The 53688-nt window shown below is 43.7% G+C and overlaps 1 protein-coding gene across 1 annotated transcript; it reads right to left on the bottom strand.

Annotated features, from left to right (window-relative positions):
• Positions 1-2090: 2090 nt before the first annotated feature.
• On the bottom strand, positions 2091-27826 carry CD5 (CD5 molecule). Its single transcript, XM_074274345.1, has 11 exons — positions 27438-27826; positions 16687-16725; positions 15569-15808; positions 14457-14519; positions 12817-13152; positions 9779-10063; positions 8033-8158; positions 7445-7498; positions 6852-6971; positions 5386-5477; positions 2091-2612 (listed from the first exon to the last, which is right to left on the bottom strand). The coding sequence occupies exons 1-10, from the start codon at positions 27487-27489 to the stop codon at positions 5389-5391; spliced, it is 1404 nt and encodes a 467-aa protein (XP_074130446.1). The 5' UTR covers positions 27490-27826; the 3' UTR covers positions 2091-2612; positions 5386-5388.
• Positions 27827-53688: the final 25862 nt, after the last annotated feature.

Genomic DNA, 53688 nt, shown 5'->3' with positions numbered 1-53688 from the left:
CTGGAGTCCCAGCCTGCCCCTGTGGTCCCTGCACCCCTGGGCACCAACTGGCATTTAAACCCAGGGATCAAAGCTGTCGGCATGTTACATGTGATGTAGGAGGGGGCTCTGACCAATGGGAGGCTCAAGTCCTCAGTGAGTCCCTAGCCTCCTTGGTTGTAGGGTCCCTACCTGCTGTGGAGCGAGCTCAACATTTTCTGAGAGTTCCTTGGAGTTGGAATAGCTTGGGGGGAGCTTGAGACCACAAGAGATGGCTTGAATTCTGCCCTTTAAAACTAAAAAGCTTGTGGAACTCTCAGCAAACCACATTTCTGAACCTGTGTTCTCATCTGTGAAGGGGAGCAAGAGTACCGGCTCTGGGGGGGTGAGAGAATCGTGGCTTGGAAGGGCCATGACTGTCGAGCTGAAGAGTAAAGGACCCCAAATGTTTAGTCACCCCCCGCCCCGTTTTGTAGGTAATGAAATAGAGGCTCGGAGAAGGTTCCAGTCTAAAAAGATTTTAAGTCCTCTGCTGATCCCAGGACGTTTCTGGCCCAGTGACAAGGGGGCAGTCAGCTCCCTCTGAGACAACTAAAGGATAAGCTTTCAGATTCAGGGAGCATTCAAAGAGCGCTGGGCCCATTGTAAAAGTCAGGCTGGTACTAGCCCATTGATGGAGACAGAGGAAGGTGAGCAAGGCTGGGCAGATTTCCAAAAGGCTCCTTGCAAATGCACCATCCAAGCTCATGATGAAAATGCACCTAGAGTCGAGCTGATTTGGCTCCTTTTCTCATAATGAACTTGCCTGGTCCATTTGCCAGACACCTGTGTGCAGACACACAAAAGTGGCTTTGCTTCTGAGGAAGCAAGTCTAACGACCCTCTGGGAGCAGAACCAGGTGAACCTTTGCCTTGGTGCCAGAGAACTCTGTCACATTACGCGATTTCATTGAGAGCACCTCACTTAGCTCACTCCTGCTTTTCCCTCTTGCACCCCGACTAGGGTACAATCCCCGCACCTATCAGCCCCTTGCTTCTGCTACACACCCTCCCACCCGGGACTCGCCCACCTTGGAGCATCAGAGATTTGTAACTTGGATCAAAAAGAAAATTTGCCATCAGGGACGAGGGATTGTAACTCTGCTCAGCTGGAAGCTGTGGAGCAATCAGGTGTGGGGTCACATGCCTCCAGGAATGGGGATTCACATCATCCCTGGAGAGCCAAATGGCACCAAGAGCTCTGAGTCGGTCCTGGAGCCTCATTTGTAGGGTGAGGACGTTGGCAGGGAGGACCCCAGAGCCTCCTGTCCTGCTTCCTGGACTCCATGCCGGTCTTTCCTGTGGCTTTCTTTTACTGTGAATTAATCTTGTTAATGAGATGCTGCTTGAGTAATTTTGCTGCCACTGGGAGATTCCTAAAAGCCATGGACCTTTCATTAAGGAGGCTGGAAAAGCAGGACTGTGGTGGGTGAGCTCAGTGCCTGAGGCTCTACTTTGCAGATCATTTAAACTTGTCTGGCTCTTTACTGACAACGTGAGGGCTGAAAATGCCATCTAACGGATAAGCGCTTGGGCAAAAGGGGACCCAGGAAAGGGCGTCTGCCTTCTGCCAGACTCCCGGGCCTCTAGACTAAGGGTTCCAAAATGAAGAGCTTCCCCAAGGAAGCTGAGGGAAGTAAGGCGGGACAGAGGGACCAGTCTGGCCACATGAGGCATTTCAAGCGTGGGGTGCTAACAGTGACCCCTGAGCCCGGCCCACAGGGTTGTGAAGATTTAAGACGAAAGGCTGGCTGAGCCCCCGTGGTGTGCCTGGCCCTGTGGGAGCTTGTCCTGGGCGGGCTTGCCTTTGGCTGACACTTGTGCCCACCGCCCGAGTCTCACAAGGCAGAAGAGCGGTTAGCTGGCAGCCTTGGGTGTGCCACGTGCCCTGGATGGGCCACGTGCCCTCGGTGCTGCACCCACTGGGGCTAGTTCCTGTCTCTGCTCCTCTGTCCCCGTCTCTCAGACTCATCCACGCCCACGCCTGCGCTCACATGACAAACAGACCCACTTTTCTCTGCTCACGTTCGCCTCCCCTTGTCTCAGATCTCTGAAATGAAATCTCAGGGAATATTTGGACTTCTCAGGTTGTATAGAAAGCATTATTTACACAGAACATTAAAGACATTCTCATCCAGTGACACGAGTGTGAATTCTTCCCTGTTCCTCCTCAGAGGAAGGGGCTGGAGTTGGGGGTGGGCTGGGAAGGCAGCCCCTTCCAGGCACTGGCCGTGGGGCACAGGTGGGTCACTGTGGACCCAGTGGCAGGGACCGTGGCTCTGGGGCCCCCTGTGTTCCTGGAGGGGGCTGCAGACAGGGCCCTGCATTTCACACAAATGGAGAGGGTGGGAAGGGAAGGGCTGCTAGAGCTGTGGGGATGGTTTCCCTGGATTGGGTTTGGGGGGTGGGGACGAGGAAGGGACGGAGCCGTTCTATAGGTGGACGTGGGTAATGAGACACGGTAGTGGCGACCTTGCTTCTGACCCTTCACAGCTGGAAGTAAAATGGGGTCATCTTGCCAAGGTGATGAGTGCAGAAGGTTCTCAGGAAGATGCGGCTGGTGCCAGAAGACCCCTGGCTTATTCACATTTCAGCCTGGGCAAGAAGAAAACAAGGTAAGAAACAGGAAATGCCGGCCCCTCCCCAGGAAATGGAGAGTCCACAAGTGAAAGGGAGGCGAGATTGAGTCATGGCAACCGAGGGAGATGGACGAGCCTCCAGTTGGCAGAAGTCCCTTGGCTGGCTGTTTTTAGGAGGGACTTTGAAGCTCCAGCCCCCGGGATCCCTCACCCAGGGCTGGAAGGGGTCACTGGGGGCATCTGGCAAGCCGTGGCTGAAGCTTCCTGTCATCCCCAGCCACGGTCCGAGCTCAGAGATCTCCCCTGACCAGGACCCCATTAGCACCTGAGGCGGCCCACTGAGAGGGAGCAGAGCCAGAACGGCCTTTGGTTTCGCTCATTGCTCTGACACCGGAAGGCATCTTCTCTTTCTGGCAATAATGGCCTTTTAAACATTCCGAGACAGGGACTCTGCCCCCCAATTTCCCTTCCCCCCTTCTCCCCCCTTCCCTTCCCCAACAAGTCATCTTTTCTCCATTGTGAACATGCTCTTAAATACTTGGGCCCAGATCTTTCAAAATCGTCTCTGGAATTCTGGAAACCCGTCGATGGATAAGCATCGCTCCCCTTTGCTGACTACCGGGGATCCCAGGTTAAAGAACCTCTCGCATTTCCTGTGTATGCTTTGTGACCCTGGGCCAGTCACGACCACAAGTGTCGGCTCGCGTGGCTTGGCCCTAAATCACAGCTTCTGAGCCCACCCCTGACTTCGTGTGTCAAGCGTGTTTCCTCCTTGTCCAGGTCAGAGGAGGCTTCGTTTTTGCCGTCTCTCCTCTGGCAAGCACTTTAGCAAATGCTCCTGGAAAAGTCCTTTCTTTTAACGGGACCTGGACCTCCCCTGGACCACAGCTGCCTTCCCACAATGCTAAGAACCGTCCGTGGTATCCCGGCGTATCCTGTCCGTGGTATCCCGGCATATCCTGTCCGTGGTATCCCGGCATATCCTGTCCGTGGTATCCCGGCATATCCTGTCCGTGGTATCCCGGCGTATCCCGTCCTCGCCCTTGTTTGGGACACGCTGCCTCCCACAGGTGATCGAGGCTTTTCACAGGAGCTACCCTGTCTCCCTGGGGGACCCACACTCATGGGATCACTTTCTCAACCCTAACTGTTTCTTTGTTTTCTCAGCCCCAGCTCTCTTTGCCGGCTTGTCGAGGTCTCTCTGAGCCTTGCCCACTGAGCTTTCCTGACCCTTTGTTAAGTGTCTCTCTACTCCAGGGGTCCTCAATCGGCACTGTCCGGGGGACCTGGGGGTAGTTTTGGGGGAGGTCCGTGAACTTGGGGAAAATGGCAGCTTTATTTCAATAGAATTGGTTTCCTTTGTTTGGGGCATTTAAGTGCGTTATTTTATAGAAAGGGCCCATGAGTTTTCCCATGTTGTTAAGGCAGTTGGCGGGTAGTAGCCGCCTATCTGAGCCCGGGTTCCTCGGTCACCATCTGTTAACAGCTGCTGCCCCAGCCCTCAGAGGTGGAGGCATTTCAAAGCCCCCATCTGGGAGCTTAGGGAGGCCCCATTCAGAGCTGCGGGCTCCCTGGGATGCTGTTGCTCAGGAAGGGGATGCCATGACCCGTGAGGGCTTTGGGCAAAGTCTCCAGCCTCACACCCCCCCCCAGAGGCCAGATGGAGGCAGCCCTGGGTGCAGGGAGGCTCCCGGCCTTTGTATCAGGTCTGTCTGACTGAGGCAGGGCCTGTTATGCAGCAATGACACAAGTGGGGGCCTCAGAGGCCCCCAAAGATGCTGAGGAGGGAGACGGGGATTCCCTCCCATGACCGTGACCGTGACCGTGACCGTGGCCGACACTTGTTCAGCTGCTTCCCTCTCGGAAGAACAGCTTCGGGCCATGGCAAGAACGCTGGACCCAGAGCTAGCAGTTGTGACCTGGAGCAAGTCAGACATCTGGCCTCTGAGAGGCTGGGCGGGGCAGAGAAAGCCGAGACCTGGGCTCCACGGCCAGAGCTACCCGGCGGTCACTGACCTCTGAGGGTCAGCTCTCGTCTATGAAACAGGGATGAGATGGGCCCTCCCCTCCCAGCTTGAGAGCGAGGCTGAAATGAACAGCTCAGAAGGAGCTTGGAAAAGCTTACTAAGTTAAAGCCCACCAGGGGGCCAGCGAGGATGGCTTCCTTGGCCCGGGGCCAGGCTGAGCCACATCCTCGGGCCTTGCCAGCTGGCCAGGACCTGCATCCGTTGGCCTCCCCCCCACGGGGAGGCTCTACCTACGGGCCTCTGGGCCCATCCTCGAAGCCAGAGTAATACCTGGGGGCCAGCCCCCCAACCCTGAAGTTCTGGCCAATGGTCATTTCCATCCCCGGCCTGTGCCCCCACTGGGGGATATAGATCAAGCAGAGTGGGGGAGGGAGAAGCTGCCCAGCCCAACCTGCCATTTCACAGGTGAGGATGCTGAGGTCTGGGGTGGTGAGACTTCTGAGATCAGGATTGGAATCTGGGTTCCAGAGCTGCCAGGATTCATCACCAGCAGAAGCTCTTGCTCTCCGGGGCATTCCATGAGAGAGAGCCGCATCCATCCCCCTGGAGCCAGAACCCTCCTCGAGGAGCAGCCTCTCCCAGGCCCCTTCCTGCTCCTGCCTTCCCTCCGAGATCCTCCCTGCCACCATATTGTGACTCATTAGGCGGGAGCTCCCTGAGGGTAGCACAGTTCCTGGCCCTGGCAGATGCTTATTAAATGCCCGTTGCCCTGTGTCTGCCCCACTGCCGGGCTCCCTGGGCTCACAGGGGGATTGGACTCACCTGTCACAGCCTCTGGGCCCCATGGAGGTCATAGTCGCTGTCGGAGGAGTTGTCTGGCGGGTGGGAAGTCCGGTCCAGGGCTCCTTCTAGAGCTGGAGAGAAAACATGGACTGTGCAACCCGAAGGGGGCCGGACTAATTGATCTCTCGCATGGCCAAATCCGGGGTCTGGCGGGACCGTGTCCTCAGGATTCTCTGGGCCCGCTCCTGCCCTTGGGGTTTGCGTGGCTGTGAAGTAAAGGACCGTCTGTCCCTCACAAGGGGACTCTCCTCCCAAAGGATCTAGGCCGGGCCACTGCTCACACTCAGGGCCAGGGGGTCACGGGAGCAGCTGGGCCCGGATGTCCCCTAATGGGATCTCGTTAATGGCCTCAGGATGCATTACTACATGTGGGGGGAGGGCATGTCTCTCTGGGGCTCTTAGATGTCTGTGGTTGGGCCTGCTCTCGGACCTCTCCTCCTCCCAGTGCTCTCCTTTGTGCTGGAAGGGACCCAAATCACGTCACCATGTTGGGGTCAAGGTGCCCTGGACAGCGCTCAGAAGGACCTCCCACAGGACTGGCTGATGTCTGGCCGGGTGGGGGAGGTGGGAGGGGTCATATGTGCGCCCACCCCCACCTGCCTCCCTTCAGGGCCTTCTTTCTTTGTGGGGGGGGGTATCTGGGCTGAGAATCAGGAAAACCCCAAGCTCCATCCCCCCCCCCAACTGACTGGTTCTCCCACCCTGGCCAAACCTCTTTACATTCCCTTTCCTCATCTATAAACTGAGGGCTGGGACCGGATGGGCCCCGTCTAGGTTCCTGGTCTCTTCTAGATCCAGACTCTTGGGAGACCCGGTTTCATTCATTTAAAAACATTTTTTTAAATCAAGTAATGAGGTCTTCCATATGAAAAGTACAACAGAAAAGGAATTGTACACGAATTATGAGGTCTCATATCCAGTGATTATTTTCTTTTAAGGTGACTTTCAATTCTTCTTTTGGTAAGTAAAGCTGGGAATTAGAAATCCCTTCTCTTAAAGTTATTTCCCAGCCTGCCCTGTGCCTGATTCCTACTAACCTTTGGCTATTTCTTCTTTCCATTAAAATAAAAATGCTTCAATGTTTCTCTTTTTAAAAAATTTTGGTGACCCCATCACTAACCCCTGGGTTCCTTCTCTCCTAAAGGGAAAGGAAAACAAAACCCTTCTATCAGATCCGCAAAGCAAAATCGAACAAATCCCTGTACTGGCAAAATAAATGCCTCCTACTGCTCTCAGCAGCTTCGTGACCCCAGACAGGCTCCTTCCCCTCCCTCTCGAAGCCTCAGGTTCCTTCCTCGGCAGCTGAGAGTGGCCACTGATCCCACCAGGATTGCTGGGGGCAGATTTGAGGTTTCAAGCCCTAATGGTCCGTGTTCCCCTGGGCCAGCGGGGCCCAGCTGGGGAGTCCTCGCAGGGGTGGGGGTGGGGGCGATTCCAGTCCTTACCTGGATAAGCCGAGAGGCGGGAGTGCCTGGGAGGCTGGCTGTATTCATTCTCCACATTTGAGGCTCCAGGATTCTCCACTTGGGACCGGATGGTTACCGTGTGGTTGCGATGGAAGGACACTGCGTGGACATGAAGGAGAAGTCCCAGGGGGCCCTTCTGAGGCAACCCCCAGCCCCTCTCCCTTCCTGTCTATCTTGCATGGGATTGTGGGAACCCTAGCCGACTTTAGATGGCGGTCACTCAGATGAGCCAAGCCAAGGCGCTCAGATGGTCAGGAGGCAGGTTCTTAGGAAGGGCTTTCACAGGCTGGGCCCTTTCTAGATCCAAAGCTGGTCTCAGGCTCAATGGGCCAATGATGAGCCAAGACCACAGCAGAGAAGAGGTGACGGGCGGCGCTGACCCATCGGCCTCCCGAGCTGTGGGCCTGAGGCCCCTTTGTCGGGAGGAAAAGCCTCTGCAGACCCTGGCAGTGAAGGGAGGGGCAGATGCTGGAGCAGCCATCCTCTGCCTCGCTGGGAAGCCTATTCCTGGCTGCTGGGTCCCCCCCCCCCCACCCTGGGAAGGGGGAGCTGGGCCTGAGAGGTCCCCTTACCATTCTGGTTCACTCCTGTTGGACCGATCCACTGGCGCTGCTTCTTCTGGCGGACTGAGCAACAGAGAGAGAAATAAGTATTAGGGAGTGGCTGCTGGGGAGCATGGAGGCCATTCCAAGGGAGGCAGCTCTGAGGAGCAGAGGCTGGGTCAGACTGGAGCCCAGGAGGCCCGGCCTCTGCTCCAGGCTTTGCTGTGGATTCTGCCTGTACTGTTGGTCACACAGAAAGATGATGATTGTGACACTCCTGTTCTCTGGGACAGAAGGAAGGCTGAATTTGAGTCAGAGGGCCTGAGTTCAAATACTGTCTCTCTCACATACACACTCAGAGAAACAGAGACACACAGACAGAGAAGAGAGGTGGGGGGGGAGATAGAGACAGAGACAGAGAGCGAGACAGAGACAGAGGAGACACACACACACACACACACACACACACACACACACACACACACACAGAAAACTTAATAACAATTGCCACCCATACCAAAGAGAGAAAGCCAGAGGCAGGGAAATGGAGGAGAAAAAGGAGATTGTTCCAGAGAGAGGAGAAAGAAGCTGTGGGGGACTAGGGGAGCCTCTACTTACATTTCTTTTCTAGTTTCTTGTAGGCCACAGGCCCACACGTCACTAAAAGGATTGCCACAAGGATGAAGGTCAGAATGATGCTCATCACTGTCCCTGCCCCGGGCCCAGCTGCATTTAGATCCTGGCCTGAGAAGAAACAATGATGAGAGCACTGAATCTTGATCTCATTGAGAAGAGTTCTAACTAGGGCAGGGCAAATGGATCTTTGTCCCGGGGAGCTGAAATTTAGAGGACATTCTTCATCTGTACTCCTCCAGAAGACAGAAACAACTGAGTTCAGGATTAGCTTGAGCAATTTGTTAAAACAGGAAACTACCGGACAGAAATGTTTCCTCTTCTTTGTAAGCAGACATTCTCCACCCAGCTCCCTCTCCTAGCAGGGGCTGTCTCCGCAGAAACCCCTGTCCGTGGGAACTGGTTCTGGAGGGTTATGTCTCTCTCACTATGGGATGGTGTCCTGGGATCTCAGCTCATGAAATCCTGAGTCCTGAGCTCTGAGCTCCCTACCGACAGCCTCATCTTTCACCCCTACTATTTGTCCCACGAGAAATTTGTGCCGGTTGCCAGTCTCTCTGCTCCTAAGACATCAGCAACAAGACAACATCCAGTCATCAGAGCAGTGACTTCTCCTTCCCTCCCATTAAGTGGGGGGGAACCCCCAAAAGAACCTGCTGGGGTTTCTGACATCCCATAGCTCACAAGTGCAATGAAAAGAGCATCCATCATATCTACATCAACTCATACAAATGAGCTATGTGCTAGGTAGAGGTAGGTCTATCATCTATTGGTTGTCTTTTTCTCATATATCTGCTCCTCTTTTGATGAAGATTTTAATCTATTTGCCTATCAGCCATCATTCAATTATTTACACTTGGAAAGATGTAAGTCCTTATTTTCATGCATTTTGTAGTTATGCTGAATGAAATTTCCTACCTTCATGCTGGTTTTTATTTTTATTAAAATAAAGAAAGGCTCATGTTTTCTGTAGTTTGACTATTTTATTCTACTACTTTACTACAGGTATTGTTTCAATTAGTTTTCTATTGAATCTCGGGGTTTCTCGAACTTAGCCACGGTGACATCTGCAAATAGAGAGATAATCTATTCCCTTCTTTGCCTATAATTATTTCTTTTATTCCTTTTTTGTTTTATTGGTGCAGTAAACATTTTTATACATATTAAACAACAGTGCCGACAATGAACATCCTTGATTTACCCCTGAATTTATTGGAAAAGCTTCTAGACTTTGCTCATTACATTTGATGCTGGCTCTTGCTTTTAGGTAATTTGGATCTCAAGGAAAGAGCCTTTTATTCTTGTGCTTTTTTTTTTTAAGCATAAATTATTACTGCATTTTAGTAAAGGCTTTTCCTGGTTCTACTGATATAATTATGTCTTGTTTTCATTTTTTAATTCTTCCTATCCATCAGTTCTTATGTATTATCTATTCATGGACTCTTGCTTCTTTAGCTTCTATACTGTTACCCTTAAGTACCGATCTCTTGACCTGGATACACTTTGAGACCTCAGATTGCTTCTTTTGTTTTTTGGGGGTTTTTTTTGTCAATGTCCCCAGACTCTGGCACTGTGGCTGGCTTATAGGATGCACTTAATCCATCCTGACTTCCATGTTGGTGAGTGATTGCCTCAATGCTCTTTTTGTGAAAAGCTGTCCCCTCCCTCTTTCCCCAAGAGAAAGACCCCAGGAGCCACAACTCTCAGGGAACAGTTGGCTTCCCAGCTTACACTCAATCATTGTGCCTTTGCAGAGTCGGTCTCCTGGCAAGAATGTGTAGCAACGAGACAGGTTCCCATATTTGCAGTGGAGCATGCTGGATGTAGCAGATGTTGATTTTTGAAATACATCCTCCTCAGAGATTAGGCTTCCACAGTGTTGCTCATGGCATACCTCTTCCCAGTTCTTTCTTTTTCCACACAAGGCTTTCCACTGACCCTCAAAGTATACCTCCACGATGCCCTTGCAGGGATTGCTTCCACCCTTCAGTCTGCTTTTCACCTTTGGCTGGAAATCTGAAGTGAGGAGAGTTGGGGAGGAAGAAGATGAAAGAATTGTGGCTGGCTGACCATTTGTCCAGCCCTGTCCCCATCCTGTCACACCTTAGCCCCAGCTTAGTTTGTTTAGTTCATGTCAAAGGGATGGAAGCTTCACGAAGAGGAAGTCTCTTCCTCTCCCAATGGTGAGGGTAGTCTTTCTTATTAGCTTCCTTCCATGGGTTTACAGCCTCTGAGGTCCTTTCTCCCTCTAGATCTAGGGTCTTAGACTTCCTTCTCTCTATCTCTGTCTCTTTCTGTCTCTGCCTCTCTTTCTTTGTGTATGTATCTTTGTCTCCCCCTCTCTCTGTCTCTTGTCTCTGTCACTATGTCTCTCTCCCTGTGTCTCTCTGTCTCCCTCCCTCTCCATGTCTTGACATGCTCTAGATACAGGTAAACATATTAGAGAATATGGAAAAACTACCTTTCAGTTCTATGGATAAGAGAAAAGTTCAGGACCAAACAAGGAATAGAGAGAATCACAGAAGAAAATGGAAAATGTTAATTCTGTAAAATTTAAAAAGTTTTTGCATAAATAGATCTAGGATTAAAAGAGAAGCAATTAATTGAATATTTGAAGCAAATTTCCTGATAATATTATAATTTTCAAAATATATAAGGAACTGATATGAGTTTATGGGAAAAAGAGCCATTTTTCTAATTGATAGATGAAAATGAACAGGTAGTTCATATGAACAAGAACATATCCAGGTATATAAAGTTATATTTGAAAAAAAATCTTCCTTACTAATTAGAGAAATGCAAATTAAAACAGTTCTGAGATCCCAACTCATGCTCCTGATAAAATGGTAAAATGACAAAAAATAAAAAAAGAAAGAAAAAAGAAAATAAGAAATGATGGAGGAGATGTGACGAAACAAGTACATTGAGAAATGGTGGATCTTTGAATGAGTGCAACTATTCTATAAAAAACTATGAAATTATACACAGAAAGTTATTAAATGTGGCAAGCCCTTTGATCCTGCTAGAACACTGGTAAGCCTGTACCCAAGAGAGACCAAAAAAAGAGGGGAAAATAATTTATGTATAAATGTATATAATTATAGCAAGATTTCATGTGTGTGTATGTGTGTGTGAATCTATCTATGTAGTGACAAAAATACTGAAAAGTAAGAGGTTGCCCATTAACTGAGTAATGGCTAAATAATTTATTTTATGGCACATGAGGAAGTACTGTTGTCATATGAGAAAGGAGAAAATAGATTATTTTTTTGAAAAGAGAGATGAATAGACTTCTTTGAACTTAGGTAGTGTGAAATGAAAAGAACCAGAATATTATAAAAATGAATTCTTTTGAAAACCTTTATAAACTGATGAATACTGAACTGATGTATAAACTGAAATAAACAACCAGAAGAAAGAGATTTATAACGATAATAACGAAGGCAAACAACGGATCAATACAACACACATCCAGGTTTTCAGAGGACCAGAGCTGAAGCATGGTACCATTACATACAGATGAGGGATTTAAGTGAAGATTTTTATATTTATTTATATATTTTATATACACATATATACACATATACACAATACATATATATGCAATATACACAGATACATGTATATATACATATACACATGCCTGTATACACAAATATGTCTATACACATGCCTGTAATATACACATATACATATATATTTGTGTATAGATACTGGGGGAATTTGTTTTGCTTGACTATACACTTTTGATTTTTTTACTTAAATTTTTATTTTCAATTCCACATTCTATTCCCTGTATCTGTCTCAATACTCCTTTATTCCCTCCATCACCTATTCAGAAGGCAAGAAATGATACCCGTTATATGTATGTATATATATATATATATGTATATATATATTATGTATATTTATTACAAGAAATTTGCCTTTTTTTCTTTCCTTTTTTAAAATGAAATAGAGATGGGAGAGAAAATAGATATCTGTTAGTTAAAAAAAAAAAAACATTTAAAATGGAGAGATGGGGGTGCCGTGGATGTGAAATGTTGCATTCACTTTTGGATAAGATCACTGTATTCTTAGTTTGACTTTGAGACATTTCAGGAAGTGAGAAGAATCTATAAAAGTTTATAATGTAAAAATGAAATATGTCGATAAAATGGAAAGAGTAAACATGGAAGATGAGGGGATTGAATTCAGAGCCTTGCAAGGGCCCTGCCATTCCTATGAATCTAAGCATCAAAGACAGGCTTAGAAGCCAGGTCCCATCTGCCATTCCTACTACAGGTCCATGCAATCTGGAATAGAAAGTAGTCATGGAACATCCAACTGAGTTTGGTGCCATTGTGTGTGGGCTCTGGCCAAACTGTCCTATTCTTGGCTCCCCCTCTCCCCCCTTCCAGCCATTAGCCTTTCATTCATGCTATTCACCACTTGGAAGATCCTCCCTCCCACTCTTTGCCTATAGCCTATTTAGCTTTTTACCCAATTTTGTCACTGTCCTGTCTCCCACACCTCTCCCAAGCCTTTCCTGATTTTGAAAACGTTTCCCCACTTAGATTTCATGTAATATTTAACTTGTGCCTTTTAGTGCCATGTAATATCATGATAATTCTCTACTTTGGTTTCTTAGCTCCTTGCTAAGCTGTACTCCTTTTGTGCTAGGCTCTGCATACAGTTGATGCTTAATAATGAGTGAATGAATGAAAGAACTTTGAAGCTGAAGGGAACCTAAGAGGCTAAGTCCAGGGAAATGAAGAGGGCCCACTCACCAGAGCAGACAAGGGAAATGGTTTTGTTTTGCCTACAGCTCTTCTGCTTGGTGAAGACTTGGTCCAACGAGGTTCCATTTTGGTTCCCGACCTCCCAGAGGATGGGCAGGGGCTTCAGGCCTTCGGAATTCCCCCAATCTGGTTTTTCTGCTGGCTGGTCCAGAAGTTCCAGGAAAGTGCCACAGTTCAGTTCCCGGCAGATCTTGTCGCCCAGGGCATCGGTCCAGGTTTTGGAGTCGAAACAGATGCTCCCCCCGATACGTCCCCTGTAGAGCTCCACCACTCCCGCGCATCTGAGTCTCTCCTTCCCCTCCACCAGCAGGAACCTCGAAGGGCCTGGAGGAAATAAGGGAAGAAACCAAACATGGGGAAGGGGAGAGATGAAGCACCAGGGAAAGGGGCAGAAAGGTTCTTGGTCATTGATAGGAGATCATGGAATCCATCTTGCACATGGGGCAACCAAGGCTGAGAGGTAAATTTAGTGGCAGGTTCTGGACTGGAATCCTCAGACATTTAACCAATGCTTGGTTTATGGGAACCGAACGGTGAGCTGATGGAACTCTGATCTCATCCTCCCCTGATACCCATCATTCTCTCCTGCCTCTATTTAGCTGCCTTTTCTCCCTCTGCCACTGATCATCACCGATCTCCCTCTGTCTGTCCCCTTCACTACACCAAGGCACTTGCTGGCTGCTGGATCAGTGTGGAGCAGAGTGGGACTGGGCCCAAAGGCCAGAGTTCCCTGGAGCAGTTGTCAGCCTGAGCGAACCAAAACTGATAGTCTTTCCATAAGCTAGAAACAACAGAGCTTAGCTTCTACTTCACAAGAGCAGTTCCTCAAAACCAGAAGCTACCAGATGGGAAACTGAAGTGAGGTGATCACCTTTCTTCTCCCAGAAGACCTAGGGAAGCCTGGAGGCAACATCCTATGTCTTGCTTCTTTTCCTTCTCTACCGGAACCAAATATGACTCATGGTTCTTGACCCAGATTTATAAGTTCCTAGTTCTGCTTCTATTGGGGTACCCAAATTCTCCAGAAGAGCAGAAGCTCCAAGGTCCCCAGAGCTTGGCCCCTCCACCAATGTTGAAGGATGACCGAAATAAGCCTTTCTTGCTCATAACCGCAAAGATAGAAATGGGTGGGGCTCAGGATGGGTGAGTCATGGGACCTGAAAGGGGGAGACCTTAGAGGCTCATTTTTTGGATGAGGACCCCAGAGGGTTAGGGCCTTGTCTCAGTCACAACCGTTGAGTGATGGAGACGAGACTCGTGCCTTATTCATTCTCCCTGCCTTTTCAGATGCCCCCCAAAGGGTGCAAGCCCCCTCTGTCCTCAGCCAGAACTGGAACACAACCTGTTCAATCAAAAGCACCGCACACCCATCCCCTATCTGAGCTTGCCCACAGCCATGTCATAATCCAGCTCCAAGTGTTCTACAAACATGAAAGGAAAGAGACTCAGAGGCTGTCCAGAAGCACCAGACACCCCCCTCCCCAGCTGCGAACTCTCAATCGCGTGCTTTCCATGAGGCACCAATGAAGCTGCCCAGAACAGCCACATGGCTGCTCCACGGGCCATGAAGAGAGGAGGAGAGGGCCAGGAGGAGTCTGAGTCCCTGCAGGAAACCTGGAAGCTCTTACCAGTGGGCTCAGGTGAAGTCACAATGGGCCGCTGGGTGGGCAGAGAGACTTTGGTAACTGCTTCTGAAAGGAGAGGAAGCCTTGGATGAGTGATGTGAGGAAGCCCCAGATCTGGTGGGTAGAGACTCAGAGAGAGCAGGCACTCAATTGTTACCTTATTCGAGCTTAAAGCAACAGGAGGTAGATGCATGATTATTATTCCCTTTGTACAGATGAGGAAACTGAGAGGTAAGTTATCTTCTAGGGTCTCACAAATGTCTGAGCCAGATATCAAGCTCAGATGTTCCCGAGCTTAAGTCTGGAACACTATCCATTGAGCCACCCAGCTACTGGTAGGTCAAAGCAGGACTCCCTTAAGATATATTTCTAAAATGCTTTTCCTCATGGAACATCTATGAAGGGAGAGCAAGGATTCCTACCTTCATATTAAAGATGAAGAAACTGAGGCTCAGCGAGGTTAGCTGTCTCTCCCAGGGCCAAACAGCCTGGCCAGGATTGGCAGTTGCCGGGGATAGGGTCAGAAAGAACTGGAATATTGGCTGTATGACTCTGGGCAAGTCACTTCACCCCTTTGGACCTCAGTTTCCTCATCTATAAAATGGGGCTAACAACTCCCCCCACCCCTCCCTACTCCCCTTGTTGTGAGTATCAAATGAGATACATGTGTCGGACGCTTTGTAAATTGTAGCTATTACAGGTGGTGATGGATGGAGCGCTGGGCCTGGAATCTGCCTCAGACACTTCCTAGCTGTGTAACCCTGTTTGCCTCAGTTTCCTCATCTGTAAAATGAGCTGAAGTAGGAAAGGATCAACCACCCCAGTATCTTTGCCAAGAAAACTTCAAACGGGGTTACTAAGAGTTGGACATAACTGAAAAAGACTGAACCACAGATTAAAAGGCCTTTCCCACATCATCCTGCTCCCCTGGTGACAAATGCTAGAATGGAAGCCGGGATCGCTAGTCTCTGGGGACTCTTCTGGAGGGCCTCCATTTCCCACAGGGCTTCCAGCCAAGACTCAAGGCTGGGTTGGTTCTAGGGGGATTCCTGGGGGGCATTCTTACACTTGGGGAGCCATGGTGCTCTCCCCAGGGAAGGGGCTCAGGGACTCACCGTGGCAGTCCACTTTCAGTTTTGTCGAGGAGACATTTATGGCCGGGTCCAGAACAGAAGGACTGAAGAAAGAGCAGGCCATCTCTTTGGGTGTTCTCAAGGGGCCCAGCTTGCTGTGCAGCTCAGTCAGCTCCTGTTCTTTCTGCTCCTTCAGGCAAAAAACACTCGTAGTATGATTGAGCTTGACCTCCAGTTGCACCTGACATGGGGAGCCAGGGTTAATGATGTCCTTGGAGGGTCCTAGGGAGGCACAGAACAGGTTAGAAGATCAGATCTGAAGAATCCAGATTCCTCAGTGCCCGCCCCCCCACTAGTTCTGGCTCCTGTCCTTCCTTCCCAGCCCTCTCCCTCCCAGTGGCCGGGCCCTGAAGATAAGGCAGTTAGTGTAGATACCCTCAGCCAATCTGGGCTTTACATGAACTTGGGCCAGTGGCTTCCATTCTCCCGGCCTTAGCTCCCTTTTCACTCTAAATCCCAAGAAGTTTAAAAAAATGTACAAATACATTTCCTTAGAGCAGGTTAAGAGCCCTTTGAAGTGGGAGGGAAAGAGTTCTAAACCATCCTAGAACTGAGGAGCCCGAGAGACCCAGAGATGGGGAGACCCTTGTCCGATCTCATGTTAGAAATGCCCGAATCTGGTCTTTCCAGTAGGAGCCTCGTGGGATTTTACATTTAGGGGTCCTCCATTCAGATCCCTCATTTTACAGAGGGGGAAACTGAGGCCCAGAGAAAGACAACCCTCCAATTGGAATTCTGGTGTTTTTCCAATGAACTGCATAGAAACATCTCATGGAAAAAAAAAAAAAAACACAAAAAAACATTATTGTGTTTCATGCTTTTGCAAGGTGAGCATATGAGGGCATTTATGAGATTTCTGTATGAAAAATACTCTAGTATTTCTGTGTGTGCATGTGTGTGTGTGTGTGTGTGTGTGTGTGTGTGTGTAAGAGCACTGAGTGCACAAACCTGAGCTTCTGAGTGTCTCAGGGGTGTGGGTGAGACTAGTGGATGATGTCGTACAGTTTCTGTAAAGTGGGTGGACGAATCTCTCTGTGACCGCTCCCGAATTTCCTTTCCAGTCTACATTTCTCAAAACTACACACCTCCACACTCCTTACCTGAGGGGGTCTGCTGTGGTCCTCCATGACAGGAAGATACTGCAGAGAAGAGACCAGAGACAGGGAGAGTGAGAAAGAGGTAGAAGCAAACTGAGTTGAAATAACAACCATGAAATAAAACCTTCCCAAACATTTCCTGATACTCGAGAGATATCTCCAAGGAGAATGGGCTGCTTCAGGAGGTAGTGAGTTCCCCATCACTGGTTGTTTCCAAATGGAGTATGAGTGATTTTGGAGAGGGAATCATCTGGTCTAGCTCCTCACTTTACAGATGGAGAAACTGAGGCTCAGTAGGGAATGAAATTTTATGTTGGAAGTATTGAGTCTAGGAATCAGGGGAGGCACTTCTGAGTGGAATGTGAATCCCTTGTGGGGAGAAATGGTGCCATTTTTGCCTTTGTGTCTGTAACAACTAGAACAGTGCCTAGCACATAGTAGGTGCTTAATAAGCTCTTATTTATAGGATGCAGACTCCAGAGCTATATAGACTCACACAAGTGAAGAGTCTTAGCCAAAGTCTCAGGATTGAATTGGCTGCATGGGCAGGCATGGATTAATCTTGCAAAGTCACTTTCTGACTCTGGGCTTTGGTCAGTCCGCCACAAAAGGAAAAACTGGTGGTATTGAGGTTCTTGTCGTCTTGTTATCCCCATTCTACAGGGGAGAAAATTAAGGCTCAGATAATCCAATTCCAATTGACTAATGATGGACAGAATCAGCTACATCCAGAAAAGGAACACTGGGAAATGAGTGTAAACTGTTATTTTTACCTTCTGAATCCAATTCTTCCTGTGCAACAAAAAATTCGGTTCTACACACATATATTGTATCTAGAATATACTGTAATATATTTAACATATATAAGACTGCTTGCCATCTTGGGGGGGGGGTTGGGGGAGGAAGGGAAAAAATCTGAATAGAAATAAGTGCAAGGGATAATGTTGTAAAAAAATTACCCATGCATATGTACTGTCAAAAAAAAAGTTATAATTATAAAATAAAATAAAAATAAAAAAAAAAAAAGAAAAGAAAATTAAGGCTCAGAGAAATGGATTTTTCAAGATCACACAGATGATAAGAAGCAGAGGGAGAGCCCCCTCCTCAGTGGGTCCAGCAAGGTCAAAAGACAAGTCAGGTGAGCAACTTTTTCAATGAAGAAATCAAAGCTAAATATATCTATATCTATATCTATATCCATATAGATATAGATATATATTGTCATATAAAATGCTCTAAATTATTACTGATCAGAAAAATGCAAATTAAAAACATTTTGAAATGTCATCTGACACCTGTCACATTGATTAATATGAGAGAAGGGAGAAATGACAGATGCTGGAGGGTATGTGGAAAAATCGGAACACTATACTATTGGTGGAATTGTGAATTGATTCAACCGTTTTGGAGAACAGTCTGGAAAGTTACCTCAAGTTTTAAGACTATGTATGACCTGCGACCCAGACGTGTTAGGTCTGCTTCCCAAAATTATCAAGGAAAAGGAAAAAAATAAACCCTATATAGTCTAAAATATTTATATCAAAGAACTAGGAATTGATGGAATGCCCATCCATTGCGGAATGGGCATATGATTGTGATGAAAACACTGTTGTACTATAAGAAATGATGAGTTCCATGAAATTAGAAAAACATGGAAAGAGTTGTGTGAAATAATGAAGAATGAAATGAGCAGAACCAAGAAAACATTGTATATAGTAATAAAAATAATTCATTTCAAAGAATAATTCTAAATAACCAAGTTATACAAAGTATTATAAATATTCAAATCAACTATAAAGGATTTATGAAGGAAGATGCCATCCACATCCAAGGAAAGAACTGATAAATGGAAGTATGCATAGTTTGGTGTTACATATATACAAATATGCATATATATATATATATATATATATTCATATGTGTCAAATGGTGACGTACTCTAGCATAATGTGGGAAGTGAAGGAGAGAGTTTGGAACTTAAATGTAACAAAAATAAATTTAATTTAATTTAAAAATAAAATTTAAAAAAATCTTTTTTTTTTAAAGTAGCTTAAAGCCCAAAAGGCAAGTCCTATTATACCAAATCTTTAAATTTAAAATTAGAAGATCTTCTTAAACTTATTCCATTCATGACCGCTTTTCACCCAAGAAATTTTTATGCAACCGCAGGTATATAGGTATATAAAATACATATGTAAATCAAACATTTACTGATAATAAATAATAATTTTGCAACTCCTACATTCACTTGCAATCCCATATAGAGGTCACAACCCACAGTTTAGGAAGTTTTGTTCTTGAGAGCTATTGTTTTTTGTAAACAACACCTTGTAGGATTCTGGCTTTTAATCCACTTTGCTATTCACTTTCATTTTATGGGAGCGTTCATTCCATTTATATTCACAATTAAGATTATTAACTCTGTATTTACCTCTATCCTATTTTCCATGTTTATACTTTTCTTGAGAGCTGATTGTTAAATTTTCAGCATAAGCATTTGTAACTCACAAATCAAGAGTTACAAATTGGCATTTTATCTGTTGTTTTACTGATTGTATAGACTTTAGAAAGTGCTGGAGAAAATAATAATGCCAATTAAACTTGAGTGTGTCATGGGTATTTTTTGGGGAAGGGAGACAGTTGTTAAATGTTTCTCAACACACCCCTGGCTATAAAAAGACCTGAGAAATCCTCATTTGCTACATGGACTATCTGAAGCCCAAAGATGGGCAAGGTCATACATCTCTTAATTAATGGAGTGCGATTCAAACATAATGTCTCTGACAGTGCCCCAACAATGCACTACTTCTATTTCTCCAGCCTGCAGCCCACTTGCCTCTGCCAGGTTCCCTTTGAGCTGTTGACTTCTCAAGGTCTTTGGTAGGGCCACTCTGGGCCCTGTAGTTCTGGTGGTCAGAACCTGGTACTCTGTGGTCAAGGGTACATGCTTCCTTATCTGTAAAATAGCACCTCTCAGAGTTGTAGGACAAAGGAATGAGAATGACCTTAGCACAGCACCTGGCACATGTTATGTTTTAAATATTGGTAATCATTTTTATTAATCTCTCCAGTCTCATTATTCCCCTTCCTTCATTTATGGTCTAAGCCAATCTGGTCTTCCTGCTGTTCTTTACAGGCAATAGTCCATCTTGCTCTCTGTGACACACTATTTTCTATCTCTCAGCCTTTATTCAAGTTCCTGCCACAGGGGGAATAAGCTCCCTCCTCACTCCTGCCTCTTGAGAATCCCTGTTTTCCTTTAAGACTCAGCTTGAGAGGTATTTCCTCCAGGAAGCTTTTTTTGATTCTCATACCTCTCATACTAGCTGCCCAACCTCTCTACATTCCCAAATTAACTTATATTTACTTAGTGTCTACTTTGTATTTACTTAGTATCTACTTTGTATTTGTTTATTGCCTACTTTGTATTTATTTAGTATCTACTTTGTATTTACTTAGTATCCACTTTATATTTATTTAGTATCTACTTTGTATTTACTTAGTATCCACTTTATATTTATTTAGTATCTACTTTGTATTTATTTAGTATCTACTTTGTGTTTGTATCTACTTTGTATTTACTTAGTATCTACCTCCTGAAGAAAGAATGTAAGCTCCTTGAGGCAGTAAGTTATTTCTCACTTTCCTGAGTGACTTCTTCAGTATCCAGGGCCAGGGGCCTCCTGCTTCCTTTCTTCCACTCTTTTTGCAGCTTTTGTGTGCTAGCTTTCCAATTATATTTTTAGCTCCTTAAGGGCAGGGGCTCTCTTGATTTTTTTTCATATTTAGGATCCCAGCACTTGAGAACAATGCCTAGTGCATAATAGCTTCTAAATAAATGCCTACTGATTATTCTCCAGGACAAGAAGCAGGTACTTTAAAAAGGCAGATTGATAAATCTTTGAAATTCTGTGAGCTATTTCCCCTTTTATATATGAGAAACTGAGAATCAGAGGGCAATGATTTGCCCAATATCTCCAGCTCCGGATGCGTTCTGCCTTTTCACAATTTAATTCAGTTCAAAACTTTTTCATTTATAGTAGGTGCCACAGCTAGGTACTAAGGGAATAATTCTTGCTTGGGAGACTTCCTTCAAGATTTCGCTCCATCCCACCTTATACAGGAAGTCTTCCCTCTGAGAGCAGCTCCCCCATCTAACATTTATCTATGTGTGTATACACACACATATACATATATATATATACATATATGTATATATATAAACATACATCTACATAAGTTTATGTATTTATATAGTATATAAATGTTTTCTGTAGATGTGTTTTATATATAAATACACATTTCTATATATAAATACACACATATTTTGATGTAAACACATATATGTTTCTATACATGAATCCATATATAGATGCAATTATTTCTCTCTATTAATACATGTATACGTTTCTACTTATAAATACACATGTTTCTTTATATCAAAACTTCTTAAATTGTGAGTTGTGTCCCCATATGGAATCACTTGACTGAATGTGGGGGTTGCAAACTTATGATTTCTTATCAGCAAATGTTTGATTTATATACCTATTTTATAAACATATATACCCAGGATAATGTAAAAATTTCTCAGGTGAAAAGGGATAGTAAGTAGAAAAAGTTTAAGTAGCCCTGCTCCAAATAAATCCATATCTGAATATATATATATATATATGTTCCTATGTATAGATACATGTTTCTAAATATAAATTCACCTGTTTTTATATAAATCTGTAGACTTCAACTTATAAACACATAAATATTTCTATATAAAATGCACATGTGTTTCTATATAAATACATATATGTTTCTAGATATAAACCCACAAATTTCTCTCTATATATATATATATTATACACACACCGATATGTTCTAGATATAAATACACAGATATGTTTTGATATAAATTCACACATATTTCTCTCTAAACACACATAGTTATGTTCTAGCTATAAGTACACAGATGTTTCTAGATATAAATTCATATATTTCTATATAAGACACGCATACATGCATATGTATACATGTGTATATGCATAGACATATACTTTCTCTGGATGAGACTCAGAGAGATGCTGCAATTTGGCCATGAGTGCCCAACTCATAATTATTGAAGGCCAGAACTTCACTCCTAGCTTTCTCTCCACTATTCCAAGGTTTCTGATTGTCGTGGGAGACCCTTGGAAGCAGGGATTGACTGTTCTTGGTTCCCCCACAAAGTAGGGAGGTCCTAAATTAACTGACTGCCTATTCTCATTGGAGACCTAACAGGGGTCACTCCTCAGAGGGTTAGAGTTAGCGTTGAGCCCTTGGGAGGTGAGGTCTTGGCTTCTCAAAGTCTGTTGATAGAGCACAACCACCACCAAATACTAGTGAGAGGTCTAGTAAAAAAAACATTCATTAAGCCCCTAATGGATGCCAGACACTGTGTTGAGCCCTGAGAAAACCAAAGGAAAAGCATGGTCCCTGAATGCTAACAGATTGTAAGTCCCTGGTCATTGGATCATTGGGTCCTCTTAGTCCATAGTGACCTCTGCCTTTTCAATTTATCACCAATCAGTCAAGAAGCATTTTTTATGCACTTAAAAGCCTGGTTTAATCCAAACCAACAAGCAATTATTAAACAGCTACTATCTACCGCCCACTGTGCTTGGCAGGCATGTATGTCTCACTGAGTGATATACAGTCCTTTCTTCTTCTCAGCCCTTCCTGTGCCATGGACCCCTAAGGCAGTCTGGTGAACCCCCTGGACCTCTTTTCAAAATAATGTTTGTTGTTATATTCATAGTGGAAGAAAATACTAAATTTCATTTAGAGGCAGGTGAAAATAAAATAAAGTCATTTTCTTCCCACACGAATCCCCCCCCAAAATCTATCCATGGGCCCCTGGGGAGTCTGTGGGTCCCAGATGAAGAAAGCTCACCCTGGTAGCAGAGAAGGCAGAACCCTGTCTTTGTAACCCCAGGCCCAAGGCTAGAATGAAGCAGCCCTTAGCAGCTAGAGGAAGAAAGCATGGAATTCAAGTCTCACCTCAGATGCTTGTTCACTATGTTTCTTTTTGTCACTTAACCTCTCTCAGACTCAGTTTCCTTATCTGTAAAACGGGGTTAGAAATAATATGTACTCCCCAAAGTTGCTGTGAGGATGAAATAAGACAATATTTATAAAGCACTTTGTAAACCTGAAAATGCCATAGAAATGCTGGCTGCATGAGCCATATAAATGCTTATTAAATTGGATTAGGACAGAAAAGCTAAGAAGAGAGAGGCCTGACATTGGAGAGATGCTCATGGAAGCTCACTAAGACCATCGACAAGACTACCCGCTGATTTTCCTACAGCACAGGTCACTCCCCTGCTCTATAAACTCTCATGGCTCCCGCTGACTCCCAGGATCACACACAGAGCCCTGTGTTTGGTGTCTAAAACGCTCCACTGCCTGGCTCCGTCAGGCATGTTCAGTCTCCTTATGTTACCCTAATTCATGCAAGTCCAGCCAGCCAGGCCTTCATGCCTGACTTGCCCCATCCTGCCTGTCAGCACCAGCTGCCCCACAGAGTCGCAGAGGTGAGACTTGTCAGGACCCCCACTCACCATTTAATCCTCCTTCTCCCCTCCTTCTCCTCCAGGCTCAGCTACGTTCTACCCTGGATCTTTTGTGATTCTCCTCCATGCTGGCTCTGCCCCTTCCTCACAAATCCCCTCATTTATTTTCATCTACTTATAAGTGTGGATAGTTGGGTGACCCAGTAGACAGAGCCTGAGTAATTTAAAAGTGGCTGAGTAAGCCTAGGCAAGTCACTTCACTCCATTTGCCTCAGTTGCCTCATCTGTCACTTCAGCTGCAGAAGAAAATGACCAACCACGCTAGTAATTCTGCCAAGAAAACCCCAAGTGGGGTTATAGAGAATCACAGAAAAAGAACCCCAAACCTCTTATTTGCACGCACGCTGTTTGCCCCCAATAGAAAATGAGCTCCTTGAGGGCAGGCCATTTCGTTTTTGCCTTTGTACTCCTCGCACTTAGCACCGAGCCCATAGCTGGTAATGAACACGTATTAATTGATCGATGGTTAATAAAAGAGTTGTGATCTGTACCAGTGAAGGAACTCAGCCATCCCAAGAGATGGAATCCTAGAGAAATATACATATACAAGCTTCAGGTCAAACTGCTAACATTTCTATAACCTCACATCTTCCAATACAGAGAAGAGGAGGGGGAGGATTCTCCCCATTTTATAGGTACAAAAGTCGAGGCCCACTGAGGCAAAGTCAAGAGTCTGCAATTATAGTCTAGGTCCATGGGGATGCAGGGCCAGGGTTTTCTAACTTGATCTCCAGGGTCCTCCTCTCTACCCACAGCACTCCCATAAGGGGGTCTTCAAGGGCCAATAAAGCGTGCTCTGTGGCCGGGACCCTCTCTCTGACTCGTGGCTGCCCCTCAGGGAGCTTTTTACAATTGGCCAGAGCTGGTTCACTCCCCCAGCTTCCCTGGACCTGAGTTCAAATCCTGGCAGAAACGTATCGCCAGTGATGATTTATACGTAAGAGCCTCCAAGACCTCGCTTCCCTCTGCATCAGTTCATATAAGTCTTCTCCAGCTTTTCCGAAACTGTCCTTTTCCTCATTTCTTATAATTCTAGAGTGTCTCAGTCACGGATTGAAATTTTTTCGGCCTCTGGCCTGACTACGGATGCTTGGTACAAGTCAATTTTGTCTTTCTCAAAGTCAGGATGGGGCAAGGAGAAGGAAGAAGAAATAAGTATTTGTCAGTTCGAAAAAGAATAAAAGCTAATTGAAAAATCGCCCAGGAAATATGACCAGAAAAGGAATAGAGAGGCTCCTAGTAAGAAGAGTGAGGGATGGAAATAATGGTTCTGGGCAAGTCCCTCCCCTTCTCTGTAAGTCTCAGTTTTTTCATCTGCAAATGGGGGGGGATTAGATGGGTTGGCTTCCACGGTTCCTTTCTGGCTGTAAATATGTGAGTCCATGAGCAGGGACAGATGAACAGGGAGCTGCAGGGGGAAACTGAGGCAGAGCTTATCAGATGAGAGAAGCAGGTCCCCTAAGGTTTGGTAATCTTTGGCTAGGGAGCAAGGGACACCCCCAGCTCTGAGTCTCGGACATTTTATCCATTAAATGGAGGGAAGAATTATGCTGCAGAAACTCATCATAATCGGTAACAATTTTTCAGGCTATCTGGAAAAATGGAGTCAAATAAATGCTATCTCCAATCTCGACTCCAGGGGACTGATGGAGCAGACCGAGGTGGTGGACTACAGGAGCTGAATGAGGCGCTTGCTATCAGGCATGCTCCAAGGGCCTGTATGTTTTGCTTATTTGTTCTTTTTTTGTTGTTGTTATAAGAGATGATTCTGTTGGATGGGGACTGGATGGGGCTGGGGCGGGGGGGGGGGGGGGCCTCGGTGAGGATAAAGTCCATCCCTACTCCCGAACTCCTGCTGTATCCTCCCAGGGCAGCTGGAACAATTTCAGATTTTGAGAGTTTAGAAATTTAGAGTCTCAGAGGGCTACCTGGGGCACTGAGAGAGGGTCTACACTTCCTGCGGACACACAGCCAGTGATGACAGACCTTAAACCCAGAGCTTCTTGACTCACTGAGCCTTTATACTTATTAGCTGCATGATCTTGGCCAAGTCACAAACCATGGAGTCAAACCTTTCCTGAGCTAATGAGCTGGTGAATATGGGTATCAGGAGGGAGAAAGTTCCACTCTGGGAGTTCCCTAGGCGAGAGAAATCCTAGATCTGGTGCCCCCTCCTCCCAACAACAATAGTTTCTAGTTTGATACGTCCAGTGTATCCTCTCGGGGCCTGATCGATTCCCCTTCCCCGCTGTGGGCAGAGGGCACTGTCTCTCTGGTCCCTCCCATGGACGTCCACGATATGGGGTTACCGGACGGAGGCTGAGGGGCTCCGGCCACTGTTGATCCCCTTGGGAACTTGTCAGGCCACTGGCTTATCCCCTTGGCCCCAGAGCAGGAGCCCGTGGGGTGCCCGCTCCCCAGGGATAGGTGCCACATGTCAGGCTCTAGAGCCAACAATAGACATTTGAGGCCTCCTTGGCGCTTTCTGGAGAATCGCTTCATTTCCTCCCTCTTGTCTTTGTTCTAAACTTGGCAGATGCTGCAAAGCTTCAGAGTAGGAGAGTGACTCGATGGCTGAATTTCAAAACAAAAAGACTTGGGCTCAGAGCTCACCTCCAGTGCTTACTGACTGTGCACCCATGGACAAACTATGTGCCTCCCCCTAACCTCAGTTTTCTCATCTGTTAAATGGGTATAAGGCCAGGGAGGTCCTTCCCTCGAGGTAGCCAAGACTCAAGTGAGAGTAACTCATATTGTAACTTGTAAAGTGTAAAGGACTCAGGCAGCATCAGTCTTTAAGACTCTGAGGTCCAGGGCAATGCCTTCAGTAAAAGCATCAGGAGCCATAGGGAGTCAAGGGGGAGCTCTCAGAATAGAGGACGGCCGCCCTGGACGTGGCCACGCTTTATGAAATTTTTGTGGACGGAGTGGACGGTGTCCATTCGGGCTAGGCAGGGCCTTTCCTTAGAGGCCTGGATGGCCGCTATTGGTCCCGCCAGCACCCAGCCCTGTCCCTCTCCTGGCCGGGGCAGAGCAGGTCCCAAGCCCCTTTCTGCTCCTCTCTCTTGCTAGGTTCTCCCCTCCAAAACTTTCCCCAACTGATGGAACCCTTTGTTTTTTCCATGACCTGGATGGATATTTTCCTATGAGCCTGAGTTGCTTCCTGTTACCCAGATTCACTTTCTCTTCACCCGTTTCTCTGTCTCTTTCTCTGTCATCTCTTTCTGCCTCTCTTCCTTTTTGTCTTTGTCTCTTTCTATGTCTCTTTATCTCTTTCTCTCTGTCTTTCTTCCTTTCTGTCTCTTTATCTTTCTCTGGCTCTCTTTTTCACACACACACACCTCCTGCTACATGAGCATCCATCCTGTTCTAGCCACCCTGGGGCCTCCCCCATCTGAGTGGAGTCTGCTTGTCCCCCACCCAGGAGAAAAGAGGCTGCTCCAGTATCCCTGAAGGGGGCCTCTCTGCTCCCCATGAGGACTGGCAGAAAACTGCCCCCAGAAAGGCTCAGGAACAGCCATCAGGATGGCGGATTTTGGGGTAGATATTGGGGTGAGGCTGGGGTTGGGGCAGGAGAGGAGGGAGGAGCACATGGACCCTCAGTCTCCTCTTCCAAGCTGGATGATCCGGTAAGAGGCTGAGACCTGGAGGGAACCAGTGAGCCCTAGCCATTCATTTTACAGATGGAGAAACTGAGATCTCGCGAAGTTCAAGTTCTACAGGCACTAAATGACCGAGCTGTGATCCAAATTGTCCCTGCTCTTTGCCTCATCCCTTTTCATAGGATTAAGAGCTGAGACTGAGTTTGGGGTACAGTCCTTCATTTTACAGGTAGGGAAACTGAGACCCCCCCAAAGAGGAAGACATTGCCCTAGTTCATACAAATAAGATAGTACAGAGCAAGCTGGGATATGAACTCATTTTCACTGCCCCCATTCATTGGAACACGCCCCCTTTTGACCCCCACATTCACCAGCCCAAAGGCTATGAACTTCCCCCAGAGAGGGGACACCTACCCAGTGTTAGGTCAGGAATCCAAAGCCCCAGACCTAGACCCAGGGCCAAGCCACACCTAGGTCTGCCTTTCTGAAGGCGCCGTGTCTCCCCAAGATGTTCCACAGTCTCAGAAAGTCCCTCAAAGGCAAAACTCACCCAGCGTCCCTAGCAGGTACAGCAGGGTCGGCGGTGACCGGCAGAGGCCCATGGGCAGGGTGCTTCTCCCACGTGTGGAGCTGGGGGGCGAGGTGTCTGCTCCTTGTGTGTTCCCCAGGGGAAGGAGGAGGACAGGTTGGGGGGGGGGTGTCGGGGTTCTGCGTCACTTGTATTTGAAGATTGAACTGCCAACTTCCTCCGAACAAAACCACCCTCCCCAGCCCTATCTGGCGGAGCAGCCCAGCATGCTCTCTGCTGCCTTCCTTTGCTGTGGCAGTTCCTGGGGGCTGCCCACTCCCCTGCTCTCTGGGCTACCTTTGACCTTGCTCAGATGCCATCTTGTGCTGGAAGCCGTGAGGTGGGAGAGCCGGGGGACCGCAGACCACTATCATCTCGGGGCCCCCCCAGAGCAGGAGTCCTGTGTATTGAGGGACTTTCTAGCTGAATCTTGGGGTCCCCCAGGGCCATGATGGGGGCTGTTTTCACTGCTCTGAGGAGGCGGCTTTATCTCTATGTTGGGGTGACTTTCTGGGGGGGAGTCAGGTAGTCCCACTCCCTGTGTGTACTAGCCAGGGTTGGGGGGGGGGTCAGTGAGCCTATAAAGAGCCCGCGTTTCTATTGTTTCCATCAGCGTGGGTAACGTGACACAATTGTTTGCCACCGTGTGCCTGCTGCTGCCGCGCTCACACATGCTTTGTCTGGCTGTATTTACTTCCTATCTCCCCCATGCGGCTGGCTTTGAGGCTTTGTGCCTTTCGGGGCAAACAGGAAACAATCCCCTTGTTCTTTGTGCAGAATTGGCGGGGTCTCAGGTCTCGGGCTTCTGGAGGGCTGGGGCGTCTGGGACGGGGCAGGGCCCCCCAGAGGCATCCAGGGGCAAGAGAACTGCTTAGAACCCAAGGACCTGATTCAGATTTGCCCCTCTGACACTTGGGCCATTGGGCAAGAAGACTTGTAACTTTTCTGAGCCTCAGTTTACTTCTCTGTAAAATGAGATGGATGTCAGTCAGGGACAAGCATATATAAGTAGTAATAGGTCAGACTGTGGGCTAAGCACAAAGAAAAAATTAAAAAAAATCAGGACCTGCCCTCAGGGAGTTCACATTCTATGAAGGGAGACATGTCAAGATTATGTACCTACAATATGTAATATAGTGCAATGGATGCAGTCTGGGGGAAGTCACTGGGAGAGGGGGCAGGAAAGTTTCTTGCAGAAGTGGGAATATGAGCTGCTGTCTCAGAGGGAGGGAGGGAACCTGAGGCGAAAGTGAATAGGGAGAGCATTGCTGACTCAGGACACAGTGGTCAAAAGACCCAAAGGGTGCTCACGTGTGAGCCACAGCAGGAAAACCGGTATGGCTGAACCAGAGAGGACCTGGAGGTAAAAGGCTTGCCCTAGAAGGGCTTCGGTGTCAGAAGGGTGGCCAGAGGCCAGGAGGTGAAAGGCTTTAAATGCCAAAGAGAGAATTTTGATGTACTCCATCCTGCAGGGAAATAGAAAGCTGAGTATGATTAGGGAGCAGGTGAGTAACCTGCTCAGACCTGCACCCAAGGCAGACTCAGGTCTTGGGATCAAAGAATCATGGGTTTAGGACCAGGAGCTCAACTAGTTGACTCTCCTCCTTTTTACAAAAGGAAGAAACTGAGGTCCAGGGAGAGTGGGGAGGGGGGAGGCTACAAAGCAGCAAAACTAGAATGTGAACCCAGGACCCCCCACCCTGATCGTGGGCCAGAAGTGATAGCCGGGGGGAGAACCCAATGATCCTGGGGTGGAGCAGAAGGGGAGGGGTCTACATGGGACCAGGGTAGCCTAGCTGGAAGTGGGAGTAGGGAAGGCAGGATCTAAAGAAGACCCTGAGTTAGCAGCAGAGCCTTCTGGGAAGCTGCACTGGCCCAAAGAGCGTTAGAGACCCAAGTCCTTCCCTGACTCCCGACTGGCTTTTGTTGAGGAGCCTCAGACAGCCCAGAGCTTGGGGGTGTAGCTGCTGGGGAGGGAGGGAAGATGTTTATTTGCTGAAATAAGGGATTTACTCTCAATAGCTCCCTGGAGATTAAACTTCTGGTTCCTTTGGTCTGTGTATCCAGCGCCCCCTAATCACCTGAAATAATATCATTGATTGGTTTCTTGGTTGCTTGGTTGGATGTCAGAGCTGGAAGAGCCTCTAGAACATAGAACCACAGAGAGTTAGAAAGGTTGTTGGAACGTTGTCCGCCTGCATTTTAAATTTCCTTTACAAGTTAATTGTACACTATTTCAAAGTCCGATTCTTCTTGTGCAGCAAAATAACTGTATGGACAAGTATACATATATTGGATTGAACATATACTTTAACATATTAAGAATGTATTGGTCAACCTGCCATCTGGGGGACGGGGTGGGGGGAAGGAGGGGAAAAATTGGAACAAAAAGTTTTGAAATTGTCAATGCTGAAAAATTACCCATGCGTATATCTTGTAAATAAAAAGCTATAATAATAAAAATAAAAAAAAAACATGGAGTGTTAAAGCTGAAGATGTCCTTAGAACATAGACCATCAGAACCAGAAGCAAGCTTAGAGCCTACATGACCCAGTTCTCCCTTCCTTTCAGAGCTGGTTTCATGGCACTGTGGAGTCTGGAGCCCGGTGCCACTTTTGCCAATGGAATTTATTAGCAGTGTGATTTGGGTAATGGAATTTTCCTTCTCTGAGTCTCTTTTGGAGAGAGTTTTTAATCTGGAAAATGAGTTTTTAATCTCCTTGGAGTCAATGAACAAATGCATCAAAATGTATAAAGTGCTTCACAAAACTTGAAATGTTATGAAAATGTTGGCTGTGATCATCATCACCCCCACCATCCTCATCATCACCCCCACCATCCTCATCATCACCCCCACCATCCTCATCATCACCCCCACCATCCTCATCATCACCCCCACCATCATCATCACCACATCTCTATTACCATCAATACCATTATTACCTCACTCTCTACCAACCACTTTGCCAATATAAAGATAATACAGAATTAAAAATGAAACAGTACTTGTCCTCCAGAACTTTTTAATAGGAACTTACTTGTATCACAACATTCTAGGTTCTATGTCCCTTCAGCATCCCCTGTTCAGAGTGACTCTAATAAAGTCCAAGAGGGCTCCTTCAGGAGATGCTGGAAAGGATGGCAGGGAACATGGTCCCCACAGCTTCTAAAAGCAGAAACAATCCAGGGAATTCCTCTCTCCCTACTCAACCCTCCTCATCTAGTCCCCCAATCTGTCTCCTTTCCCAATCCATAACAAGAAGGGAAAGAGACTAAGGTGGTGGAGTCTATTTACCTACTTACCTACCAGCTACCTACCAACCTATCTATCATCTATCTATCTATCTATCTATCTATCTATCTATCTATCTATCCATCTATGTATGTATGTATGTATGTATGTATGTATGTATGTATCTATCTATCTATCTATCTATCCATATATCTATCCATCTATGTATCCATCCATCTATCTATCTATCTATTTATCTATCTACCTATCTATCTATCTATCCACATATCTATCCATCTATGTATCCATCTATCTATCTATCTATCTATCTATCTATCTATCTATCTATCTATCTATCTATCCATATATCTATCCATCTATGTATCCATCCATCTATCTATCTATCTATCTATCTATCTATCTATCTATCTATCTATCCATATATCTATCCACATATCTATCCATCTATGTATCCATCTATCTATCTATCTATCTATCTATCTATCTATCTATCTATCTATCTATCTATCCATATATCTATCCATCTATGTATCCATCCATCTATCTATCTATCTATCTATTTATCTATCTACCTATCTATCTATCCACATATCTATCCATCTATGTATCCATCCATCCATCTATGTATCCATCCATCCATCTATCTATCTATCTATCTATCTATCTATCTATCTATCTATCTATTTATCTATCTACCTATCTATCTATCTATCCACATATCTATCCATCTATGTATCCATCCATCCATCCATCCATCTATCTATCTATCTATCTATCTATCTATCTATCTATCTATCTATCTATCTATCTATCTTCCTATCTATCTCTGCTTATTTATTTACTTTGCCATGGAAATAGTTTATACTATAGTTGAAAAGATTACAGTCTACTGCTGTACAGAGGAGACCATTGAGGCCAGAAAGGGGGAAGTACTTGCCCTAAAACAACACACAGCTGATGTACCTCATCATCCCCCACCCCCACATCTTCTCCTTTCTTCAGCTTTTCTAGCATTTCCACCTCCACTTTCACCTTCCATCCCTCTCTTTCCTCCTGTCCTTTCTTTCCCTACTCTCCTTTTCCCTCCACTTCACAGGATCAAGGACATAGGGTTTAGACTGAGATGGGGAGTTTGGAGGCATCTAGGACAGAGTAGGAAACTGAGGCCCAGGGAAAGGAAGGGACTTGCATTGTCCCAAGCTGGACTGTTAGCAGCAGAGAGAAGAGTGGAAAGAGGGATGGCAGACGTCTCCCCACCAGTGAGCTTTCCACAGCCCATCCTCCCTTCCTCTCTGTCTACAGTCTCTGGCTCTCTACTCTCTCCCCAATTCAGCAATGGGGCCTCATCAGACCCCATGTCCCTCCTGGGCATTTCCTGCCCTCCAGTCTCTGAGATTTTCCATGACACAAGAGGAAGTCAGAAGGATTTTCCATGACCAGTAGAGGCTCAAACCTCCTTAGCCTGGGGTGGAGGCTCTCGGGGTGGGGTGAGGAGCTCAGGGGGTTCGCCTGTGAGTGATCACCTTGTTACTTCTGGAGTGGTGCTGAGTCTCCCTTTGGTCCCACTGATGGTGGCTGCTGTCCTGCCCCAGGTAATCAGCACCTCTTACATCTCTTCTTTGGAGGGGGGGGGGGGAGAGAAGCCCTTTGGATGTACGTGCTCCATTTGGATACATGTGTGCCCTTTGGATGGGGGGGGGGAGACTGGAGGGGTGAGGGCAGGAGGACCTGAGTTTGGGGGGAGAGCAGCTGAATCAAAAGGGAGGAGAGAAGAATGGCCCCGGAGCAGCAGGGTGGTGCCCGAGCTGTGAATCTGTGCCCTGTGTCGGCACCTGCCCTTTGCGGGCTTGGAGTGGGGTAAAAGTGAGTGAGAAGGAAGCGGGGGGCAGTCCTCTGGCACTCTCTCATATGAAAGATGCCTTCCTTGTAAAGGCAGGAAATGAGGCCCAGGGAGTGCAAGGCCATGCCACTATTAAATGGCTCCAGATAAATCCCACGGGACCCCCCCACTGCCTCTCAGCAAGCCAGCAGCTCAAAGCCTTGCAAGGGTCTAGAGGTCTGAGGAGCCTCATCTGGACCCGGTTATCCCACTGGGCCAAGGGGTCCCTTCAAAACCACTTCATAGAATTAAACTGAGCCCAGAGCTTGGTACAGAAATCCATCGGGGTAGATGGGAGATTAAGGGACGTCATCATATCAGAGCTAAGAGGGAACTTGGAGGCTGAACATATAGTTTAATTAAGCCAATATCCCCCTCCCAAATCTTCTCAAAAAATGCTTTCTAGTGTGGTCCTTTCTTTTTACACAGAGGGAAACTGAGGCTCAGACAGATTATTTAGGAAGTTCCAAAGCCCTTGGTCCTTAACGTGTAAAGAGGCTTTTCAGTAGCTACTGGAAAAGTAAAGTGTTTCTGGGAACTGAGGGAGACCAAGGACTAGATGGGAGAAGGGAGAGGAAGGGAGTGGCAAGATGGAGAAAATGACTTTTCTTCCCTGTTCTGGCGTTTGAAGTAGGGATATCTCTCTTGTCCAGAATTGAGTCTTTGATCTTTCATTTGCAGTGTATAGGAAGTCTCTGTCCTGGCTGAGGGGAGACTGTGTTGTCCAAAGGCCAGAACTGTGCCCCAGTGGAAAGGGGAGAGAAAGAGAGAGTGAGAGAGAGACAGACAGACAGAGACAGAGAGAAACAGAGAAAAAGAGACAGAGAGAGAGAGAGGGAGGGAAAGAGACTCTGTGTGTGTGTGTGTGTGTGTGTGTGTGTGTGTGTGTGTGTGTGAGTGTGTGTGTGTGTTTGGGGCTGTTGCCCAGTGACAGGCCTAGCTTGGTGCAAAAAGCATGGGGTTACTGATTTTGGAAGTATGCATTTGTTGAGAAATTAATCACTAAACTCTTTTACGAGCCTCAGTTTCTTCTTCTAACTCTAATTATGCTGTGTGTGAGTTCAGGTTTGTTTGAAAGTTTAGAGGAAGGTGTGTGGCTGGGATAGGCAGAGAAAACACTGAGGATGCTTCCCAGATCCTAGGGGACCTAAAATACCCTTTCGGCTCTACTGCCAATTCACTGGGATCACTGAAGCTGGTCATATCCCATTTCTGGGATTTTTCCACTTATAAAAGGATGATTTGGGCTATATGATTCTGAGTTCTAACATCCCCCATCCCCACTTGTTCTGTTGCTCTAACCTTGAAAGTTCTCTATTCCAACAGCGTGTTGTATAGTCTGAATCCCTTCCTTGCTCTGACATTCTGTTCTATGTTCTGGACTTCCTCTCAACCCTGCCATTCAGTTTTATGTTCTAAGCTCCCACTTAGCTCTTGGCAATCTGTTTATATTCTAAGCTCCTTAGAATCAGCAATGAGTTCTGTATTCTAAGTTCCCACCTAGCCCTTATATGCTGTTCTGTTCTATGTTCCCTCAGCATTCTGTTCTATGTTCTAAGCTCTTGCACTTTGTTTTATATTCTAAGATCCCCTTAGCATTAACATTGAATTCTCTATTCTAAGCTCCCTCTCATGTTTACTATGCAGTTCTATTTTCCAAGTTCCCATTCAGTTCTGCCATTTTACTTCCTAAGCCCCCTCAAAGCTCTCTATCCTAACCTTCCTTTTGGCTCTCCTGGAACCAGTCCCTTTTCTCTGCTTCCATTTGCTTGGTGTCTCTCCAGGGTGGAGCACCTCTTTTGCTTCATTGTTCTTGGTTGTCTGATTCCACCTCTCACTGTTCCAGTGAGCTTGGCTAGCTAACTTTGTGAGTGTGAATTTGAGGCAGGCTGGCCCACCATTGAGACAGCTGGCAAGAGCTGGGACAAGGATCTAGGATCTGGAGGGAGTGTGGCTCAGTGACATGTTCATCCTAGCAATCCCAAGATAGCATTTGCTGTCCTAGAACAGCAAGGGCATCTTGAGAATCGACAAAGATGTGGATCACTATCCCCAGATCCTAGATCCTTGTCCCAGCTTTGGTTCTAGGCGCCACCTTCCTGCTCTCAGTGGCCAAGAAAGCTAAGGGAACCTTGGGCACCTTGATGCCCAAATGACATGGCTTCCAGGAAGAAGGAAGAAGGAGGAGACTTTCTTGGTGTTCAATGCCCTGCTCAGACCACATCTGGAGAATTGTGGTCAACTCTAGAGACCAAACTTTAGGAAGGGCATCAATAAGGGAGGACTTGGTGTGTGGGGTCTAGAGTCTATGTCATGGGGAGTAGCTGAAGGGCCTGGGGTGGTTCAGCCTGGAGAAGGACAGACTGAGGGGATATGGGAGTTGCAAGTATTTATTTATTTATTTATTTATTTGTTTGTTTATTTATTTATTTGTTTGTTTGTTTGTTTGTTTATTTATTTATTTTACTTTTTTCCCTGAGGCTGGGGTTAAGTGACTAGTTGCAAGTATTTAAAAAGGTTTATCTGCCTCATGGAAGAGAATTTAGATTTGTTCTGCCTGGCCCCAGGTTTGGAACTAGGAACAAGAGAGGAAACTCCCAAAGAGACAGAGTTAGAGTTACATCACCCCAAACCTTCCCGACGAGCAGGGTGATCCACGAGTGGAATAGTCTCCTCAGGAGGGAGGGTGATTCCCCCTCGCTCGATGTCCTCAGTAAGAGGCTGGCTGACCACTCATTAAGTATATTGTGCTGAAGCTCTTTCCAACTCTGCCTTTCTAGGATTATGCAATTCTCTATGATCTTTGGCAGATCATATATTTCTGGATCTCACTTTCCCCATCTTGAAATTAAAGACTATTCATTGTGAGGATCAAATAAGACATAGAGCAGCACTTTCCTAGATCTCTGATCTCATGGATGTCTTCATTCTGAGAGCCTCTTGACCATTACCTCCTATCAGATCTCCAGGGTATATACCTCTATCATCCACTGGAAGTGTTTTTCTGCGTCTTTCAAATACTCCCTGGGAACCATCCTAGTGGTCTCATGGGTTGCTTTTCTATTATTTCAAAAAGGAGGTGGGCTAGTCAAGCAACAAAAAAACAGCCCGGCACCCATTATGATGGTACCCATGGAATATTTGAAAGCCCCAGGAATGCCCACTTCTTCTTCCCAAATCCACCTTTTTTTTTATTCTATCTTTCACATGAAATTGCTTTGTATTCATAAAGTGCCGTATAAATATCAGCTATTGTTATTTTGGTGACTTGTGGTTACTCTCTAAAAGGAGGGCAGTGATTCAGATAACCCCAAACCTTGGACAATTCAAAAGACTGTTGACATTTGGTTTTCTAATGCATGACAGAAGAGTCTTGATTTGTACACTAGACTTTGTTCTGAAGAATTGAATGTGATGGGTTGTGGCTAAGAAATAATTTCATTTTTTAGAATTAATTTAAATTAATTAAATAAATTTAAATTAAATTTAAATTAATAGTTTTAATTTTTTAACTGCACAAAGAGAAACAAAGTGATCACTAAAATAGGAATGAATGAATAAGTAAAAATGCATGTGCTTTAGGAGATTGGTAGTAAGTGCTTTGGTAAAGGGGTACTCACCCCCCAAACCAGACAGATGAGGGATTGCATTCTGTTTTGTATTCTAAGATCCTTTTTATCATTCAACATTGAGTTCTCTATTCTAAGCTCCTACTCTTTTCTAAAATGTAGTTTTATGTTCTAAAAAACCATTCAGCTCTTCCATTCTAACCCCCCCTGAAGCTCTAATAGTCTCTGTTCTAGCCTTCTGCCTGGTCAGACCACTTCTAGAACATCACGATTAGTTCTAGGGGCCAGGAGGGTCTAAAGAAGGCAATGTGAGCATTGATGAAAAAGCAGCACCAGAAGTGACATGATCATTATCTTCAAGCATTTCTTACAATTGTAGATTTATAGGTGGGGGGGCAGCAAGGTGGTGCAGTGGATAGAGCACCAGCCCTGAATTCAGAAGGACCTGAGTTCAATCTAATCTCAGACACTTAACACTTCCTAGCTGTGTGACCCTGGGCAAGTCACTTAACCCCAGCCTCATAAAAAAATAAAAAATAAAAATAAAAATAGATGTATAGGTGGAATGGATATCAGAGGGCAGGTAGGTGGCCCAGTGGCTAGAGTGGAGTCAGGAAGACCTGAGCTCAAGAATATGTCAAACTATTTGTTAAGAATTTACTAGGAGGGAAGCTACGTGACTTAATTAGTTAAAAGTTCTGGGTTTAGAATCAGGAGAGTTCAAATCTGGCCTCAAATACTTACTAGTTGTATGATCCTGGACAAGTCACTTAACCTGTTTGCCCAAGTTTTATCATCTGTAAAATAATCTGGAGAAGGAAATGACGAACACTTGAGTAACTTTGCCAAAAAAAAAACCCAAGTGAGTCAGTCAGACATTGAATCAAAACTATTCATTTTACAGAAGAGGAAATTGAGGTCCTTGCCTTGGCACTTGCCCCGGGCCATACAAAGAGTAAAGAGTAAAAAGTAGGACGAGGTTTTAATGTTCTTTGACTTCAAATCACCACTGGTCCCACTCATCCCAAGGAAGGATGAGTCTTGCTCTGTTTGGTCTCAGTGGACATAACTAGGATAGAAGCTGTGGGCTTGATGTCGCCTTGACTAGCACAGTGGGCTGCTTTAACTGGCTGTGAATTTCCCATAAGCACAATGGGATGTCCATTTGTTGAGCATATTGTGAAGGTTATTTTTTCTTCAGCTGTGGATCATGTGAACAATGACCTTTCAAAGCTGATAACTGGCAGGCTAATTAGGAGCTGTAGAAATTGGGCTAGCTTGATCAAAGATACATCTGTGTTGGATTTGGGAATCTATTTTTTTTTTTTTTAAGGAGCAGGCCTCCCTCATCAAATGAATTTAGTTTATATTCCCTGAACATCCCCAGATGGATAATGAAGGGAAAGAGGGATAGACACATTGGTGGTAACTATGGAATTTTAAAGGTGCTTCTGACACTCACAGGGAAGACAGTGCTGGAGAGTTTACCCTTCTTTAATTTTTTGCTAAATTATTATAAATATAAATATAAACATTTATTTATAAAGATAAATATTATAAAAATATAAATAGTATAACTGTGACTCTTGACCACATATATGGTATATATATGGTATATATATATTAGGAATACAGAACCAAAAATTAACAGAAACTAAAACTGAATAGTTTTTGTTTAAAATAAAAACAACCAAAAAACTCTCCAACAATTACACTAATTAATTATAATTTAACTAATTAATTTGCATGAATGACATTGATTTTTTCATTAGTTTCCCTTTAAGTATCCATTGAGATTATTCGTCTCGTCCTCTCTCCCTTTTTCTGTGGGGTCCCCATTCTTTGAGTTTCTCTTTTTCACTTTATATTACTTCACAAAGATCTTTCTAGTTTTTTGTTTTCTTCATATTTGTTTGTTTTATTTGCATCATATAATTTTAATAAGTATAACATAATTATACTTATTATATACTTATATTATATACTATATAATATATACTTATATATATTATATATACTATATAATTATATACTTGTACATACTATATAATATATACTTATTATATAATTATATTATAATTATATATTTATGTATTATATAATAATTATATTATAAAGTGTATGCAATTATACTTATTGTATAATTATAATTATATAATGCAATTTTTGCCCATCTAGATTTCTTCCATTTAAATTTTTTTTTGCAAATATTCTATAAATATTTGTTGAATGACTACTATGTGCCGTACACTATGCCAAATATTGGGGAATACAAAGAAAAGAAAAAAAAAAGGACAAAAGACAGTTTTCCCTCTCAAGAAGCTCACAATCTAATGAATTTTAAATAATGTTGCTTTAAAAATCTCCAAAAGATAGGTTTTTTTTGTTTAATTAATGTGCATATTTTAAAATATTTTTAAAAAGTTGATCTTCCTCCCCACTGAGCAAATTTTACAAAATGAAAAGTAAAACCCTCAACACATAACTGCAGAATCCAGCAAAATCAATTCCCACGTTAGTTGCTTCTGAAAATTTATGTCTCAGTATGCATTTTGAGTTTACCGTCTCTCTGTCAAGAGTTTGAATGGTAGCTTTCATCTTCATTCTTTTGGACTTGTGGTTTATTATTATGTCGATCAGATGAACAGATAACTTTTTTTAAAGTATATTTTAAAGTACAGCATATTCCCAACTGTTATTTTGGGGGTAAAATATGAGGTTGTTTTTTTTCTTTCTTTCTTTCTTTTGGTTGTAACTTTTACTGTTAGATGGTTCTCCAAAAAGATGACTTGTTTGCAAATTTCATTGGCAATGAATGAGTATATAGTTTCTCTTTTTTTCCCCTGCCCCCAGAGTTTCGTTGTTTTTAATTATTTTTTGTCAATTCACATTTCTTTTGATAATTTGTAAAGTTGCGTGTTTTTTCAAGTCTATTTTTCAATAATTTCTTTTTTTTGAAAGCTTCCTGTTCACAGTTTTTCACTACTTGTCAATTAAGAATCGAAAGTCATAAATTTGAACAATTCTTTATGTTTTAGATCTCAAGTTGTAATTGCAATTGTTTAAAAGTTTACTTGTTACATCTGCCATGCACATTTTGTCTAATGTTATTTTTCTTTCAATTTCTTTTTTTTAGAGACTTAAAAAATGATGTCAAATATATCTCTTTTGTTCCTAATTTGTTGTTACTATCCAGTTGTTTTAGTTAAGTCTTTATGATCCTCATAGTGATCTTCTTTGCAAAGACATTGGAATGGTTTGCCATTTCCTTCTTCAGATCATTTTACAGATGAGGAAACTGAGGCAAACAGAGGCTAGATTTGAACTCAGGTCTTTTTGACTCAAGAGCAGCTAGGTGGCACAGTGGAGTCAGGAATCCTCATCTTCCTTTATTCAAATCTGGTCTCAGACTAGCTGTGTGACCCTTAACCTCTCTGCCTCAGTTTCCTCATTTGTTATATAAAGAACAAATATACGGTGGCTATATGTTTTAGTGAGTGTTATAAGGGATAAGAGGGCAAGGTAGTCTGGTGGATAGATTGCTGGGTCTGGAATCAGGAAATTGTTGTTCAGTCATTTTCTATACATAGAGCAAATATATTATAACAGAATCTTTTAACTCTTTAAGTTCTGGACCCCTTGGACAGGCACTTCGAGATGGAATCTCTTCTCAGAATCACATTTTCTAAAAGACTAAAATAAAATGTATAGAATTACGAAGCACGCCAATTATATTGAATATTTTTTAAAAACCAAGTTCATAGACCACAGGTTATGAACCTCTTTATTAGAGGGATTAGATAGAAAGGGATCAAAATATAATTATTTGTAGATGACATGATAATGTATCTGTAAAATACAAATGTCTTCACCGAAAAAATTAATGATGACAACAAATGACCTCAGCAAGGTCACATAACACAAAATAAACCCATTAAAATTCTGCATTTTGGGGCAGCTAGTAGATGTAGTAGATAGAGCCCTAGCCCTGAAGTCAGGAGGACCGGAGTTCAAATCTGATCTCAGACACTTAACACTTCCTGGCTGTGTGACTCTGGGTAAGTCACTTAACCCCAATTTCTTCAGTAAAAACAAACTAACAAAAACCCCTGCATTTTAGATAATAAAGTATAAAGATTAAGAAAACATCATAAAATAAACTCCACATGTAAAAGTAACAGAACTCATCAAGTTATTTGAGAATTAATTAACTAAAATCATATGTGACTTGTATAGAGATAATGACTAAATTTTTATGACTGAAATTAAGAAGATAAATAATTAGAAATACATTCTATGTTCATGGATAGGTTGAATCAATATGGTTAAAATGACAATATTCCCCCCAAATAATTGACATTTTATGTAATACCTATCAAAATCTCAAAAAGTTTTCTTTATAGATCTAAATAAAATAAAAATAAAATTTGAATGGGAAAACAAATGAGCAATAATATCTATGGTAACAATTTTTTATTTTTTAAAAAATTTTCAATAGTGTTTTATTTTCCAAATACATGTAAAGATAGTTTTCAACATTCATTTTTGTAAGACTTCCTGTTCCAGATTTTTCTTCCTCCCTCCCTTACCTCCTCTCCCTCCAAGATAACAAACAATTTAATATAAGTTAAATACATGCAATTCTAAGGTAACAATTTTTAAAAATAAAATGAATGGTCTTGCACTCTCCCTCCCTCACCTCCCTCTTCCCTAAAATAACAAACAATCTGATATATATTAAATATATATGTGCAATTCTAAAATAACTATTATTTAAATGAAACACAAAATATAAATAAACATAACATAAAACAAAAAATAAAAATATAAACATAGCATAAAACATAAAATAAAACATAAAACATAAAAAATAAAATAATTTTAAATAAAATTGTTTAAATAAAACTGGTATTGCACTCTCAGACTTAAGAAATATTACAACGTGCAATATATTACAATGTATTACACGATATATGACAATACATTACAAAGTACAAATAATATCACAATATTACAATTACCAAAATTATCACTGGGGGAGAGTGAAATCAACAGTATAGAATGGTGATACTGTATGTACACATCCAGTTAAACATCTAAGATTAGGGCCTTCTACTACAGATAACAAAAACTGGGCTAAGGGAGGAAGAACAGAAGTTACTTCTGGCTGAAATGAGGAAACTGAGGCTCATAAGAAAGGAAGTGAGCCACATGGTGAGTGAGTAGAACCCAGACTGCCTTAACTGTCAGCAGTTCCAGATTCTGCTCTCAGATGCAGTCTGTTTGCCCTAGAGTTTTACCTACTAGGGCTTCTTCATGGTTTAAAAGGAGGGAAAATGCGGTTGGGCAGGTAGGAAGCTCATACACTTGTCCTAGGGAGGGAGGAAACTCACACAGGTAGAACGTAGCTCAGGTGGAGTTCAAACGAATGCCCCAGAGGCTCATTTCTGGGTCCTTCCACTGCTCCACAGAGCAGGATTTGACTGAAATTCACAGAAAATGAAAAATTGGAATAACTTGGGCTCCCCAGAGCAGAGAAAGTCTTAGTGCTAGAAAGTGAAAGGCTGCCAAAGGCTGTTCCTCCCCCTTAACCCTTTGGAGATAATTTGTTTGTATTTTACTTATTCCTGGGGCTATTTTGTGCCAAATTGAAAGTAAACCCATTGGAGTAAAGGATCCCAGTCTGGATGTTTTTCTCTTTCTATCCCCAGCCCCTGGCACAGAGCTGGGTAATGGATTGATCATCATTCTTGGGGTGGAAAGATGTGGCTTCCAGACTTTGGACTCCATAGCTGTGTGTACCTGGGCAAGTCACAGCCTCTCTGAACCTCAGCTTTCCCACCTGTAAAAAAGGAGTTGAACTAGATGACTCCCAACTCCTTTCTAAGACTAAATCTTGGATCTGGGGATCTCCCGATGGACTGAAATAGGTTCCAGCGTGAAACTGAGCCCAGACTGAGACCCCCTCAGCATCTGTCAGCCGAGCCGGGGTTCAGGGTGAGCTGAGATATTGTCAGGCTCTGAGGTACGGTGGCCCCGCTCCCAGGCGTGCAATATGCATGCAGGGACCTCTGGTTTGCACACCCAGTTTGCAAGGGCTGATGCAACGCTGATGGTTTGATGGGCTCTCATGATGGATGCCTTGTGGGTGCATCACCTCCCAGCAAGCCGAGCCTTCAAGGCTTTGTGGGATGGAGAGTGGGGGAGGAGAAGGTGTCTGCAGGAGAAGAGAGGCGGCTGATGGCCCAGCCACGTGGGAGTGGGGCAGGGGCCTTAGACACTGGCTCATGGTGTCAGAGGAAGGATCCTTCAAGGCAGCCTTCCAGCCCTTCATTTCACAAAAGGGGTGATCAAGCTTGAGACAGAAGTGATTCATTCAGAGACACGGTGGGGCAATGTAAACTGTAATGGGTCTGGACTCAAAGCGTCATGGGGCTGTACAGCTAGAGCCGGAAACCTAGAGCCTCAAAAGCCAGGCAGCCCTTAATTGAAAGATGGGGGAACTGAGGTTTAAGAGGGGAAGGGTCACACATAGAATCAAAGGTCCATCACCTAGAAGATTACATATCTAGACTTGGAAGGAAGCCTAAAGACCAGCTAGCCTAATGTCCTTGTTTTACAGATGGGGAAACTGAGGTCCAGGGGGGAAAGGGTCACACATAGGAGCAAAAGTCCATCACATAGAAGATTATATACCTAGAATTGGAAGGAAGCCTAAAGACCAGCTAACCCAACTTACTTATTTTACAGATGGGGAAACTGAGGCCTGGGCAGAGAAAGGGACACACATAGGAGCAAAGGCCCATCACATAGAAGATTATATACCTAGAATTGGAAGGAAGCCTAAAGACCAGCTAGCCCAACTTCCTTATTTTACAAATGGGGAAACTGAGGCCTAGGGAGAAAAGTGACCTAAGGTCATATAGCTTATAGCTGCTGGAGCCTTCCCCCCTAAGTTTACTTTCCATCTACTGTGACATATATTTTGCTCCCCTCACCCTGTAGAATAGGGGCTCTTCGAGGGCAGAAACTGGATGGTGGGTTTGGATTTGTGGTGGTTGTCTTTCTTGGCTTTCCCAGAGCCTAGCCCAGTTCCCTGCACTTTACTAAGTGGACACATGATTAAATGCTTGTTGATTGATAGTTGTGACAACAAAGAATCATGGATTGTCAACCATCAGTGCTACAGATGCAGCAGGATCCTAAGAACTTGGCCTAAGGGCAAGTGGGAACTCAGGTCTTGTCAACTCTGCTTTCCATCCACTGTTGCCTTTAAAGATGGATTTCTCCCGCATCGGGACGTCCTTGGTCCATTGCCCAGGGAAGATGTGGGTCCTGGATAAGTGGAGGCAGACAACACAGGAGAGTGAGCCTCGTGGCTAACAAGGAAGCTACTCAGAGTCCTGTCCCTCCTATTCCAAGAAAAGTGTAGCTTTTATGATTTTTCTTTACATAATATATTATGCACATATATGTGTGTATATTTATACATACATACACACACATACAAGTACCCATTCCTGTTTTTTGGTTTGTTTTTGGCAAGGCAATTGGGGTTAGGTGACTTGCCCAGAGTCACACAGCTAGTAAGCAAAAGTTGCTGAGGCTGGATTTGAATTCTGAGTCCAGGGCTGCTACTCTATCCACTGGACCACCGGGCTGCCCATCCATTCTTTTATAAAACTTGCATAAATTGGCATCTCTACCCATCCATTTAACAAGCTTGTGTTAAGGAACTTCCATGTTCCCAGGAATTTTGCTAGATGGATGAAAAGACAAATCAATAGAGCCTCTGCCCTCAAGGAGCTCCGGCCCTCTAGGGAGAAAGAACATGCACCCAGTTAAGCCAAAATGGGCAGAGTACATTGTGTGGGGAGGAAGGGGAAAGCACCACCTGACTGGGAAACAGGAAAGGCCCCTTGTAGCAGGGAACTCCTGCGCTGAGCCTTGCAGGAAGCTTCTAAGGTTGATGATGAAGAGGGAGAGCCTGAGGTACAACCTCTGCAAAAGCGTGGAGGCAGGAGATGGATGTTGTCCATGGAGAACAGCAATATGGGTAACTTGGCTGGAATGTGGGAAGCAAAGAGAGAAGGGAATTTCCTGTACAAGTGAAAGCATTTGTCCAGGCAAAAAACTTGATCTCCATTTGCCTCAGTTTCCTCCTCTGTAAAATGGGGATAATAATAGTTTTCCTTCCAGAGTTTTTGTGAGAATCAAATGAGACAATAATTGTAAAGCACTTAGCACAGTGCCTGATGTATAGTAAGTACTAAATGTTATATGTGTACATTATAGTATACATGTATGTATATAATATGTAATATATGATAGTTCGTCATACTTCCTGTGTATGTAGTACCGATAGGCATAAAATAACTGTTAAACCTAAGAGTTTATGCACGTGTGTTCATGTGTGAATGGATGTAGAATTGCATACGGGCAGCCTTTCCTAATCAATCACATGCCTTCAAGTCACTCCCTAATCTCTGCGTACTTATTTTGTCTATATCTTGTATTTCTTTATCTGTTTGTCTGTTTTATTCACCCAACAAAACATGAGTTCTAGGTGTGAGGGAATTGTTTTGTCTATGGCTTGTATTTCTTTATCTGATTATCTGTTTTCCCAATAAAACATGAGTTCTGGGTGTGAGGAAATAATTTTCCTTTCTATCTTTGTCTTCCTAGTGCCTAACTCAATGCCTGGCACATAGTAGGTGTTTAAGACAGGCTTGTTGACAGATAGATGGGTGCATGGATGGACAGATGGGTGATTGGATTAAATGCATGAAGGACCTATAAGTTTGTCAGGTTGGGAACTCTCCCAACTAAATATTAGAACGCATTTTTATGATTTTTTTATGACTTAGAAAAGCACCCTCTAGGGACGCTGCTTGATGTTTCAGAAAAGCAAGTGACTTGTGCAAGATCGCACAGCTAATAGATTAGAGGTAGAATTTGAACTCACATCTTTCTGACTCTTCTTTCTATCCAGTCATCTGTCTTCTAGGACATGAAAGGAAATCAATGAACCACAGTTCTGTCAGCATCCTTTCTCTCTCCATGATGTGGAGTACAACCTCTCACTGCCTTTGTTTTTGTCTTGTCCCCAAGCTTAGCCTGGCTGGTCCTCCGAGGAGGGATGTGAAATCCATCCCTGGACTGGAGTTAGACCTTTTCCAGCATTAGCAGAAACTTCCAGAAGCCAAGGGCCATTGGGATTGTCTTAGAAGCCCTTCAGGACTTCTTTTATTGGTGTAATTGTCTCTAGACATACACCCCTACAGGCATATAATAGACATGAGATTTAACTAAGTTACCACTATCCAGGATAAATCCTGAATAAAAAATCCCAGCTCTGGTCCATCACCCCGTGCAAACCCCTCCTTTATAGCACTGTACACTGATGCTTAGAAGGAGAGAAGTCTCCCCATGAACTACTTTGTCAATTCAGCAAACCATTTTTTAAAAATGTGTTTTCTGTGCTAAGTGTTGGAAATATAAATACAAGCTAGCTGTTATGACTCTACACCAAAAACTTGCTCTCCATTTACCTTAGTTTTCTCATCTGTAAAATGGAGATAATAATAGTTTTCCTTCCAGAGTTTGTGTAAGATCAAATGAGAGAATTGTAAAGTACTTAGTGCCTGCCATGTAATAAGTACTGTGTCAACTATCTTCTTCTTCTTCTTCTTCTTCTTCATCATCATCATCATCATCATCATCATCATCACAGGTAGAAAGGAAGAGAATCTTCCTTCCAATATATAAAAGGCAATTAGGGAGAAAAGGGTGGAGTCCAGAGAAGCAGGGATGTAGCCCAAAGAGGAATGAAGATATGGGAGACTTGTGAGCTTTCTTTAAAAAGGAGGTTCTGGGAGGGAGCCAATCAATTGTGGAAGAAGCCAAAAGGATGGAACTGTATGGGCTCCCAGCGAGAGAAGTCCAGGATAGAGAGATTTAAATTCTTCATTCTCTTCATCATCAGCTTTTCCAAATACATCTGCTACTTGCTTTCTTCTTCATTTCCCCAAAATACGCCCTCTGCTCAAAGAGTTTATTCTTCCCATTTCTTCTTTGCTTTTTTTCTTGGTGTCAAAACTAGCACGACAATGAAAACCTCACCAAATCCCTTTGTAAGGCCCATTTATTTTTTTTAAATTAAATTTTAATTGATATCTTTTTTCTTATTTCTGAATATATCCTCTCCTGCCCCTGAGCCCACTCTTGTAAGTAAAAGTTAAAAAAAGAAAGAAAAGAAAAAAGAAAAATTAATCAATGTATTAACTCAGGCTGATCATATATGCCATATTCTATATCTATAGTCCTCACTGAGAAGCATATATATTTTTAAATGTCATGTTTAGTTTTTCTACCAATATTAAGAAATTTTATTTCTCTGCACTAAAAAAAAAAAAAAAAAAAAAAAACCTTTTCAAGATCCTTGGAAAGGTGGATTTCCCCTCTTCTTGGGGAAATGGATCTAGAAGAATAACCAAATTTAATTCTGCTCATGAAAAAAAGAAAAGAAAAGAGCAAAATTAACCAATGAATCAACTTAAGCCGATCATATCTGCCATGTTCTATACCTATAGTCCCTCACTGAGCAACATATATATTTTTAAATGTCCTATTTAGTTTTTCTGCCAATATTAAGAAATACTATTTCTCTGCACTAAAAAAAAAAAAAATAAAAATAAAAATAAAAACAAAACAAAAACAAAACAAAAAACAAAACAAAACAAAAAACCTCTTTTCAAGATCCTTGGAATGATGGAAAGGGGAAAAAAAGACTTTTCTTGGGGAATGGATCTGGAAAGACAACCAAATTTAATTCTGCTCATGAAAAAAGAAAAAAGAAAAGAAAAGAAAGAGCAATATTAACCAATGTATCAATTCAGGCTGATCATATCTGCCATATTCTATACCTAAAGTCTCTCACTGAACAAAATATATATTCTTAAATATTCTGTTTAGTTTTTCTACCAATATTAAGAAATACTATTTTCTGCACTAAAAAACAACAACAACAACAAAAAAAAAACTTTTTCAAGTTCCTTGGAAAGGTAGAAAATGGATGACAAAAAGACTTTCTTTTTTGTTTAATTATACATTTTTATTGACAGTACATATGCATGAGTAATTTTTTTACATTATCCCTTGCACTCACTTCTGTTCCAAATTTTCCCTCCTTCCCTCCATCCCCTCCCCTAGATGGCAGGCAGTCCCATACATATTAAATATGTTATAGTATATCCTAGATACAATATACGTGTGCAGAACGGAACAGTTCTCTTGTTGCACGGGGAGAATTAGATTCAGAAGGTAAAAATAACCTGGGAAGAAAAACAAAAATACAAACAGTTTACACTCATTTCCCAATGTTCCTTTTCTGGGTGTGGCTGATTCTGTCCATCACCGATCAATTGGAACTGAATTAGATCTTCCCTGACAAAAAGACTTTTCTTGGGGAAATGGATCTGGAAGGATAACCAAATTTAATTCTGCTCATGAAGAAAGAAAACAGTAAAATTAACCAATGTATCAACTCAGGCCGATCATATCTGCCATGTTCTATACCCATAATCCCTCACTGAGCAGAATATATATTTTTGTAAATGTCTTGTTTAGTTTTTCTACATTTCTCTGCACTCAAAAAGCCTTTTCAAGATCCTTGGAAAAGTGGAAAGGTGGATAACAAAGACTTTTTTTGGGAAATGGATCTGGAAGGATAACCAAATTTAATTCTGCTCATATAATTGCTTCCCTGCAAGAAGCAGTTAGACCTGGGACTTGTCCCATTCCCCTCTCCCCCCTTATAGAGAAAGGGTTAGGCTATATATCTATGAAAGAAAGGAGGCCCCTTTGTTTACTTGAGAGTCCAGACAATTTGATTATTCAACTGTTTTTTAATGCCAATTCAGTCCATATTTAATTTTTTTTTCTTGTTCAAAATTCCTCTGTTATGGGAAATATTGGGGCAGAGAGCCATGGTACAGAGCATGGGGGACAACTTGTGTCTCTCTGTCTGTCTGTCTGCCTGTCTTTCTTTCTGTCTCAGCTCAAAATGACTTGAATATAGATAAATGTGAAACTAAATAAAATTGTGTTTCTGGCAGACATCATGTCTAAATTACTGAGCGTTGGTGTTCAGTCAATTTTCAGTTATGTCCGACTTCCTGACTCCATATGGGTTTTCTTGGCAGAGATACTGGAGAGGTTTTGCTATTTCCTTCTCCAGTTTATTTTACTGATAAGGAAACTCATTTTACTGATGAGGTAAGGAGGATTAAATGCCTTGTCCAGGATCACACATCTATTGTCTAAGGATGGATTTGAACCTTACTCAAGGCCCAGTACTCTATCTACTGTGAGACCTAGCTGACCTACAATTACTAAGTACTTTCTTAATATTACTATATTTTTCTTAGACCATTACTTGTCCATTGGAGGGAGGGAAATGCATTTCCTTCTGCCATCTTTGAGACCTATCATCATCATTATGATAATACACGATTTGGTTTCTTTTCCCCCCATATACATCAAGTCCTCTTGAGATTTTCCTGGCTCTGTTTACTTCATTCATCAACTCATAAAACTCTTTCCAGGTTTCTCTGAAACTGCCCCTTCTATCATTTCTTACATCACAATAAATAATGTTCCCTTCCATCCACAAACTATAATGCCTTCAAGTGCTCTTCACTTAATGGGAGACCCATTTATTTCAAGTAATATTGACATAAAGAAATTCCTGATGAGTGAATGAATCGTGGGGTTCAGTGACTGAGAAATCTTTGTTGTTTTCCTCACTTCTTACTTGTTTTCTGCTCTGATGTTCCCAGGGAGATAAACTCCTGAATTTTTAATGGAATTTAGATTAGGATTATAAATAATCAGAGGAAGCTTTGAAGTAGTAGAATCTGGTAGAGTCTGATAATAGAAGAAAACTGTTGAATCAGTTTTGAGCAGGAGGAACCTTAAAGATCATCCATTCCAATAATGTTATTGTATGATGGGGAGGCTTATAGGTACGGACCATGTATCACAGCATAGTATTTTCATCTTTTGTTGTTGTTTGCTTACTTTTTGTTTTCTTTCTCGTTTTTTTTTTATCTTTTTTATCTAATTTTTCTTGGGCAACATGATAAACGTGGAATTATTTATAGAAGAATCGCGCATGTTTAATCTACATTCAATTACTTGTTCTCTAGGAAACCAGTGGGAGAAAGGAGGGAGAAAAATTTGGAGCATAAGATTTTTCTTTTTTTTAACTTTCTTTTTTAAATTTTATTAATTTTTATAATTATAACATTTTCTTTGACAGTACATATGCATAGGTAAATTTTTTTTACAACATTATCCCTTGTACTCCCTTCTGTTCCAAGTTTTTCCCCTCCTTCCCTCCACCCCCTCCCCTGGATGGCAGGCATTCCCATACATATTAAATATCTTATAGTATATCCTAGGTACAATATATATGTGCAGAACCGAATTTTGTTGTTGTTGTTGTTGCAAAGGAAGGATTGTATTCGGAAGGTAAAAATAATCTGGGAAGAGAAAAAAAAAAAAAAAACACCCAAGGAGCATAAGATTTTTCAAGGATGAATGTTGAAAAGTATCTTTGCATATATTTTGAAAATAAAAGGCTATTATTTTTTTTTAAGTATAACCAAAATTAGTCACAGTGAGAAATATTTTCTCAGAAGTTAGTGAGAAATATTTACTTTTAAAAATGCAAAGAAATACAGATGGGGAAACTGCAAAAGGGAAACCTGTTTGCCCCAAGTTATATAACAAGTCAGTGACTTGTTATAACCAAATTTAATTCAGCTCATATAATTGCCTCCCTGCAAGAAGTAGTTAGATATGGGACTTGCCCCATTCCCCCCTCTCCCCTTATAGAGAAAAGGTTATGCTATATATCTTTGAAAGAAAGGAGGCCCCTTTGTTTACTTGAGAGTCCAGACAATTTGATTATTTAACTATAACTATTGCCACCCCCATCTTTTGAATCCCAATCTGTCTCCCCACTTCACAAATGACTCTCAATCTTCATTGCAGCACACACAGGGCTTTTGTTTTCACATCATTTCTCTTTCCCGAAAACTTATAGCTTGGGAGGCCTTGGGGAGCATTAGTGGGTGTGGGTGGAGCTGGGGGGAGGAAAGGGGGAAATGTGAAGTGACTTGCCCGTAAGTATCTGAGGCTGATTTGGGTCTTCCTGGCCCCAGGTCTAGTGCTCTTCCCATTGGACTACTTAGCTGGCTCTGTACTCTGAGGAGCAAGGTCATTGTTCATCAACCCTATTGGAGCAGTTTTCCTGAAGATGTGTATGAATGTAAAGAGAGATGGCTGAGTCAGGTCGGGATCTAGATGGGCACACCGTTTGGGACAGGACCCCTGAGCATCCTTCTGGCCTTGTTCTCTATTTGTCGTGGGGACAAAAAGACATGGACCACACTCTGAACCTCAGTCTTCTAAACTGTCCTCCTGGCTCTGGATTTGGGAGTCAGTTCCTGAAAGCCCTGAAAGCTAGGGACTAAAGATGGAAAAGGCTTGGGACAAAGTAGGTCCAGAGCTCAGAGGATTTAGATTCAGAAGTTCTTTACAAGTCAGTAATTCTGGGTTTTCTGGCTCTCCCAACCACTACCACTGACACAGGCTGTGCATGGGCCAGCCCTCCTGGCTTCCCCAGACCTTAGAGGCCCTACCCAGTCAACTCCAAACAGTTCCTGCATTTCTCAAGTTCTTTTTTTTTTTTTTCTATTTATTTATTTATTGCAAAGGGCCTATACATCCATTTTTAAAACTTTTGATAGTATTTTATTTCTCCAAATACACGCAAAGATTATTTTCAACATTCACTTTTGCAAAACTTGTGTTCCAATCTTTCTCCCTCTCTCCCCCATTCCGGCCACCCCAAGACAACAAGCAATTCGATATAGGCTAAACGTGTGCAATTCTTCTAAATATATTTCCATATTTGTCATGCTGTGCAAGAAAAATCAGATCAAAAGGGGAAAACCCAGGCAGTTCTCAAGCTCTAAGGTCCCGAGATGCTGCCTTTGGCCTCCAGAGGCTCAGTCTGGCTGGGAAGGAGAGACCCAAGCCAGGAGACAGGATGGGGCAGATGCCAGGGAGAGGGCCCAGAGCGGTTCGTGGATCAGCCAGAGACCCTTCTGCTGATGTCTCTGTGACCCTGGGTCTAGGCTTTCTCATTGGTAGCATGAAGAGCTCCATCTGGATCAGGGATCCTTAGCCAAAGCTCTGTGAACTGCTTAGCATTTAGATCACTGGCTTTTACCATAACGGATTTCCTTTGTAACACTATGTATTTTAGACATTAAGAAACATGACTCTGAGCAGAGGCTTTACCAGTCACTCAGAGGGGTTCTGGATCAGAGGGGAGGGGTAGCTAGGTGGTTCAGTGGATGGAGTGTCAAGCCTGGAAAACTTTTCTTCCTGAATTCAAATCCAGTCTCAGATTTCCTAGCTGTGTGACCCTGTTCAAGCCTCTTAACCCTACCTGCCTCAGTTTCCTAATCTGTAAAATGAGCTGGAGAAGGAAATCAGAAACCGCTCCAAGAAAGTCCCAGATATGGTCATGGTGAGTCAGACATGACTGAATAACAAAACAACAATGTAGTCTGACACCCTCCCCCCATTTTACAGGGAGGGAAACTGAGGTGTGAGAGGTAAAGTGGAAAAGAATGATGAACTTGATACAGAATTCTTAAAGTTGGGAAAGTTCTTAAACTTTTAGACCAAATGGTTCCTACCTGCTGAAAATGCTGTGAGCTCAGAGAGTAGGAAATGTTCACTCATTCAAAGAATGTTTATGAAGCAGATATTCTGTGTGCTGGGCCCTGGAGAAGATAGAAAGTTTAGATAAGGCCTGTGGGACTTACAGGCTAATGTGGAGATAAGATACAAACTCAGATAAAAATATGACATAATTAGGGCCTTAAAGTGGAAACAGGGGGCCATGTGACAGAAGGAAAAGAAAGAGAACACACATTTATTAAGCACCTATTATATAGGCCAGGCACTGTGCTAAGTGCTTTGTAAGCATCATCTCATTTTATCAGTATTACTTATAAATATTACTTCTTGTAAATGTGGATCTTCATAACCCTGGAAAGCAGGTTCTCCTATTATTCCCATTTTATAGTTGGGGAAACTGAGTCAGGCAATGGTTAAAGTGACTTGCTAACAGCTTGTAAGCTTCTGAGACCGGGTTTCTAACTGGAGTCTTTCTGAGCTCTACTCACTGAGCCACAACAAGATCATTCAACTAACAAGGTCATTCTTCGTCAGCCCCATTGGAGAAGTTTTCCCAGAGATTTGAGTTGGATTTTTAAAGATTGACCCTATAGCCTGGGATCCACCAGACTGGTCCTGTAGTGTGCCTTGTAGTGGAGGCCTCCTGTGTGTGAATGTGAGACCCTTGAGGTCAGGGAGGGACCGTCTCAATGTCCCATTGGTTGTGTGTTTGGAGAGGGCAATGATAGCCCCCTCCCTACTCTAGCCCCAGCACTGGACCCCGTCTTCTTCCAATCCAGGAGTCAATTCTTTCTTCCTTCAACCCTTGCTCCAAATTCAAATTCCCTACTACGATGCTGTTAAATCTGAAGGCCACTGGGCTTTTTTCCTCACTCAAGAAATAGCCCTTCTGCAATGTACTTGACTTTCCAAAATTAGTCCTTTCATATGAAGACATTGGTCAAAAGAGCTGAGTTCAAGTCTCGCCTCTGATACTATCTGTGTCACCTTGGACGTCACATAGTGTTTCTCCTCTGCAAAGTCGGGGTTTGAGTTAGTTGACTTCAGAGGTGGCTCTATGACCACAAAAAGGTCCAATCAATCGATCATTTAGACACCTCTCCAGCCCTTACTGGGCCCCAGGCTTACTTCAGGGCTGTGGCAATGGAAGTGAAACCTTTGGTCCTCCTGGGAGAAGAGACAAGGCACAGGGAGTCTAGACATGTTTCCAGCAGCTCTGGAAATCCAGCTTGGTTACTGAGCCTCTCAAACTAAATATGAAAGCGAGACTTGCAATCCTGCCCACACGAGCCACAGTCCAACCTGCCCACCACCTCCGGAGGCTAAATCTGGCTTCTCCCAGAAGCAGCCACTGCCTACAGGCTGCAGGTCCCACTTGTAGCTACTGGCTCCCTGCAGGCCCCAAGGCTCCAAGAACAGAAAGCCCGGCTCAGCTTCCTATGGTGCTCTGCAAAATGTCTTCCTTCTCTGAGAAGCAGATAGCACACCCACTTTACAGATGGGAAAACTGAGGCTCAGCAAGGGGAAGTAGTGGGATTGGGGTTTGAGAATGGAGTCTGCGGAGATTCTGCTTGCTTAGGCTGAAGAGTAAAAGAATAAAAGAAGACATTGATTAATCGCCTGCCACAATCATAGCTAATATTTATATAAGCCTACTAGATGCCAAGCCCCATATTAAACCTTTTACATTTATTGGGTTTTGGTTTTCGATCTTCATTACAAATGAGACGGCCGTGCTTTTATTGTTTTCAT

The sequence above is a fragment of the Sminthopsis crassicaudata genome, chromosome 6 (genome assembly GCF_048593235.1).
Source record: "Sminthopsis crassicaudata isolate SCR6 chromosome 6, ASM4859323v1, whole genome shotgun sequence".
Classification (NCBI taxonomy): domain Eukaryota; kingdom Metazoa; phylum Chordata; class Mammalia; order Dasyuromorphia; family Dasyuridae; genus Sminthopsis; species Sminthopsis crassicaudata.
The sequence above is the reverse complement of the archived record's forward strand: the minus strand, read 5'-3'. Positions and strand labels throughout refer to the sequence as shown.

Excerpts from the sequence above, each read along its gene's own strand:
- CD5 (XM_074274345.1), bottom strand. The coding sequence starts at position 27,489 with ATGGGCCTCTGCCGGTCACCGCCGACCCTGCTGTACCTGCTAGGGACG. Across the intron at positions 14,520-15,568 it reads ACTGAAAGTGGACTGCCACG|AAGCAGTTACCAAAGTCTCT; the intron begins GTGAGTCCCTGA and ends CTCTCCTTTCAG. Across the intron at positions 5,478-6,851 it reads CCGCCTCTCGGCTTATCCAG|CTCTAGAAGGAGCCCTGGAC; the intron begins GTAAGGACTGGA and ends TTTTCTCTCCAG.